Source organism: Oryctolagus cuniculus, chromosome 2, assembly GCF_964237555.1.
Source record: "Oryctolagus cuniculus chromosome 2, mOryCun1.1, whole genome shotgun sequence".
NCBI classification, from domain to species: domain Eukaryota; kingdom Metazoa; phylum Chordata; class Mammalia; order Lagomorpha; family Leporidae; genus Oryctolagus; species Oryctolagus cuniculus.
Window position 1 is genome coordinate 188,530,319 of NC_091433.1, and position 72,089 is coordinate 188,602,407.

The following is a 72,089-nucleotide window of genomic DNA, read 5'->3' on the forward strand; positions in this document are numbered from 1 at the left end:
TGTCTCCGGGCCAAACGTCAATCCTCAGTGCTTCCCAATCCACAGAAACAACCATGCCGTCCCTCTGATTCCTTGGAAACTCCTTCCCTTGGGCTTGCAGTGGGGCAGGGATGCCCACCTCTCTCCGTGGTATTATTCTCTGTAAAGGTGCATTTTCCTATTCTCCATTTTTCCAGCCTTCTTTAGAGGCTGGCAGTAGGTGGCCTATTGAGTTTGAAATGCTATTATTTCCCCCTAATAGCTTTTCTCTCTCTCTCTCTCTTTTTTTTTTTTTTTTGACAGGCAGAGTGGACAGTGAGAGAGAGAGAGAGAGACAGACAGACAGACAGAGAGGTCTTCCTTTGCCGTTGGTTCACCCTCCAATGGCCGCCGCGCTGATCCGATGGCAGGAGCCAGGTACTTATCCTGGTCTCCCATGGGGTGCAGGGCCCAAGGACTTGGGCCATCCTCCACTGCACTCCCGGGCCATAGCAGAGAGCTGGCCTGGAAGGGGGGCAACTGGGACAGAATCCGGCGCCCCGACCGGGACTAGAACCCAGTGTGCCGGCACCGCAGGCGGAGGATTAGCCTATTGAGCCGCGGCGCCGTCTCCCCTGATAGCTTTTTTTTTTTTTTTTTTTAACTTTTATTTAATGAATATACGTTTCCAAATCCCCTGATAGCTTTTAAAAATCTCATACAATGGTTTCACATTAGTCTTTGGTACAGAACATCTATTGCCTTTTTTAAAATGACTTCTTTATTCATTTCAAAGGCAGAGTTACAGAGAGGCAGAGGCAGAAAGTGAGAGGTCTTCCATCTGCTGTTTCACTCCCCAAATGGTTGCAATGGCCAGAACTCAGCAATTCTGAAGCCAGGAGCCAGCAGCCAAGAACTTCGTCCAGGTCTCCCATGATGTAGGTTCAGGGGCCCAGGGTCTTGGGTCATTTTCTACTGCTTTTCCAGGCCATAGTAGAGAGCTGGATCAGAAGAGGAGCAGCTAGAACTCCAGCCTGATGCCCATGTAGGATGCTGGCCCTGCAGGTGGCAGCTTTACTCTTTCACCACAGTGCTGGCCTGCCTCTATTGGCACTATTTTTAAAGATTTATTTATTTGAAAGGCAGAGTTACAGACATGCAGAGACAGAGAGAGAGAAGTCTTCCATCTGCTGGTTCACTCCTCAAATATCTGAAATGGCCAGAGCTGGGCAGATTTGAAGCCAGGAGCCAGGAGCTTCTTCCAGGTCTCCCACATGGGTACAGGGGCCCAAAGACTTGGGCCATCTTCTACTACTTTCCCAGGCAATAGCAGAGAGCTGGATAGGAAGCGGAGCAGCTGGGACTCAAACTGGCACCCATATAGGATGCTGGCACTGCAGGCAGTGGCTTTACCTGCCGCAATGCAGTGCCGGCCCCTCTATTGGACTCTTTTTTTAAAACATTGATTTATTTTAGTTGAAAGTTAGAGATACACACAGAGAGAAAGAGAGGCAGAGAGAGAGAGAGAGGTCTTCAATCCACTGGTTCACTCCTCAATGGGCCACAACGGCTGGAGCTGTGCCGAAGCCATTAGCCAGGAGCTTCTTCTGGGTCTCCAATGTGGGCTTAGGGGCTTAAGGGCTTGGGTCATCTTCTACTACTTTCCCAGGCCATATCAGAGAGCTGGACAGGAAGTAGGGCAGCTGGGACTCGAACCAGTGTCCATATGGGATACCGACACTGCAGGCTACACCACAGCACCAGCCCCTCTATTGGTTTCTACAATGAGTAAATCCTGAAAGCATTAGTTTTCTCATTTTGTTTCACTACAAAGCAATAAAGTATTATTTTTACCCATCTTATAGGGAAATACCAAATATTTAACAGCTTATTCAAGGAGACGATCAAGATAGGTGCGAGTTGACCTAGATCTGACTCAGAGGTCTTTCCTTAACTCACGTTCCCTCCCCATCAATCTACATTCTATCTCTCATTTATTCCATTTCTACATCTCTGTCTCCCATTTGTCTTGGAATTTGTCCTACATTTATCTTATAGGGGACAGCATTTGAAATATGCATCTGTATTTAAAGAGCTGAGTCTGAGACCCAGGACCTAGGTTTCTAGTCTAGGGATTGCTCCACTTGGCCTCCTAAGTGGATGCCATAGAAAAGTTCTCTATTATCCACCTACTCTGTATTACTCTGGTAGATACTTTTTTTTTTTTTGACAGGCAGAGTGGACAGTGAGAGAGAGAGACAGAGAGAAAGGTCTTCTTTGCTGTTGGTTCACTCTCCAATGGCTGCCGCACGCTGCGGCCAGCACACCGCGCTGATCCGATGGCAGGAGCCAGGTACTTATCCTGGTCTCCCATGGGGTGCAGGGCCCAAGCACTTGGGCCATCCTCCACTGCACTCCCTGGCCACAGCAGAGAGCTGGCCTGGAAGAGGGGCAACTGGGACAGAATCCGGCGCCCCGACTGGGACTAGACCCTGGTGTACCAGTGCCGCAAGGCAGAGGATTAGCCTACTGAGCCGCGGCACCGGCCATATACTTCTTATACCTTGGTCTATTGCCCTGGCATGAAGATAACACGGAATGTTTGAAGTCAGGAGCTATCAAGTGCTTTCATAGCTTATACATTTTGTGACCACATATAGAAAGCTCTTTGTATAACCTCAGAAGAGTTCAGTGTGGCTAGAGATGCAGCAGTGGGACCCTCAGGACTGAGACTGGATCAGATATAGTTATTTCCTAAAACTGTCACAATTGGAAGCAGTTGTTAACACACATATCATATTCTTGGAATAAAAGACTCTGAATCTAAGGAAAACTAATACATTACATCCAAAAGCAGTTAGTAGTTATAAGAAATAGATTAAAATTCAAATATTATTTTTCCATGGAAAAGCTTTGGACTGAGATTACGGAAATCTAAACTCCAGAAATCTTTAAATAAGGGAATATGCAGAAACAAAGCCATAGGAAATCTGAAAGATCAAAAAAATTGTGTGAAGACATGAGAATGCAAAATGTTCAATATGTTGACCGAGCAGTCCCTGAAGTATAAGAGGGTCATTTAGCTTGGTTTAAGGATACTGGGTTGAAGCCAGTGATCCTTTTCTCATATTCATTTCATTTCTTGTATAAAAGTAGGATTCAAAGTAAATTGAATTTCAGAAATAGAAATTTATTGATGAGATGGTATCTCAGCTATGGTCTTCAGTGAAATTTCTCAGATCTCATCACCGTGTGATTTAAAATAAATTGTGATCACACTGAGAGCAATCTTGAGACTCTAATCATCTTGCATATCTCAGTCCAGTTCAATCAAATAGCAGAGAATGTACGAGGGACTGCCAATGCTTCCCTTGTTTTCCCATGTATTTAGGCCACAGGGACCCACAGTCAGAGACCACATGGTAGCTCTCAGATATTTGGTCTCACCTACAGAAAGAAACTGCAAAGAAGCTTACTGCAGATGATACATCATTAATTCTTTGGTAAGTTTGGCTGTTCTCAAGCCTTGCACTTAACCTGGTAGAATACTTACAGAAGAGAAACAAAGAGAAAAAAGAAAAATGAGGCTTTCTCTCAAATTGAATTGCTGGGAGAAACATAATGATCTATTTTGAGATCAAGATTTCATCTCCAGCGTAGCAATGTTAGCATGTGTCTAAGTGCATGGGTGAGTGCACATGTGTGTGTATGTGTGTGTGAGTGTGTGTGTGTGTGTGTGTGTGTGTGCTATATCAGAGATGAGATGTTAAGAGATCCAGTAGGGAGAGAAAAGCTTTGGAATGAGATTATGGAAATCTAAACTCCAGATTTAATCTTCCCTCAACTCACCTAAGTCCATGAAGCAATCACTTTCCTTCTCTGAACATCTTATCTCTCAAAGGAAAGAAATGTGTGAGTTGATTTCTACAACGCCTTCTGATAAACTCCCAGGGTCTCAGTGGGGAAGAGAAAGCATAAGGGCTGATTGAATTGTGTTTGCAAAGACCAGAACAGCTTTAGATGTCCCATTGGATTTCTAAATTCTTAAGTTGCATTTTAAACAAAAGGTTGTTTTGATTGTTGTTTCTCTCATTTGAGACAATTCTATGGAACCAAGTTTGATTTGGAGAGTGATGCTTGTATTTCAACTCAGGTCCACAATGGTTAAGAATGTGTATTTTCATGTCAAAAGGAAATACAAGATTTCCATGTCATGAAAAGTCCCAATTTAAAGACATTGAATCAAGTCACTGAATTTTAACTTCTTCATTTAAGTTTGATTTTCTGTATTTTGCAAAATTCATTTTATCCTCATGTTCATATACATAGACTCTTGAGTATGACAAAACAGGATTGGGCTCCCCCAAGCAGCAAGACAATTAGACTATTTGTTCATCTGCATCATCTTGGGGATTTTTCCTTTCTCATTTTCATTGTATTTCTTTTTTTTTTTTGTATGATTGGATGACAAGTAAATGCCTAGCAGACATTAAAACCTGAAAGTATTTCAGAAATATGGATGTCTCTAAAATGCTTACAGTCAAAGGAGCATGTCTCACTCCCCCTCCTTTTATCGCTTAAGAATAAGGACAGCATTTCCACTCACTGCAGTGTTTGCAGGGGATCCACCAGCAGCAACTGCTTTCTGAGTTATTTATATCCTTTCATACAGTGTACTGTTGTGTGTTGGGTACAATTTATATCAATTTGTACAGAGCTGGGGTATTTTCTCAGGCATGAATAAAAAAACAAGTTTAGGCTAGAAAATGTGTGTAATAATATCAGGGCCTGGAGCATAGCAGACTCCCAAACATTCTGGTGACCCGGAAGGAATGCAGAGCTGGGTGTCGTGGGCTGGGAAATTGAGTTTGCCATTATTATCACTTGTGACCTTGGAGACACTACTAAGGGACGCTGGGCCTCAGTGTTGGCACTTGGAAGCGAAGGAGAAATGGAAGGGGCTCTGCCCAGATCCCTTCATGTTGCTTTGATTGTTTAGACACCAGTTCCCTCTCCTTCTGTGTGTTTCGCTCCTACTGGCTGGTAACAGTGACTTTCTCCACCAGGCTACCTTGCACTCCTGGAAACTGGTGCTTCCCCAAAGAAAGCCAAAGTGCCAGGGCATTTAAATGTCTCTCTTTAAGCACTCTCAGACTTCATCCAGTGACAGGCTGGCTGATAGAGAAGTCTGAAAACCTAGTTGCCTTGCCTTCAGGATGAACTAATGCTAAAGGTAATATTTATATTCCAACATTCGCCAGGCTATTGCTGATACAGCACCTACGACCCCAACCTTGCTGGACGTCTCACATTCCCTGTCTTCCTTCTGTCATGTTCTCATTTATTCACCCTGGACTACTGTCTTAAGAATCATGCGTGAATCTCCAGCTGTAGAACATTAGTCACTTCATTCAACTGGCTGTTCAAGGTTAAATAAACAGTTGATCAACATAGACTTCGGTTAGTATTTCTTGTAGTGTATTTAAGATTGCCTAAGTAAATTTATATGATGAAACTTATGCAATTAAATATGTCTCTGCTCTACGAATCTGTGTTAGTCTAAGTGGGCAAACTTGGCCCCTTGAGATTCATAGTCAAGTGAAAAAATTTACTATTTTACTTAATAATATTTACTTATTTCTCTGTAAAAATAACTTGTGGTGGGAAGAAATTTATTACATTTCATACATGAGGATTAGAAACTCAGAAAGACATCAGTTGTCTGTGTACCTAAAGAACTTGCACCATGGAATTCCATGTCCTCCATCCGTGAACTCAGGTTGTTTCCACTACAGTCAAGGTTGTAGACAGATATTGCCTGAACCCCTGGTTTCCTCATCTTTTTTGCACAACCTTCAGTAAAGCCTCCTTATCTTGCTTAATACCAGCAACCGTTTGAGATGTTAGTTGCTTGAAACTTTGGGAGCATAAATAAATTAATAGGTTGAGTAAAAAATATTCAAAGATTTAATATTTAAGAGTCAAAGCTGAAATTATACTGAAGGAAAATCTTCCTCAAATTCTAAAATCATACTCTTGAAGGGGATGTCAAAAAGTTGGTAGAAAATGGAATGAAAAATAAGTTTGTATTGGTACAAAATAGTTTTGAAATCCATGCATCATCTTTCTTCTGTGAAACACACTTTCCACGAACTTTTTGAAGATCCCTCCCAGATGTTATGTAAAGAATATGGGGACCACATTTTATTTTTTATTTTTTTATTTTTTTTTATTTTTTTATTTTTTATTTTTTTTTGACAGGCAGAGTGGACAGTGAGAGAGAGAGACAGAGAGAAAGGTCTTCCTTTGCCGTTGGTTCACCCTCCAATGGCCGCCATGGCCAGCGCGCTGCGGCCGGCGCACCGCGCTGATCCGATGGCAGGAGCCAGGAGCCAGGTGCTTTTCCTGGTCTCCCATGGTGTGCAGGGCCCAAGCACCTGGCGGGGACCATATTTTAAACTAGCTTCATGTTTTAATGGAGATCCAATCATCCTCTTTAAAAAAAAAACCCACAGACAGTCCATTTTATGACAGAACTATCATGATTTTTTTGCTCTTCAAATAGTTTTAATGCAAAACACCAACTTTTATAAAAAAGTGTGTAATACCTTTAAGAATCCAACTTTTGAAATTAAAGAAATATTCAAAAGAGTGGGAGCATACCAATTAAGATTCAAGGAAAACTTTAGTTTAACTTGAATTTCTCAGCAGGAATAAAGTACTTGGTTCCTCCAAAGAGGCAAAATGAAGCTTTCTCAGACTAAAAAGAAGAAAAGTTAACTCTTGCAGACCCACTAGAGCTATCTAATGAGTAATTAGCACCCTTCTCCTTGGTAACTGACAGCTGACAAGTCCCAGATCAGTCTATTGCAAAGCAAAGAGAAAGCTTTTAAAGCACTGGTCTGAGAATGTGAATGATGACCAGGGGAAGATGGTCTTGAATACAGAAATTTTTTTGGCCCATTCTCTGCAAATTCTGCATTCTCTTTGAAGGTGTAGCCTAGGAATCTGCATTTGCACATGCATGGAGACTGTTTCCTTGTTCCACGTTTCTGAAAACACCATGATTGAAATATTACTTTAATATGGGCAATATTACTCACTATGGAGTCATATGATGCTTCTGTTCTATTATATTTTACTCTTAATACCTTGCAGTAACTTAAATATTTGTTTAAATAAGATAAATACAGTGGAAAATGAAAGCACCTATGGGGAGAATACTTTATTGTTTGGTGAAGAAAATTTGAAATAAATAAAGATGCATAGAGAAGAAAATGGTTCTGCATATTCTAAGCATCTTTAAATACTATGTCTAAATGAGTTTTTATTAAAGGTGTTTTTTTTCTGAGTGTATCTGTGAGAAAACAATTGAAAAATAATGAGTAGAAATAATGAGTAGACTCTGTAGAGTCTTCAGACACATGGATTTCTAGTGGTCAGGTTATCCCTCTTTTGGGTGAAGCCAGACAGTGGGTCATCCCCAAAGACAAGGGAAATAGCTCATCCTTTCCATTCAGGTCCACAAACATGCATCTTATGTGTAGGAAGTGCCTTCCTTTTTCCTCTATCATTCTTATATCTTTTTCTAGCTTCATCTAGAAATTATAACTCCTAGAAATGCAACAGGGATGTGTGAAAGCACATTCTTGTGGTTGTACAATGCAAATTAAACTGCTAATGGGGTATCCCTTACATTCATCACAAAGACAATTTTTACAGGATCTGCACTGTTTATTTTTGTTGGGGTTATAGAGAAAATAGCACTCTAATACCTGTTGGTAGTAAAAACACATAAACAAGATTAGTGTCTGCAAATACTAGCTGATAGAATAAAAAAGGGAGAGAATGATCCAACATAGGAAGTGAGATACACAGCAGACCCATAGAATGGCAGATGTCCTAAACAGCACTCTGGCCTCAGAATCAGCCCTTAAGGCATGCGGATCCGGCTGAAAAGCCCATGAGACTATTTCAGGCATGGAAAGCCAAGACACTCTGGGGAAAAAAAAAAAAAAAAAACTAAATGAAAGATCTCTGTGAGTGAGATCCCAGTGGAAAGAACGGGTCATCAAAGAAGGAGGTACCTTTCTCTGAAGGGAGGAGAGAACTTCCACTTTGACCATGGCCTTGTCTAAATATGATCAGAGTCGGTGAACTCAGGGGGCTTCCATAGCCTTGGCAGCTCATGACAAGAGCCTAGGGTGATTACTGATGCCAAAAACAAGAGTGTCAATTTGTTAAGTCAACAACAGGAGTCACTGTGCACTTACTCCTCATGTAGAATCTCTGTCCTTAGCGTGCTGTACATTGAGATTTAATGCTATAACTAGTACTCAAACAGTATTTTTCACTTTATGTTTCTGTGTGGGAGCAAACTATTGAAATCTTTACTTAATATATGCTAAATTGATCTTCTGTATATAAAGAGAATTGAAAATGAATCATGATGTGAATGGAAGGGGAGAGGGAGTGGGAAAGGGGAGGGTTGCGGGTGGGAGGGAAGTTATGGGGGGGAAGCCATTGTAATCCATAAGCTGTACTTTGGAAATTTATATTCATTAAATAAAAGTTTTTCTAAAAAAAATACATTGTGATATCTTTTATTGTTAAGCAAACTTTAAGAAACTTTCAAAATTTTGAGTGTGTATAATTTTATGTCCAATAATCCTTTATTCCTGGAGCTAGATGTTATAGAAAGCAAAAGATCAGTAAGTAGCTTCTTAGCTTAATGTAATCCCATTTGTCCATTTTTGCTTTGATTGCCTGTGCTCTGTGGTCTTTTCAAAGAAGTCTTTGCCTATGCCAATGCCTTGCAGAGTTTCCCTTTAGTAATTTGATGGTATGAGGTCATAAATTTAGATCCCTGATCCATTGTGAAAGTTGATTTTTGCATATAGTATAAGATAGGTGTCTTGTTCCAGATCTCTGCATGTGGAGATCCAATTTTCAGCACCATTTTTTGAAGAGGTGGTCCTTTCTCCAGGGAGGTGATTTTAGTTCATTTGTCAAAGATTAGTTTGTTGTAGCTATGTGGATTGATTTCTGGGGTTTCTATTTTCTTACATTATTATACATGTCTATCCTTGTGTCAATGCCAGGCTGTTTTGATTCTAACTGTGCTATAGTATATCTTGAAATCTGGCATTATGATGCCTCCAGCTTTTATTTCTTTAGCTATTCTGGGTCTCTTGTGATTCTATATGAATTTTAGCATTACTTTTTCTAGATCTAAAAAGAATGTCCTTGGTATTTTTATTGGTATCATATCAAATCTGTAAATTGCTTTGGGTAGTATGTACTCTTTGATGATATAATTTCTTCCATTCCATGACCATGGAAGTTTTTTCCATTTTTCCATGTCTTTTTCTATTTCTTTTCTTAACGTTTTATACTTTTCATTGTAGAGACCTTTCACATCCCTGGTTAAATTTATTCCAAAGAATTTAAAATTTTTTTGTAGCTATTGTGAATGCTACTTGTCTTACAAGTTCCATCTCAGCTGAGGCATTAAGTCTTCAGCACAGCAAAGGAAAAACTCAACACAGTGAAGAGGCAACCAATATAATGTGAGAAAATATGTATAAATTGTACATCTGATAAATGATTAATATTCAGTGTATATAAAGAGCTCAAGAAACACACCAACAACAAAAAAATCAGTCAAGAAATGGGCAAAGGACTTGAACAGGCATTTTTCAAAGGATGCACTACAAATGAGCCATAAATGCATGAAAAAATGCTCAGGATCCCTAGCTATCAGGGAAATGCAAATGAACCCACAGTGAGAATTTATTTCACCTCAGTTAGAATGGCTATCATCTAAAAGTCAAAAAAAAAAAATAAATGCCGATGAGGATGTGGAGAAAAAGGTACCTTAATACGCTCAGAACAATTATGGATGACAGTATAGAAACTGTTCTACCATATGACCCAGCCATTTACCCAAAGGAAATAAAATTAGTTTATGAAAGATTTATGTGTACCCTCCTGTTTCTAGCAGTTCAATTCGCAATAGCTAAAATATAGAATCAACCAATATGTCCATCAGCTGAACAAGGTAAAGAAAATGTGGGTCATGACCTGTGGCAGAGCAGGTTAAGCCACTGCCTGCAATATCTGCATCCAATATGGGTGCAGGTTTGAGGTCTGGCTGCTGCACTTTGGATCCAGCTCTCTGCTAGCATACCTGAGAACATAGCAGAGGATGACTCAAGTACTTGGGCGCCTGCATCCACACAGGAGACCCAGAAGAAGTTCTTGGTTCTTGGCTGTGGCCTGGACCGGCCCTAGCTGGTGTCACCATTTAGGAGTGAACTAGCAGATGAAAGATTCTCTCTCTTTCCCCTTCTCTCTCTCTAACTCTGTCTTTCAGACAAACAAATAAAATCTTTTAAAAAGAAAATGTTTTATAGATACAAAATGGAAACCTACTTAGCTAAAAAACAAAGAAATCACATGTTTTACAGCAAAATGGATGTACTTGGACACCATTATGATGAATGAAATAAGCCAATTCCAAAATGACAAATATGGTATATTTTCTCTGATAATGTGGTAGTTAATATAGGATAGAAAAAAAGATGTAAAAATGAAACTGACATAGTATGATTTTTTAAAAGATTTATTTGAAAAGCAGAGTTACAGAGAGAGGTAGAAACACACAGATATCATCAATATGCTGGTTCAATTCCCAAATGGCTTCCATGAACTTGGCTGGGCCAGGCCAAAGGCAGGAGCCAGGAATTTCATCTTGTTCTCTCATATAGGTAGCAGGGACCCAAGCACTTGGGCCATCCTCCACTGCTTTCCCAGGAGCATTAGCAGGAAGCTGGATCAGAAGTGGGGCAGCAGGAACTCGAATTGTCACCCGTAATGGATAGCAGTTTGGCAGGCTGTGGTTTTAATATGCTTTGCCACTGCGCCAGCCCCGAATCATGTGATTTGATTATTATTTATAGTCCTTATCTTTATTCTTATGAAATAATGATCTTTCCACTTTTTACTTGCTGAACATTATGATTAGCAGTGCCTTAAGCCTGTGATTACAAAGTAAATTAATATTGTGCTATTGTCAAATGAAAGGAGAGAAAGGATTTTGCAGGGAGGAAGGGAAAGGTATATGGTTTCTCCTTAGAACTGTATCTATGAAATACATGAAATATTTCCTCTTTATATTGATAAAAAATTAAAAAGAAAATAAAGGATCAGTAATTAAAAACTATACTCAGTGGACTTCCTTAGATAATTATCCAAATAGAAGATATCAGGAAAAATAGCCACCAGTGAAGAATTTGCTATACAATTTAGGGTACATGAACACCATGGAATAAAGGCATTTGGAAGAATGGATTAGAATTACATATTTTTATTGAGAGGAATGTTTAATAGGTATTGGCAGAACTAAGATGAGGAAAACACGTGTATAATGTTTTGCTTTTTATAAGTTGCCATTTAGACGTGCATGTATTTTAAACTGTGGGGGCGTGTCTTTGTCCCTAGATGTATATGCACATGTTCAGTGTGTGTTCAGATATCTAAGCACAGGAACAAATACGGAAAATGTTAAGCTGTACATGGCAGAGTCGTAGTATTAGAGGAGACAAGAGAGTGGAAGGAAGTAGACAAAATATAAAGCAAACAATGTAAGCCTACAATAAGTGCATAGTATTTCTCATATGATTCCATGTATCCATACTGCATGAAATCAGAAATGTGTGAAGAATAATGTAAGAAATCTTCTGGAGAGACAGAATAAAATATTGAAAACACAGTTCATTAGCCTAGCCTTAAAATATAAATGATGGGCCAGCGCCGTGGTTCAGTAGGCTAATCCTCCGCCTAGCGGCGCTGGCACACGGGGTTCTAGTCCCTGTCGGGGCGCTGGATTCTGTCCCAGTTGCCCCTCTTCCAGGCCAGCTCTGCTGTGGCCAGGGAGTGCAGTGGAGGATGGCCCGAGTACTTGGGCCCTGCACCCCATGGGAGACCAGGATAAGTACCTGGCTCCTGGCTTCGGATCAGCACGGTGCGCTGGCCGCAGTGTGCCTGCCGCGGAGGCCATTGGAGGGTGAACCAACGGCAAAAGGGAAGACCTTTCTCTCTGTCTCTCTCTCTCACTGTCCACTCTGCCTGTAAATATATATATATATATATATGATGACTATTATTTGAATAAAATGTCAGCAAATAATAGAGCTACATTCACCTCTGCTGTGTATTTGCTTGCTTTTATTTATTTATTCATTTATTTAGATTTTTCATATTCCAACTATGATTTAATGCAACTTACAATAAAAATGCAGCATAACCTGAAAAATAATTGAAGAAATCACAGGATGGAGCATTCAGAAGAATTTTTTTTGCTATTACTTTTTTATAAACAATAACAAAAAATTCACAATGGGTATCTGACAAGTCGCTCATGAATGAAGGGTTTATGCATCCAAGCAGAACATCATCAATATTCTTATTGAGTTGGGTCTCTTGATGAATTTACCTCATTTATCTCTATGACAGAGCAAAGTGATTTCTTTCACTTGGACAAACATTAAGGCATTGTTGAGTATTGTCAAACTCAATAAGTCAATGGTAATTTCAGGCAAGAAAAAAGTCTTTATTTTAATTGAATCCTACTCTAGGACCTATAAGAAAAGGTCCACAGGATAAGAGATTAATTGCTTCAACCTTTCTATCTTCAGTTTTGTTTAATTTAACACTTGAGTGAACTACCCAGTGGTAACACACTGTCTTAGACATATCTAGCTCCTTTTACGTCATTTATGGGTTTTAACTAAATACTACAAATTAAGCAGTTCAGTATGGGTCAGCATGTATTATTTCTGAATCCATATATGTGGATGCTGATATTTTATGTATCACTAAATCTATCAAGCAATAATTGTTTCCCTGGAGCTAATAGACATGAGAACATTTTTAAGTGGATTTGCCTGTACTGATGTGGCTTTTAGCATGAAAATTACAGACAGAAATGAAAGAGTCTCTTAGGGCTGTGAGAAGATGTAGTTTTGCCTCTGAATTCTACCCACTTTCCAATTATTGGAACAGGCCTGCAAGCGCTCCCTTAGAAAAGGACCTATCTGGCTTTCACTGTAACCTCTTTTTGCAGAAGTTCATAAATCAACTGAAAAACTCTCTCAAGGTGAAATATGCCATGTAGCTTCCAGTCCCATGTAGATTTAAAAACATAGTTCCTTAAACTTGGGTAGAGAATATTGAACTACAGAAAAAAAATTCGTAAGTCTTCTAATTTTGGAGGTCAGTAAAATGTCTCCAGTTGAGTAAAATAGGGCAAATATTAATTCAACATCCAAAATGTTTTTTCCTTTTAGTTTATTCCACTCTTTTTTTCATCTTTCTTTATCTCTTCCTTTCCTCCCTTTTTTTCCTATCCTCCCTCCTCCCTCTCTCCCTCCCTCCCTCCCTCCCTCCCTCCCTTCCTTCCGTCCTTCCTTCCTTCCTCTCTCTTTCCATTTATCTATTTTTTTAAACACTTATACGTTGATTGAGTTCCTACTATGTGTCAAGTACTCAGCTAGTATATTCATTTCCTATAATTGCTGCACAATATTACTACACATTTTATAGCCAAAAATAGCAAATATTTATTATCATGCAATCCTAGAAGCTAAAAACCCAAACTGAATCTAATGTCTAAATCAAGATTTCAGCAGGGTTTTACTCTTGGGAGTCTCTAGGTGAGAGTCTGCCTTACGATCCCTTCCAGTTTAGAAAGTGTTTAATTTCCTTATCGTCATCCCTGCTTCTGTTGTCAAGTAACTTCCTGTTTTCCTATTTTAAATTTCCCTTCCTCCTCTTATTAAGACAGTTGTTGTAGCACTAAGGCCCATTTGGATGATCCAAACAAACTTCCCATTTCAAGGTCATCAATCACACCCATGAAGTCCCTATTGCTGTAGAACCTAATGCTGATAGGTTTTAAAGATCTGGATATCTTTAAGGGCCAATATTCTGTCTACCATATTGAAAAAGTACAAAATATATAGCATGTATCTGCCGATAAAGAATTTCACCTGTACATGTAAGTAGATTAACATGTAAGTAGATTAACAAAATCTTAGAAAGTATGTGGGACATGTATTTTGAGAACACAATATTTTCCTTTTAGAAAGTGACTAAGAATTTTCTGGAAATTCAGTTCCTGCTTTATCAGGAATCAACACCTACGTGAGTGTATGAATAGAAAACTTAAAACTCAGTAAAAACAGAGATAACTTTTCATGCTTGTGTTAGACTGAATGATGATCCCCCCATCAATTATCTAAGTCCTAAGCTGGGTTCTGAGGATATGATATTATATAATAAGGAAGATTTTACAGCTGTGATTAAGCTCAATATTTTCAGATGGAGAGATTTTCCTGGATCATCTAAGCTGACTCTTAATTAAATCATAAACTTCCTTAGAATAGAGAGACAGAAGGACAGCTGAAGACAAATAAAAGGAAGGTGAGTGCTGATGGAAAGTGCCGACTGAAAATGGAAGAAGAGCTCAGGAACTAAGGATTGTAAAGAATACAGCTGTAGAAACTGGACAATGATGGGAAGAGAATTCTTCCCTGGGCTCTCTCTTTAGAAAATAGCCTCATGACACCTTAAATTTAGCCCAGTGAAACTGATTTGAGAATTTTGACCTCCTGCACTTGAAAATGGATCAATAAGTATTGTTTTAAGCCATCCAGTAATTGTTAATTTATTAACACAACCATACAACATTTTTAGGGTGCCAAGATTTCCTGTAATTGGCTGAACATAAACACCACTAGTCTAAGATATGGCAGACACAATGCAGAATTTCTGCTTACTCAGCAATCATGCACAGTACGCGGCCAGTTTCCTCTGAAGAGTAGATTCTCTGCAATGCGATGATGACTTCCCTTCATGTCCTGATGTTACTATCTAAAGTCCTACATTTAACCTTTTGTGCATTATAAATATCCAAATACTCAATCAGGAAATATTAGGTCAAGAAAATAATATGTATTCCAGAATTGGCTTCTGGGCAGCAGTGGGACAATGAGGCAATCTGTGAATACCAGAATAGATGGTCTCCTTGTTACTCCTTTCTGGGTCAGAATCCAACTCAGGAGTACACATTGCTTTAGTTTTCATATCTCATGAGTCTTCTTTCATCTGGAGTAGTTTTCCACAGCTTGGAACTTTGAAGAGCCCTGTCTTGTTTTTTTGTGTTATGTACCTTAGTCTGGTTTAGTCCCACTGCTCCTCATGATAACACTTGAGTGACATATTTGGGGTGAGACTCTCCTAGAAGCAATGTGCCCTTCTCAATGAGTCATATCAAAATGTATATTCTGTCCATTTTTCCTATTTAGGGAATTAGGGAAAATGGTATATGGAAATCATTTATATTAGTTCAAAATTTTGTATATGTCTAAACTGTAGATTAAAGGTAAAAAAAATTGAGACATCATGCTAAGTCATTACTCCTGTATTAGAGTATCAGGAATATAGTCCATGTCCCACTTCTGATTCAATTCCTGCTAATGTGCACCCGAAGATGCAACAGATGAAGGCTCCTGAAGTTGAATCTGAGAACTGATATGGAATTACAGGTTACTGAAATCAGCCTGGCCAATCCTGTCAGCTGTTAGGGACATGTGAACATCTGGGACCAAAACAGTTAATAGTTAGAAGTCTCTTCTCTCTCTCTCTCAGTCCGCCTTTCAAATATTTTTAATAAGTATATATACTTTTGAAATTACTACTCTTGAGTAGTAAGATATCATTAAGAATACACATATATTCCTTTTTTTAACTTTTATTTAATGGATTTAAATTTCCAAAGTACGGCTTATGGATTACAATGGCTTCCCCCCCATAACGTCCCTCTCACCTGCAACCCTCCCCTTTCCCACTCCCTCTCCCCTTCCATTCACATCATGATTCATTTTCAATTCTCTTCATATACAGAAGATCAGTTTAGCATACATTAAGTAAAGATTTCAACAGTTTGCTCCCACACAGAAACATAAAGTGAAAAATACTGTTTGAGTACTCATTATAGCATTAAATCTCAATGTACAGCACGCTAAGGACAGAGATCCTACAAGAGGAGTAAGTGCACAGTGACTCCTGTTGTTGACTTAACAAATTGACACTCTTGTTTATGGCCTCAGTAATCACCCTAGGCTCTTGTCATGAGCTGCCAAGGCTATGGAAGCCCCCTGAGTTCACCGACTCTGATCATATTTAGACAAGGCCATGGTCAAAGTGGAAGTTCTCTCCTCCCTTCAGAGAAAGGTACCTCCTTCTTTGATGACCCGTTCTTTCCACTGGGATCTCACTCACAGAGATCTTTCATTTAGTTTTTTTTTTTTTTTTTTTTCCCCAGAGTGTCTTGGCTTTCCATGCCTGAAATAGTCTCATGGGCTTTTCAGCCGGATCCGCATGCCTTAAGGGCTGATTCTGAGGCCAGAGTGCTGTTTAGGACATCTGCCATTCTATGGGTCTGCTGTGTATCTCACTTCCCATGTTGGATCGTTCTATCCCTTTTGTATTCTATCAGCTAGTATTTGCAGACACTATTCTTGTCTCTGTGATCCCTTTGACTCTTAGACCTATCAGTATGATCAATTGTGAACAGAAATTGATCACTGGGACTAGTGAGATGGCATTGGTACATGCCACCTTGATGGGACTGAATTGGAATCCCCTGGTATGTTTCTAACTCTACCGTTTGAGATAAGTCAGCTTGAGCATGTCCCGAATTCCACATCTCTTCCCTCTCTTATTCCCACTCTTATATTTAACAGCAATCACTTTTCAGTTAAGTTTCAGCACTTAAGAATAATTGTATATTGATTACAGTATTCAACCAAAAGTATTAAGTAGAACAAACAAAAAAAAATACTAAGAGGGATAACATATTAAGTTACCTGTTCATCAACAGGTCGAAGGCTGATCAAGTCACCGTTTCTCATAGTGTTCATTTCACTTTAACAGGTTTCCTTTTTGGTGCTCAGTTAGTTGTCACCTATCAGGGAGAACATGTGGTATTTGTCCCTTTGGGATTGGCTTATTTCACTCAGCATAATGTTTTCCAAATTCCTAACAGGGATCACTTTTCAGTTAAATTTAAACACCTAAGAATAATTGTGTGTTAATTACAGAGTTCAACCAATGGTACTAGAACAAAAAAAAAATACTAAAATGGATAAAGTATTACATTGTACATCAACCATCAGGACAGTTGGTGGGAATGCAAATTGGTTAAGCCACTATGGAAGTCAGTGTGGAGATTCCTCAGAAACCTGAATATAACCCTACCATTCAACCCAGCCCTCCCACTCCTTGGAATTTACCCAAAGGAAATTAAAATGGCAAACAAAAAAGCAGTCTGCACATTAATGAGTATTGCAGCTCAATTCACAATAGCTAAGACCTGGAATCAACCCAAAAGCCCATCAACAGTAGACTGGATAAAGAAGTTATGGGACATGTACTCTGTAGAATACTATACAGCAGTCAAAAACAACGAAACCCGGTCATTTGCAACAAGATGGAGGAATTTGGAAAACATCATGCTGAGTGAAATAAGCTAGTCCCAAAGGGACAAATATCATATGTTCTCCCTGATCGGCGACAACTAAGCACCAAAGGGGAAACTTGTTGAAGTGAAATGACACTATGAGAAACAGTGATGTGATCAGAATACACATATATTATTAAAAAGTCTAGTGTAGGGAGTGGCTTTGGGGCACAACAGGTTAAGCCACAGCTTAGGTGTGCCTGTTCAAGTCCCAGCTACTTCACTTTTTTTTTTTTTTTGACAGGCAGAGTTAGAATGTGAGAGAGAGAGAGACAGAGAAAAAGGTCTTCCTTACATTGGTTCACCCCCCAAAATGGCTGCTACGGCATTGCGCTGCGCGGATCTGAAGTCAGGAGCCAGGTGCTTCCTCCTAGCCTCCCATGCAGGTACAGGGCCCAAGCACTTGGGCCATCCTCCACTGCCTTCCTGAGCCACAGCAGAGAGCTAGACTGGAAGAGGAGCAACCAGGACAGAATCTGGTGCCCCAACCTGGACTAGAACCCGGAGTGCCGGCGACACAGGCGGAGGATTAGCCAAGTGAGCCACACTGCCGACCCAGCTACTTCACTTATGATCTAGCTCCTTGTTAATGCACCTGAGAAAGAGAAATGATGACCCAAGTCATTGCCACTTAGAAGGGAGACAGGGATGGGGATGGAGTTCCTAACTCCCGGCTTTCCCCTTGCCCAGCCCTGGTTTTTCCAGCCATTTGGGAAGTGAACTGGTACATAGAAGACCTCCCCCCACCCCGCCCCCTGGTAATTCTGACTTTTAAATAAATAAAAAATCTTTTTTTTTTTTAAGAAAAAGAGTTAATGTTTCTACTTATCAGAGAAATTAAATCTTGGATAAAGAACCAATGGGGATTTTAAAGATGCACAGTTTTATAGGGGATGGTCCACAGCTTCTACCAGATGAGGCTTGTTGCAGATTTCGACTCTGGTACATACTAGCACTGTGACCTTGCACAATTATTATAATGATGGCAATTACTCAATGTTTATTAGTAATTTTTGTGTTGTTTTAAGATATACATACCTTTCCATTTAATCTTAATGATATGAATTTCATATTAGGATTATCCCCATATTATAAGTGAAATGACTGTAGCATTGAGAGTTAAATCACTTCCTCAAATTCATCTACCTAGCAGGTAACAGGACCAGAATTTAAACCTGTTCTTCCTCCAAGTCCTGTGTTCATAATCACCGCATTATACTGCAACCCTAAAATTGCTAACCACTGTCTTCTCATCTGGAAAATGGAAGTAGTGATCATTCTTATGTTGTAATTACCAATGCTTTAATAAAGGAAGTATTTAAATTTATGACTCATGTTAAGCTTATAATAGTTAATTTTATTAACACATAGTTATCATTGTACCCTGACTTTGCTGCTGGGGAAACAGAGAATCAGAAAATTTAAATAATTGTCATGGTAACATAATGAAGAAATGCAGATTAAAGCCTTAAGCCATTAGCTCGGTCTGTGTTTTTATTACCTACTACCTTTCATGGAAAGTGATGTTATAGTGAAAATCAGTGGGCAGATCCTCTCATGTGACACTGTATGCCCACAGCTATAAGTCAGAGGGGTCACTTACTACAATAAAGAAATAAAAAAACTCTTTGGTTCTAGGAGCAGAAACTGAGAATGTATTAACAGTATTAGGTATTAACAGAATACATATTAACGTATTCCTTGCTTCTGGAATACCTTTCTGGTCACACATGAATAGGTCCATTGGAAGAAGACCTCCAAACCAGCAACCCCTTCTGAGAAATTGGCAGTAGTCAACTCTCCATACTCTGGTAAGACATTAGTGATGACCTCATGACCAGAGATAATTAGATGCGTTACAGAAGTGACTTTCATTTACAGGGCATCGGTATCCATCATCACAAATTGAGGATATTGAGTTAGAGAATTCTATCTCTCAAAGCTTAATGATTTTATGATATTCTCAAATGCTTGATTATTAATTTTTCCATTAGTTTTAGTTCTTAGAGTGGGCATTGAGAAATCAATCAACTAATAATTAATCCTATGCTTGATAGTGTTAAATATTCATCTTTTTCATAAATTAAACAGCATTTTCAACCAGATTTGCAATTTTAAGCATACTTTGCCCTGTGCTCATTGTCATTTGCCTGATTTCTTATTTCAATGTGCAGACTGAAGTTTTACCTGGCTATTTGCTCAGAATTCCAAATCCTCTGCTGAGTGTCTCAAATGACCTTGTGCTAACCTTGTTTGCCATAAGATGGTGTCTCTACCAACTCTGTGAGATTTTAATCCCTCTGTTAAGTTTCCCAAGTAATTCAACAGGACACAAGAAATCACAATGGTGTTTGGTAAAGGATGTCTTCTTACTTTGATTATTTTTTATATGCAAAGCTATGCTAAATACTTTGGGAAGAATGCAAGCACTGGGAGCTCTCCCAGTACTTGCCTTGTGTTTTAAGATCAAGATGAGGTAGCAGGTAAAGCCACTGCCTGAGATGCCAGCTTACATATGAGTGTCTACTCATGGATCAGCTGCTCCAGTCTGGACCCAACTTTCTGCTATTGGTCCAAGTACCTGGGCCCCTGCCAATCATGTGGGGGACCTAGATGGAGTGCCTGGATCCTGAATTTGGTGTAGGCCAGGCTGGCCTTTGTGTCCATCTAGGGAGTGAACCAACAGATTGAAGATCTCTCTCTCTCTCTCCAACTTTCAATAAAGACAACCAAATTTTTTTTTATGAATATAAATTTCCAAAGTACGGCTTATGGATTACAATGGCTTCCCCCCCATAACGTCCCTCAAACCCGCAACCCACCCCTTTCCCATTACCTCTCCCCTTCCATTCACATGAGGATTCATTTTCAATTCTCTTTATATACAGAAGTTCAGTCTAGCATACATTAAGTAAAGATTTCAACAGTTTGCTCTCACACAGAAACATAAAGTGAAAAATAATAGATGATTTTTTAAATGATGATGAAATCAGATCAGACCTATTGTCATGTTTAATCCCAGCGAGAGTCAAGTTGGGAATTGCTAATTTCTTCTTCTTTTTTTTTTTTTAACAGAAGATCAGTTTAGTATATATTAAGTAAAGCTTTCAACAGTTTGCACCCTCATAGAAACACAAAGTGAAATATACTGTTTGAGTACTCGTTATAGCATCAAGCCTCAATGTACAGCACATTAAGGACAGAGATCCTACATGAGGAGTAAGTGCACAGTGACTCCTGTTGTTGACTTTACCAATTGACACTCTTGTTTATGGCCTCAGTAATCTCCCCATGCTGCAGTCATGAGTTTCCAAGGCTATGGAAGCCCATGAGTTCTCCGACTCTTATCTTGTTTAGACAAGGTCATAGTCAAAGTGGAGGTTCTCTCCTCCCTTCAGAGAAAGGTACCTCCTTCTTTGAAGTCATGTTCTTTCCACTGGGATCTCACTCACAGAGATCTTTCATTTAGGGTTTTTTGTTTTGTTTTGTTTTGTTTTGTTTTGTTTTTGCCAGAGTGTCTTGGCTTTCCAAGCCTGAAATACTCTCATGGGCTTTTCAGCCAGATCCGAATGCCTTTAGGGCTGATTCTGAGGCCAGAGTGCTGTTTAGGACATCCGCCATTCTATGAGTCTGCTGAGTATCTCGCTTCCCATGTTGGATCACTCTCCCCTTTATTTATTCTATCGGTTAGTATCAGCAGGTACTAGACTTGTTTATGCACTCCCTTTGACTCTTAGTCCTTTCATTATGATCAATTGTGAACTGAAATTGATCACTTGGACTAGTGAGATGGCATTGGTACAACCAAATTTTTTAAAAAGGCAAAAATAGCACAAGGACTAAGTCAGTGAGAACATGTGACTCTTTTGTGTTACCACCTTATATGTTTTCACATTGTATTAATTCAAACCTATTTCAAAATTATAATAATAAGATTCAAAATGAACTGGTCTGTTTACGACATTTCAAAATAATCGGTTCATTATTGTATTCTTTAACAAACTAGCTTAGTAAATAGTGCAAACACTATTCCTTAATAAGTGTCTAAATTTGAGTTTTCTTCTGAGAAATATTGCTGAAAGCTTAGAGGTAAATTATCCTCTATAAATTAAACTTCTTGTTTTATTTCATAGAAAATTTCAGTGCTTTTTAATATCTTATTTTAGTGATGTGAAACTTAATTCTTCATAGACCTCAAATATTTATGCCTTTATTTGGTAAATAATTAAAATTCTCATTTAAAAAGAATCACTGATTTCATATTCTATGCACAACAAAATATCTATTAAGCGTAGACACTGGAGGATAGGAAGGAGGGCTTCAGAGGGGCAGGCAACAATTTCTGCTCAATTATCTGTCATCCAGCCATGGAGAGAGAAGAAATACTTGTGAATTAATTGACTACAAAGGAGACTGTGTCACATAACTTGAGAAGCTCATAGAATATTTTGAGAATTCAGAGTAAAGTGTTTCTAGTAAAGTGTTTCTAGGTAGCAGATCTGGAATCAGGGTGACATTTTGTCTGGAACTTGGAATATGTATCAGATGTGGACATAGAAAAGCAGGGTAAGGACACTTGAGGGAGAATAGTTCATAAAGAGGCACAAGGGGAGGCAAATATAGAGGATAGTTTAAAAAATTAAAGATGGTGGCCAGAGCCGCGGCTCACTAGGCTAATCCTCTGCCTTGCGGCGCTGGCACACCGGGTTCTAGTCCCGGTCGGGGCACCAGATTCTGTCCCGGTTGCCCCTCTTCCAGGCAAGCTCTCTGCTGTGGCCAGGGAGTGCAGTGGAGGATGGCCCAAGTGCTTGGACCCTGCACCCCATGGGAGACCAGGAGAAGAACCTGGCTCCTGCCTTCGGATCAGCGTGGTGCGCTGGCTGCAGCGCGCCAGCCGTGGCGGCCATTGGAGGGTGAACCAACGGCAAAAGGAAGACTTTTCTCTCTCTCTCTCTCACTATCCACTCTGCCTGTCAAAAAAAAAAAAAAAAAATTAAAGATGGTTAAGTTTGGGGCCAGCGCCGCAGCTTACCAGGCTAATCCTCTGCCTGCTGTACTGGCACCCTGGGTTCTAGTCCCGGTTGGGGCGCTGGATTCTGTCCTGGTTGCTCCTCTTCCAGTCCAGCTCTCTGCTGTGGCATGGGAGTGCGGTGGAGGATGGGCCAAGTGCTTGGGCCTTGAGCCCACATGGGAGACCAGGAGGAAGCACCTGGCTCCTGGCTTTGGATCGGCACAGCGTGCCGGCTGTAGTGGCCATTTTGGGGGTGAACCAACAGAAGGAAGACCTTTCTCTCTCTCACTGTCTTACTCTCCCTGTCAAAAAAAAAAGATGGTTGAGTTTCATTAAATTATGGAGTCTTAAAGAGGAATTCTAGGATTAGAAGGTTGATTAATGATTAAGTATGTGGCATTCTGGAACCATGTGGTTAGAAGAAAGAAGTCTGATATAAAACTTCATCTTGATTCCACTGAAAATGTGCTAACACTATTCCACTGGAAATATTTATTTAACAGTAAAGAAGGAGGGAAGCAGAAAGCAAATGGAGGAAGAAGGGAAGGCATTCAATTTGGGGTACCTGAATTTTCCCCTAGAGCAAACTTCATAATAAAGTACAGGAGAAGCAGCAATGTCTTTTTAATACTCTTGTAGGTAAAGGCTATATAACGAAAAAAAGCAAACTGTGGAATTGTGATTACTTGCAAACCAATGTCAACGGAAGTGCTTGGAGTAGGAGTTTTTCTTTTTGAAAGATGCCCAATGAAAGAGAAAGTGGGAATGCAATTTCAAGAGGAGAATAGGTTTTGTGAACTCTGTCATCAGTTCATTTTGCCTCTATGCAAAGAAAATTGTATCTTATGCTCCAAGTCACAGTACATTTGTCCTCAGATAGTTTTACGCTATATTCACCACCACCAATTTTCTGTCAAAATGTTTACATTATCTGTAGGTCTATTTCACAAACTAACAAAAATGTTGGGCTTAAGGAAAGAAATTTAAGTGAGTTTATAAGTACTTTGGCTTCCATATCAAATGTAAGTGCTGCTTACAAATTATATGACATTATCACATTATATCAATTTCCAAATTGGAAAGGTGTTTAAAAAATCGAATTATTTGTTTTTTATTTAGAGAAGTTGAATTCAGAGAATGGCAATTCGAGGTTTAATTTTCTTTAAATTGAGTGGATCCCCAGGTTAGACAATAAAATAATACTTATTTCTTTTTTTCTTCATTTTGTGGATTGACCCATGTTTGTGTTGCTTTTCCTATGAGGAGTGATTAGTTCCAGACTAGGCTGTGATGGGTATGTTTTTCATGATTAAAATGAAAAATGAATACTTTGTAACCTTAGGCGGTGGCAGATGGATGCACAAATATGAAGCTGAAATTGGGCCAAGGCTTGACTTGTTGGCTTTTTAATCCTTTCCTCGCCTCCCTCCCTCCCTCCACACACAATGAAATAAAATCTCAGTTTATAAGAACTCGGATTAGCTAAATCAGATTTCTCAGTTGCAAAGCACAGTATTTAACTCTGACAATGACAGAGGGAGCTGTGGGGTTTACTCAGGGATGGAACTTACCAGGTCCCTCTACTCCTGATGCTTGGGTGTTCGTGGAGTGCTGCTACAAAGTTGAGTATGTCTACCTTGGCAATAGGAAGAGAGTTCTTCCACTTGAAAATTATAAAAACAACTGGAACTAATTCTAAGTAGTTTAATATGACATTAGCCTATGGTCTCTTTTGTGCATTGTACTGGTTCTGTTGTCACAGTTATATGACTTGACTCTATGAGATCTTTGTTAAACTAAAAAAAAAAAAAAAAAAAAAAAAAAAAAAAAAAGAAACTCCCAGAATGGCGGCACACATGTTTTGAAAACAATAATTTAAATACAGTCACAATAAATTAGTAGATTTACAAGAATTATAGAGACTTCCAGTTTCAAAATTCTTTCTCCTTCCTGGGCCAATTAGCAGTGGATACAGAGAGCACCTCATCTGATTTAGTTGGATTTTGATTTAGTTGCCATGTCTGAATAGTCTTGATCCTGGTCTTCATTCCCTTACCTTCTGATGGATGCCAGTCGCTGTCCTCATGGGTATTATGTTCCAGTTGTTGTGGTTTGTCTGACTCTCTGTGATTGTGTAGGGCTGAGGAATTTGCATATGAAGGTGCTCTGCCTCTGATGCATTTCTGCTGCCCTGGATCCCTTTGATTCTGCTCTGAATTAATGTGGCAAGTCTTGATAGAAATCTCTTCAAATACATTCAAATGAATGAAAACGTTCTCTGCTGTTTGAGGTTTGGAATTTAACATTCCATAGCATTGTGAGTGTATAAGGAAGATTATGTTCTGAAAGTGTACTGCATCTGCGACCAGTCTTTACCTTTCGAAAACTCTTTCCTCTCTGCTGACTTATTGTTCTTATAACCTGATTTGTAGAAGGATACACTGGGGATGGGGGAAGGACAAAGTGAAGAATACTGGACTCAGTACATAAGAACACCCAGGAGGGGCAGAGAAGGGAGTGGCTTGGATGTACATCTGAGCAGTCTGTTAAATATCCCGCTGGAAATATTGAAAGAATTTTGATATGAAAGTCTCCAGATTGGAGGACATTTCGGTTGAATTAAGAGTCACTGCAATGCAGACATTCAAAGATTAAAGCCTGAAACTATAAGAGCATCAAGGAGATGCGGCAAAGAGAATCAAGCATGAGCCCAGGGCAATGACAACACATGAGAGTTTGAATAAGTGGAATAAGTTGATATACTCATTGATCCTGAATCCTTAGTTTTGGGAATTAGGGAGTCAACTATATCTACACGTGCCTTATTCATGTAGACACCGGGTAATGTTGACTTCACTTGTCAGAGTGTTTTATGAAGGGGCAGGATCCTTTAGCTTGCCTGACTGTGGGTGATAATGCGTGGGATTATAGCAGGCCTCTGTTGTGTAACTGTGTGTATTCATCAGCTCTAGGAAAGAGAGGGCTGGCTTCACTACCTGGGACTCTAAGTAACTGTTCTGTTTTTGAAGCACCAAAATCATTTTTCTTGTCTCATTCATTCAGTAGCTTCTTCTCCATCTGAAGGGAAATGTCTTGGCAAGGGTGAATGTGCTTGCATTTTCTTTCTTGTTAATTCCTTTCACATGAGAAATTGCAGGGAACTGTACTGAAATCCCTTGAAATTGAAAAGTCAGCCTACATGAATGCTTAGGAGCAAGGGTTTTAAACATAATAAGTTCCTAAACATTCAGCGGAGAGCATTTTCAGAAACATTTGAAGCAGATTGTTACCTTTTCACGGGTATGTATAGATTCATTTGCATACTTTCAATATCTCTTGCTTAGGTGGTCAGATGATTGCAAAACCTCCCAATATTGCCTGAAACATTTCATATTGTTGAAGATAAATTCATTCATGGGCTAAACCTTCCTCAAAAAAGCAGCGAGTTATAGCAAAGTAGCATCTTCTGGTTTCTCCGTGTTTCTACCTATACAAAGATAAATTCTAGTTCCAACCTGGCCTCAGTAACTTCTCTGTGCTTCCTAGTCTTTTTTTTTTTTTTTTTTTTTTGACAGGCGGAGTGGTCAGTGAGAGAGAGAGACAGAGAGAAAGGTCTTCCTTTGCCATTGGTTCACCCTTCAATGGCTGCCGCGGCCGGCACGCTGCGGCTAGCGCACTGCGCTGATCTGATGGCAGGAGCCAGGTACTTATCCTGGTCTCCCATGGGGTGCAGGGCCCAAGGACTTGGGCCAGGACAGAATCCGGCGCCCCAACCAGGGCTAGAACCCGGTGTGCCAGCGCCGCAAGGCGGAGGATTAGCCTAGTGAGCCGTGGCGCCGGCTCGCTTGCTAGTCTTAATCGACATCCTCAAGCTCTGATTTCTTTTTAATATTCATTTATGTTCATGAAACTTTCAAACAACTGTCAATCTATTTCAGGATTTTGAAAAATTTTTATGAATTCACGATAATTTCATTGAATGACTTAAAATATCAAAATTGCCTTAGTTTCTCAGTGACCAAAAATCCAACTAGTAGGGCTTGTGATTATCCTCGTAGCTAAGATACCAGTTAAAATGCCATTGTCCCACATCTGAGTGCCTGGGTTTGATTCTGGCCCTGGGTATTGATTCCAGCTTTCTGTTAGTATATACACCTGAAGGCAGTGACCATGGGTCAAATAAATGGGTTCCTGGCACCTGAGTGAGAGTCCTGGGTTGAGTTCCTGGCTCCTGGGTGGACAGCTGCACAGCACAAGTCATGTGTACTTGTAGCACTGACAGCAGGCCAGAACATGGGCACACTCGCTCTCTCTGTCTCTCTCTCTCTCACTCTCTATCTCTGTGTCCTTCAAATAAGTTAATAATTTTTCTTAAGAATGCCACATAGTAAATACATAGTAAAATAAAAAAAAACTTTCAGTAATGAAAGAATGTTGAAGAAAATATTATTGACACAAAGTCAGAGAATATCCCCCAAAATTATTAAGGATGAGGAGAAAGAAGGTGGTATTTTTACAATGAGGAAATCTAATAAATGCTATGTGAACTGAGAACTCAACACCAGAATGTTGTTTGTGGTCCTTGATTAAACTGTATATAAAATTTTTGGATATGGTTGCCTATTAATTATAGCATTATATCACTATTAGACATTGTGGTTGTGATTATCACATTATTACTGAAGAATTTGTCTTTGTTCTTAGGGATTGTATATAAGGATGTGCTAAAATGATGTGTTCAACCAACATACAATTTTGCACACACATACATACTTACACAATGCAGGTTCAGAAGGAGATATGAAAAATGTAACAAAATATTAATAGTTGGTGAATATAATTAAACTGGTGAAGGGTAAAGGAGTTTTGTTCTTTTCTTTCAACTTTATTATAAGTTTAAAATCCTTGAAAAAGTTATAGAAATAGATTTTACACATATGTGTGTGTGCTTGTGTGTATGTGTGTGAGTATGCATGTATAGTCAAAAGGAAAATAAATAGAAATGAAAAACATACCACTCATTATAAATGACCCCAAGTTAAGAAAATATTTACATGTCAGTAATTACTATAAATATTTTTGTAATACAATGTTTGTATAGCACTTTACTATTTCCCAAAATGCATTTTATTTTATTTTTTTTTAATACTTTCAACTCCAGTAGTATCATTGGGAATGATTATTGCTACTGTATTTTCACTTTTTACACATGGATATGATTGAGTCCATGAATGTAAATGTATGCCAAGAAATCATAGGCTAAGAAATATGAGGAAGCTCAACTCAAAGCCAAGCATTTAATTCTAAGTGTTCTTTACAGTTATATTCTACATCCATTGTATGTACATGTTTGTGATTATGTGTATTTTGTAAAAAATTTTTTTTAAAATTTGAAAATCTTATGATTGCCTCATGGCTTCTGTGGTAGAACATAGGACCAATGAAACACCTACTTTGGACTTATTGCAAAGTTGAGATATTCAGTATTTTCTGTTATTTTGCTGTAAATGAACAAGAATGGTATCACAGAGAAAGACAATAGAATATTTTTGCTTTGGGAAAATGGTCTTGCAACCTGTGTATATTTTTTGATACTGGCTTAGAACTTCTATTTTGATCTACCCATAATGCCTTTTGAATACTTTTCACTTTAATTTTGACATTGTTATAAGTTTCTGAAAACTTCATCAGTCATTTTCTGTTATTTGAAAAAGTAAATTCAAATTAAATGTGAGAATCTTGTTTAAGTATTGAAAAATTTTTACATTCACTCCATATACTGAACAAGTAAAAGAGGTTTCATGAACAACTTTTCTGTAGTTGCTTTTATGATAATTTGTTCTGTAGCTTACAGAGTAAGTTGATTGACATATTTATTATGTGAAGCAGTTGCTATTAGATAAAATGTGTTTGTTTCACAACTTAATCAGACATTTTTCATTACTTCAGCAGATTCATACAAAAAAGCCAAGGAAGATACTGTATGTGGGCATCTCAAAGTGTTCATGGAATGTGGAATTAAAAATAAGTTTACTTTGATGCCAAAAGTTTAAAATTCATGATTAGGTAAGATCTTCAAAAAGTTCAAAGAAATCATATTATGAAACAAAATTTTTTAAAGATTTATTTCTTTGAAAACAAGTTACAGGCTGGCGCCGCGGCTCACTAGGCTAATCCTCCGCCTAGCGGCGCCGGCACACCGGGTTCTAGTCCCGGTTGGGGCGCCAGATTCTGTCCCAGTTGCCCCTCTTCCAGGCCAGCCCTCTGCTGTGGCCAGGGAGTGCAGTGGAGGATGGCCCAGGTGCTTGGGCCCTGCACCCCATGGGAGACCAGGAAAAGCACCTGGCTCCTGGCTCCTGCCATCGGATCAGCGTGGTGCATCGGCCGCAGCGCGCCAGCCGCGGCGGCCATTGGAGGGTGAACCAACGGCAAAGGAAGACCTTTCTTTCTGTCTCTCTCTCTCACTGTCCACTCTGCCTGTCAAAAAAAAAAAAAAAAAAAAAAAAAAAAAACAAGTTACAGAGAGAGGGGGAGAGAGAGAGAGAGAGACAAAGAGCTCAGTCAGACCTGTCACGTGGGTGAAGAGGCCCAGGGACTTGGTCCACCTTCTTCTGCTTTCCCAAGTACATTAGCAGGAAGCTGGATTAGAAGTGGAGGAGCTGGGACTCAAACCAATGCTGTTATGCTATGCTGGCACTTAACCAGTTTGGCACAAGGCCATCTCCCATTTGCTGGTTCACTCCCCAGATAGCTGTAAGGACTAGGGTTGGGCCGGGCCAAAGTCCAGAGCCAGGAACTTCATCTTGCTCTTCCATGTGCTTGGAAGGGGCCCAAATACTTGAGTCAACTCAACTTCTGCTGCTTTTCCCAGACCATTAGCAGGGAGCTGGGTTGAAAATGGTGGGATATGAACTGGTACCAGCTAAACCTTCATTGCCACAACACCAGCCTCAAATTTTAAGATAGTTTGTATCACTATATAATTAGTTTTTGTTTCAATTTTCTACAAACTTTTTGAAGTTCCCTTTTACAAGAAAGTGTCATGGAATGAAATAAAATGGGTCTTGAGCTGTGATTTCTCCATATATGTCTGTCATTCTCTAACTTGCCTCTAACTTAAGTAGTTTATGACAATCCTTTAATCATCTATGTAATTTCTAAACCTAATACACACGATGAAAATTTACAAAGTGATTTACACAGCTGTTCTTTTGCTGTGTGTTACTGTCTTCATGGTAACTGGATTCTCTCTGCCATGCCATGACCTCTTCGATGAAATATCCATTAAAGAGCTTAATTCATTTGCCGGCAGAAAAAATCTATTTCTCTTCCTCCCTTCATAAAGTGTTCTCTGAATATTTAAAAATGGCAAATAGCATTTGGAAAATTATGTTTAAGGAGGGACACCAGTTCTAGTAAATATTAAAAATAGAGTTATTGGGGCTATTGCGTTAAGTTTGTAGGCAATGCAAAACTCCCATAGATTGAAGTGTAAATTGGTACAGCATTTTTAGAGAGAAGCTTGTCAGTACCAATCAAATAAAAAATGCATAAAACTGCTGACCAGCAAATTCCACTTCTCAGTTAGCTTTTTTTTTTTTAGCTTTTATATAGAAACACAGAAAAGAGTTCAAAGTATGTATATTACAGCCTTGTAACATCAAAATATTGAAGAGAGCTTAACTGTACATTAGTGTACAGATTATGATACAACCATACTGAGAAACACTTCACAGTCATTGATTAGAATAAACTCAATTTACTTACTAAAATGAAAGAATGAACATTATATGCTGTACAGTCAAAACATAAATTGCAAGTCAGCAGGCTATGAGGCTACCTATATGCTTTTTATCATTCAGTCTACTATCTAGCTATCCATCCTTTTCTATCTACCTAACATCTATCTGTCTATCATCTATTAATCTACCTACCTACCTACCTAATTATCTGCTTAATATTCCTTATCTGAGAATCTGAAAATAAACGCAAAGAATAAGAAGATAACCAGGCAAGGGCTTTTAAATCATGATTCTAGATTTCTTATTCTTATTTTAAAATATATACTATCATGATAAAATAATAAAAACTAAAAAGAAATATGATATTATAAGGGAAAATGTATAGCACAATAGTTATAGCTTTTATTGTTCACTATAGAGAAAAAGTTAAAACTGTTACACATACATAGAATGTACAATTCTACATTGTATGAAGGCTGTAGCTATGTAAAAAAACAAAAATACCTTTGCTGTTATGGCTCAGTTTGTTAAGCTGCTGTGTGCAATGTCGAAATCTCACATGGGTTTAAGTCCTAGATCCTCCACTTCCAGTCTAAGTCCCTGATAACACACCAGGGGAAGCAGTGGAAGATTCTCCTAGTACCTGGTGCCTGACACCCACAGAGGGGACCCATTTGGAGTTCCTGGATCCTGGCTTTGGCCTGGACCCTCCCTGGCCATTGTGGCTATTTGAAGAGTGAACCAACAGATGCAGGATTCTCTCTCTCTCCTTCTCTCTAACTCAGCCTTTCAAATAAAGAAATAAATAAGTCTTCAAGCAAACAATAAAGAAAAGTATAAGCTTTGAAAATATAGAAAGATATTTACCTCAACTTAATATGCTTGTTTCATGGACACAGGTTTGGTAATTATGGATATTTTTCCTTTTTATATTTTTCAAATATTGCATAATGAGTCAGTACACCTCACTTTTTGTCATGATAAAAAGAACTTAAGACAGTTTTGGTAAAGCTTTTAATTTGCATAAAATGCTTTGGTAAATACCAGAATACTGTAAGATGTTTGTGGAAAAAGGAATTAAAAGTTAAGTTAATTTTGATGCTAAACCTATTTTGAAATCCACACCTACTTATGTAATGAGTAGTAGATAAAACAGACGATTAATATATCCACACAGAATCTACAACTTATCAAAGTGTCAAAGTGTGCTTTTGGTAGTGATTAAGAACGCGGACTTGGGAAGCAGATTATTGGGGGTTATTGGGACTCCTGGCCCAAGAGAATTAAGACAATTAATGTGAACGTGTGACTGTCCTGTGGCTGCTATGATAAACTATCACAAATTGGTGGGCTTCAAACAACACACATTTTTCATTCTAGAGTTTGGAAGTCTGACATCAGTATCACAGGGCACTGGTCATAGCCTAGGCAGAGTGGTGCTCCCTCTGGAGGCTCCAGGGGAGAATAGTCACTTGTTTTCTGTTTTTATTCCTTGAATCCTTTTCTGCAATTTCAAAGCCATTAGCACAGAACCATGAGGAATTCTTCACATTTCTTCTGTCTCTCAGTATTAAATCCCCCATTGCCTTTGTTTCTTTTTTAATATTTATTTATTTTTATTTGAAATCCAGAGTTTTATATATATATAGAGAGAGGGAAAGACTGAGAGAGAGAAAGAGATCTTCCATCTCCTGGTTCACTTTTCATTTGGCTGCAATGCACAGAGGTAGGCCAGGCAGAAGACAGGAGCCAGGAGCTTCTTCTGGATTTCCTATGTGGGTGGCAGAGTTCCAAGCACGTGAACCATCTTTTGCTGCTTTTCTAGTCCATTAACACGGTTCTGGATTGGAAGTGGAGCAGCTGACACACAAAATGGCACTATCATGGGATGCTGGCCTCACAGGAGAAGGCTTAACTTTCACAGCACAATGTCAACACCCGCCTTTGTTTTAGAAGGACACTTGTAAATACATTCACAGCTTACAACTATTTTGATATATATATATATATATGTAATAGGATTATATATATAATATATTTTTTTATTAATTTGAGAGTGAGAGAAAGAAAGAAACCTCCTGTCTGTTGGTTTAGTCCCCAGATGACCACAAAACAAAGATTGGGTCAGTCCTAAACTGAAGCAAGAATTAAGTCTGGGTTCATCCTTTTGTGTGACAGGCAACCAATTACTTGAGCCATCACCACCGCCTCCCAAAGACTGTATTAACAAGTAGCCAAAGTCAGGAGCCAGAACTGGGTATCAAACCCAGGTACTCCAACATGATTTGCAGGCTTTCTAAAAGGACCTTAATGTCCTGTCCAGAATGTGGAACAGGTGAGTCCATAATTCAGTTTATCACAGTTTGTATATACATAGGACAGTGTCTGGGTGTTGCAGTGGATTCGTTTCTGAGAGGAAGAGCTTTGTGAGGGCAAGAGGCGTGGATTCACCACACAGACCCTGGGAGTAGGGTGAACACAGGCCTGAGGCAAGCAGTCTGCAGACTCGTTTATTTCAGTTGCTTCAGCAGCTTATATAGCCAGGGCAGTGGTCAAGGGGCGGTCTATGCCCTAACCAATCACACCCTGTTGCCAGGCAGTTTCCAAAGCCATCCAATCGCAGCCTGTTGCCAGTCAGGCTCTGTTGCCAGGTAGTTTCTGAAACTATCCAATGACAGCCTGTTGTCAGTCAGGCTCTGTTGTCGTGTGGTTTCTGAAACCATCCAATCACAGACTGTTGCCAGGCAGTTTCTGTTGTGAGCAACCATCTTGGCATGACCTTCTCACCTCCTCTTTCCACCACATCTGGGTTACAGCAAATGCTAAGTAAATGTTAGCTATTACTATTTGAAAGGAGTTTGTGATGCTGATGCTGCTGATGACACATAAGGCCTCATGAAGTTTGATAGAAAGGCATTGGAATTTAGAGCAGGCTAATTTCACTTCTATCTGAGGATATTATAGATCATATGTATAAAAGCAGGTATTGAGAAACATCAGTAATATTTGAGTTTGCAAAATGGAGCCCATTTCAGGTGTAACAGTGTCTCCTCTATCCTGAGCCACATCCTTGTTTTCTACTCAAAAGAGAAAGGACGTTCTGATGTAGGGGAGCAATTTGCTTTTCTTCTGCTTTAGCTGTCTGATTGACTGAGAATCAGTTCTTCCACTTTTCTGAGACTCAGCTCCTTTCTCTATATGATGACGGCTGAAGTACCTCACTGTCTGGATTCAGGAATAAATGGGGAAATGGCCAGTGGGATTATTTTATTAAATTCAACTTTTGACTCTTTGCTGAGATGATGGTCTCAGACAGATGGGAGGTTTGAGCAAATGAATAAAATTCTATCCATTAATCTCTAGGTTAATTCAACAGATTTCAACATGAGAGGAAAAATGTAAGCTTGATTTTCTCCTTGTTGGCTCCCTTTCAATGTTTTAATACTATTTTCTTTTTTTTGCTTCTAAGCCTATTTGCTTCTCTCAATGAATTCTTCAGATTTATTTTCAGTTCCTTGACAATCTACTCATCCAAGTACCAAGATTCTAGCGAATTTCTTTGAAACCAAATGGTTTTCTTGTCTCAGTGAAAGGTTCCAACTACCTTAAAGTTCCTAGAATATTGTCCTGAAATCGGTAGAGCCAAAGTTCTGGTTTGCATACATTTTTGGCTGAGTAAAGCACTCATTTTTCCCTCATGGATCTTAGGGATCAAGCCTATGTAATTATAAACTCTGGGTTGTCATTATTCTTATTTAAAAAGACTCTCTCTGATCCTTTTTCTCTAGAATTTAACTTTTCTGATTACCTAGAGGTGGTTAATGAAACACGAGGTGTAATGAATGGTGAAGATGAGTCATTAACTTATGCTGAAGCATCACAAACCCCAAATTAATCTTTATTTCTATGATGGAGATGGGAGTTCTTATTTTCCCCCATCTATTTGTTAGTAAATAATGAGGAAAAGAATCTTAGTACATGCTGAGCTTGAATTATGGCAACTTTTCTTCTTCATCAGTGGAAAAAAATTCATACGTTGTGGTGCACTGGTCAGAAGTAGAGTCCATTTCTTTTCACTGCACTATGGGAATTCCGCAAGGATTCAGCCAAGGAATAGCCACAATGCACAGAAAATTGACCAGTTTCTAAGTAAACGTTATCCCCACAATGTGTTTTGATGTGTGTTACTTTAAGCTAGAAAGGTCAGTGGCCCTATCCAGTTTATATGAGTATAAAAGAAAGGGTGAGATTTGGCCTTTTACAGGGCTCAAGGTTTATGAGCAGAAGAAGAAATTAAGCTTATTAGACCAAAACACTGATCTAACATTGTGAAGGGATATTTAACTTTTTGTGTCCCTTCACAACATTTACAAATGTTGTGTTATAATCTACTTAAAATAATAGATGTTGATCAGAAAACTGATGATCTATGCACAAGTACAACAATTTATATAGTTGAAACATTTTTATGTTTACATAATACAGAAATTAAACATGCAGACACTTCTATTAGCAAAAAAAAAACTTTTAAAATACTTTTACATTTTAATTTTAGTGATTTAAATATGATTTTTAGACACACTCTAAGAACATAATTAGGGGATGGCACTGTGGTATAATGGGTAAAGCTGCTACTGCAGTGCTGGCATCCCATATGGGTGCCAGTTCAAGTCCCAGCTATTCAACTTCCAATCCAGCTCTCTGGTATGGCCTGGGAAAGAAGTAGAAGATGGCCCAAGTCCTTGGACCCCTGAACCTGCAGGGGAGACCTGGAAGAAGTTCCTGACTTCTGGCTTTGGACTGGCACAGCTCCAGCCATTTTGGCCATCTGGAGAGTATACCAGCAGATGGAAGACCTCTCTCTCTGCCTCTGTCTCTGCCTCTCTGTAACTCTGCCTTTCAAAAATAAATAAATCTTTTAAAAAAGCATAATTATTTTCCTTTTTTCTTTCTCATTGTCTCCCCACTCCCACTTCATTCTTCTATTGTTTTTATGTCTTTATTTTTAGTTTTTGAGATAGCATTTTAAATTTACATCACAATAAAAAGGTTTAATACTTCACCAAATGATAAGTTTAATGAGTAAAAATCAAAAATATCCTAGTATAGTGGAAATATAGACCAAGGCTATAAGTAATAATTGAATGGAAAAAATGATCAGTTCACCCAACACAGTTTTTGTCAGTTGGTCAAAATTTCTTTCAATGAAATAGAACCAATGACAATGTAACATCTTACTATTTCCTGTGTGGTTACAAGATAATGTTTAATTTGTCTAAAATTTAAGCTATGATGTCTCAACAATTTTTTCACGGGAATAATTTTATGCAGGTTGTAATGCAAATAATTGCACATTACTTTTTTGTACTCTATTAGTTAACATAGATTAAGGAAAACATGGTATTTATCTTTTTGGGACTGGCTTTTTTCAATATTTATAATGGTTTCTAGTTGCATCCATTTTGTTGTGAAAGACAAGATACAATTCATTTTTATGCCTAAGTAATATTCCATGGTATGTATGTATGTGTATGTGTGTGTATACACATATATCACATTTTCTTTATAAAGTCCTCAATTGATGAGCATCTGTGTTGACTCCATATCTTACCTATTGTGAATTGAACTGCAATAAACATGGGACTACAGATAACTGTTTCATATGCTGATTTTATTTCATTTGGATAAATTCCCAGTAGTTTGATGGTTGGGTCACATTGTAGATCTGTTTTCAGCTTTCTGAGGAATCTCTATACTGTCGTCCACAATAGCTGTACTAGTTTGCATTCCCAACAACAGTGGATTAGGGAACTTTTTAAATCACATCCTCACCAGAATTCATTGTTTTTTTGAATTCTGCATGAGAGCCTTTCTAACTAGGGTAAGGTAAAACATCATTGTGGTTTTCATTTGTATTTCTCTGATGGTTAGTGATCCTGAGAATATTTTCATGTGTCTGTTAGCCATTTGAATTTCCTATTTTGAAAAATTCCTGTTGAAGATCTTTGCCCATTTCTTGACCGGATTTTTTGTTTTGTTGTTATAGAGTTTCCTGAGCTCTTTATAGATTCTGGATACTAATCCTTTATCAGCTGCATAGTTTCCAAATAGTTTCTGCCATTCGGTTGTTTCCTCTTCACTATGGTAAGTGTTTCCTTTGCAGTGCAGAAGCTTCCTAGCTTGATGCAATGCCATTTTGTCTATTTTTGCTTTGGTTGTCTCTACTTCTGGGGTCATTTCCAAGAATAAGAAGTATTTGTTGGGGCCGGCGATGTAGTGCCTTAGGTTAATCCTTGGTCTGCGGTGCCAGCATTCCTTATGGGTGCTGGATCTATTCCCAGCTGCTCCTCTTCCAATTCAACTCTCTGCTGTGGCCTGGGAAAGCAGTAGAAGATGGCCCAAGTGCTTGGGCCCCTGAACCTGCATGGGAAACTGGGAAGAAGCACCTGGCTCCTAGTTTAGGATAGGCACAGCTGCAGCATTTGTGGACATTTGGGGAGTGAACCAATGAAAGGGAGGCCTTTATCTCCGTCTCTCCCTCTCACTGTCTTTAACTCCACCCCTCAAATAAATAAAATAAATCTTTTTTTTAAAAAAGAATTATTTGTCTATGCCAGTGTTTTGCTGAGATTCCCCAATGTTCTCCTCTAGTAGTTTGATAGTATCAGGGTATAGATTTAGATCCTTGATCCACTTTGAGTTCATTTTTGTATCAGATATTTTTTTTAACTTTTATTTAATGAATATAAATTTCCAAAGTACGGCTTATGGATTACAATGGCTTCCCCCCCATAATGCCCCTCCCACCCGCAACCCTCCCCTCTCCCACTCCCTCTCCCGTTCCATTCACATCAGGATTCATTTTCGATTCTCTTTATATACAGAAGATCAGTCTAGCATACATTAAGTAAAGATTTCAACAGTTTGCACTCACACAGAAACACAAAGTGAAAAATAATAGATGATTTTTTTAAATAATGATGAAAACAAATCAGACCTATTGTCATGTTTAATCCCAGTGGGAGTCAAGTTGGGAATTGGTAATTTCTTCTTCTTCTTTTTTTTTTTTTTTACAGAAGATCAGTTTAGTATACATTAAGTAAAGATTTCAACAGTTTGCACCCTCATAGAAACACAAAGTGAAATATACTGTTTGAGTACTCGTTATAGCATCAAGCCTCAATGTACAGCACGTTAAGGACAGAGATCCTACATGAGGAGTAAGTGCACAGTGACTCCTGTTGTTGACTTTACAAATTGACACTCTTGTTTATGGCCTCAGTAATCTCCCCATGCTACAGTCATGAGTTTCCAAGGCTATGGAAGCCCCTTGAGTTCTCCGACTCTTATCATGTTTAGACAAGGTCATAGTCAAAGTGGAGGTTCTCTCCTCCCTTCAGAGAAAGGTACCTCCTTCTTTGAAGACCTGTTCTTTCCACTGAGATCTCACTCACAGAGATCTTTCATTTAGTTTTTTTTTTTTTTTTTTTTTTTTTTTTTTTTTTTTTTTTTTTTTTTTGTCAGAGTGTCTTGGCTTTCCATGCCTGAAATACTCTCATGGGCTTTTCAGCCAGATCGGAATGCCTTTAGGGCTGATTTTGAGGCCAGAGTGCTGTTTAGGACATCTGCCATTCTATGAGTCTGCTGAGTATCTCGCTTCCCATGTTGGATCACTCTCCCCTTTATTTATTCTATCTGTTAGCATTAGCAGGTACTAGACTTGTTTATGTGCTCCCTTTGACTCTTAGTCCTTTCATTATGACCAATTTTGAACTGAAATTGATCACTTGGACTAGTGAGATGGCATTGGTACATGCCACCTTGATGGGATTGAATTGGAGTCCCCTGGTATGTTTCTAACTCTACCATTTGGGGCAAGTCAGCCTGAGCATGTCCCAAATTGTACAAATCTTACCTCTCTTATTCCCACTCTTATGTTTAACAGGGATCACATTTCAGTGAAATTTCAACACTTAAGAATAACTGTGCATCAATTACAGATCTAAACCAGTCATATTAAGTAGAACAGATAAAAAAACTACTAAGAGGGATAATGTATTGAGTTGTTCATTAACAGTCAGGGCTATGCTGATCAAGCCACCGTTTCCCATAGTGTCCACCTCACTCCAACAGGTTTCCCTCTTGGTGTTCAGTCAGTCGTCACCGATCAGGGAGAACATATGGTATTTGTCCCTTTGGGACTGGCTTATTTCACTCAGCATGATGTGTTCCAGATTCCTCCATTTTGTTGCAAATGACTGGATTTCGTTGTTTCTTACTGCGGTATAGTATTCTAAAGAGTACATGTCCCATAATTTCTTTATCCAGTCTACTGTTGATGGGCATTTGGGTTGATTCCAGGTCTCAGCTATTGTGAATTGTGCTGCAATAAACATTAAGGTGCATACCGCTTTTTTGTTTGCCAATTTAAATTCCTTTGGGTAAATCCCAAGTAGTGAGATGGCTGGGTCGAACGGTAGGGTTATCTTCAGGTTTCTGAGGAATCTCCAGACTGACTTCCATAGTGGCTTGACCAGTTTGCATTCCCACCAACAGTGGGTTAGTGTCCCTTTTTCCCCACATCCTCGCCAGCATCTGTTGTTGGTAGATTTCTGTATGTGAGCCATTCTAACCGGGGTGAGGTGAAACCTCATTGTGGTTTTGATTTGCATTTCCCTGATTGCTAGTGACCTTGAACATTTTTTCATGTGCCTGTTGGCCATTTGGATTTCCTCTTTTGAAAAATGTCTATTGAGGTCCTTGGACCATCTCTTAAGTGGGTTGTTTGTTTTGTTTTTGTGGAGTTTCTTGATCTCATTGTAGATTCTGGTTATTAACCCTTTATCTGTTGCATAGTTTGCAAATATTTTTTCCCATTCTGTGGGCTGCCTCTTCACTTTCCTGACTGTTTCTTTTGAAGTACAGAAACTTCTGAATTTTGATGCAATCCCAAATGTTAATTTTGGCTTTGACTGCCTGTGTTTCTGGGGTCTTTTCTAAGAAGTCTTTGCTGGTACCTATATCTTGCATGGTTTCTCCAATATTCTCTAATAATTTAATGGTGTCGGGTCATAGATTTACGTCTTTAATCATTGTTGAGTGGATTTTTGTGTAAGGTGTAAGGTAGGGGTCTTGCTTCATGATTCTGCATGTGGAAATCCAATTTTCCCAGCACCATTTGTTGAATAGACTGTCCTTGCTCCAAGGATTGGTTTTGGATCCTTGATCAAATATAAGTTGGCTGTAGATGTTTGGGTTGATTTCTGGTGTTTCTCTTCTGTTCCATTGGTCTATCCATCTGTTTCTGTACCAGTACCATGCTGTTTTGATAACAACTGCCCTGTGGTATGTTCTAAAACCTGGTCTTTTGATGCCTCCAACTTTGTTTTTGTTGTACAAGATTGCTTTAGCTTTTCGAGGTCTCCTCTGTCTCCATATGAATTTCAGCATCATTTTTTCCAGATGTGAGAAGAATGTCTTTGGTATTTTGATTGGTATAGCATTGAATCTATAAATTGCTTTTGGGAGAATGGACATTTTGATGATGTTGATTCTTCCAATCCCTGAGCATGGAAGATTTTTCCAGTTTTTGGTATTCTCTTCTATTTCTTTCTTTAAGATTTTGTAATTCTCATCGTAGAGATCTTTAACATCCTTGGTTAAGTTTATTCCAAGGTATTTGATTGTTTTTGTAGCTATTGTGACTTGGATTTATCAGTTCTTTCTCAGCCATGGCATTGCTTGTGTATACAAAGGCTGTTGATTTTTGTGCATTGATTTTATATCCTGCCACTTTGCCAAACTCCTCTATGAGTTCCAATAGTCTCTTAGTAGAGTTCTTTGGATCCCCTAAGTAAAGAATCATATCGTCTGCAAAGAGGGATAGTTTGACTTCTTCCTTCTCAATTTGTATTCCTTTAATTTCTTTTTCTTGTCTGATGGCTCTGGCTAAAACTTCCAGAACTATGTTAAATAGCCTTGGTGAGAGTGGTCATCCCTGTCTGGTGCCAGATCTCAGTGGAAATGCTTCCAACTTTTCCCCATTCAATAGGATGCTGGCTGTGGGCTTTTCATAAATTGCTTTGATTATATCGAGGAATGTTCCTTCTATACCCAATTTGCTTAGAGTTTTCATCATGAAAGTATGTTGAATCTTATCGAATGCTTTCTCTGCATCTATTGAGATAATCATATGGTTTTTCTTCTGCAGTCTGTTAATGTGGTGAATCACATTGATTGATTTGCGAATGTTGAACCATACCTGCATACCAGGGATAAATCCCAGTTGGTCTGGGTGGATGATTTTTCTGATGTGTTGTATTCTATTGGCGAGAATTTTATTGAGGATTTTTGCGTCTATGTTCATCAGGGATATTGGTCTATAATTTTCTTTCAGTGCTGCATCTTTCTCTGGCTTAGGGATTAAGGTGATGCTGGCTTCATAGAAAGAATTTGGGAGGATTACATCTTTCTTTAATTGTTCTGAATAGTTTGAGAAGAAATGGAATCAGTTCTTCTTTAAATGTCTGGTAGAATTCAGCAGTGAATCCATCTGGTCCTGGGCTTTTCGTTGTTGGGAGGGCCTTTATTACGGTTTCAATTTCTGTTTCAGTTATGGGTCTATTTAACTTTTCTATGTCTTCATGGTTCAATTTAGGTAGGTTGCATGTGTCCAGGAATCTATCCATTTCTGATAGGTTTCCCTGTTTGCTGGCATACAAGTCCTTGTAGTAATTTCTGATGATTCTTTTTATTTCTGTGGTGTCTGTTGTTATGTTTCCTTTTTCGTCTCTGATTTTATTGATTTGTGTCTTTTCTCTTCTTTTTTTTAGTTAGTAGGGCCAATGGGGTGTCAATTTTGTTTATTTTTTCAAAATACCAGTTCTTCGCTTGGCTGATTTTTTTGTAATTTTTTTTTTTTGGATTCAATCCTGTTAATTTCTTCTCTGATTTTAATTATTTCTCTTCTCCTACTAGATTTGCGTCGGTTTGCTGCAAATTTTCTAGGTCCTTGAGATGCGCTGAAAGCTCATTTATTTGGTGCCTTTCCAATTTCTTGATATAGGCCCCTATTGCTATAAACTTGCCTCTCAATACTGCTTTTGCCGTATCCCATAAGTTTTGAAATGTTGTGTTGTTATCCTCATTTACTTCCAGAAAGTTTTTTATTTCTCTTTTGATTTCTTCTATGACCCATTGTTCATTCTGGAGCATGTTGTTCAGTTTCCATGTGTTTGCATACTCTCTAGGGTTTGCTGAGTTGCTAATTTCCAGCTTCATTCCACTGTGGTTCAGAAGCTACATGGTATGATTCTAATTCTTTCAAATTTGCTGAGACTTGCTTTATGGCCTAGTATGTGGTCAATCCTAGAGAAGGTTCCATGCACTGCTGAGAAGAATGTAAAATCTTTAAGTGTAGGATTGAAAGTTCTGTAGATATCCGTTAGATCCATTTGGGCAATAGTGTCGATTAAATCTGCTGTTTCCTTGTTGATCTTCTGTCTGGATGATCTATCTATTTCTGATAGTGGAGTATTGAAGTCCCCCAGTACTATTGTATTGGAATCTAAGTCTCCCTTTAAGTCCCTTAACATATCTTAAATAGACCAGTGCCCTGTAATTAGGTGCATATACATTTATAATAGTTACATCTTCCTGTTGAATTGAACCCTTAATCATTATATAGTGCCCCTCTTTGTCTCTCTTAACAGTTTTTGTATTAAAGTTTATTTTTTCTGATATTAATATGGCTACACCTGCTTTTTTTTGGTTTTTGTTGGCATGGAATATCTTTTTCCAACCTTTCACTTTCAGTCTGCATGCATCTTTGTTAGAGAGATGTGTTTCTTGTAGGCAACAAATAGTTGGGTGTTGTTCCTTAAGCCAGTCAGCCAGTCTGTGTCTTTTAACTGGACAGTTCAGGCCATTCACGTTTAATGTGACTATTGATACATAGTGACTTTGCCCTGACATTTTCCTGGAGATATTTTCTAGTATATGCTTTGAGCTTCCCATGCTCTTTTACTGGAAGGTGTTTTTCCTTTACCTTCTTTCATATTGATGGCCGTGTTTCTGTGTTTCTGAGTGTAGCACATCTTTAAGTATCTTTTGCAGGGCCGGACGAGTGTCCATAAAGTCTTTCAATTTCTGTTTGCTATGAAAGGACTTTATTTCACCTTCATTCACAAATGAGAGCTTAGCAGGATATAATATTCTGGGCTGGCAATTTTTCTCTCTTAGTACCTGTGCTATGTCTCGCCATTCCCTCCTAGCCTGTAGTGTTTCTGATGAGAAGTCAGCTGTGAGTCTGATTGGAGATCCTCTGAGAGTAATCTGACGTTTCTCTCTTGCACATTTTAGGATCTTTTCTTTATGTTTCACTGTGGTGCATTTAATTACAATGTGTCGTGGTGAGGATCTCTTTTGGTCATGTTTACTGGGGGTTCTATGAGCTTCCTGTACTAAGATGTCTCTGTCCTTCTCCAGACCCGGAAAGTTCTCTGCTAGTATCTCACTAAAAAGGCCTTCTAATCCTTTCTCTCTCTCCATGCCTTCAGGAACTCCTAGAACCCGAATGTTGGTTTTTTTAATAGTATCCTGTAGATTCCCAACAATATGTTTTAGATTTCTAATTTCCTCTTCTTTTCTTTGGTTTGACTGTATACTTTCCTGTTCTCTGTCTTCTAAGTCTGATATTCTCTCTTCTGCTTCACCCATTCTGTTTTTAAGGCTCTCTAATGTGTTTGTCATTTGATCTATTGAGCTCTTCATTTTATTTTGATTTCTCTTCACTATCACACTTTCCTGTTCTACTAGTTTCTGTGTTTCATTTTGATTCTTCCTTAAAATTTCATTTTCACGAGAGAGATTTTCAATCCTGTCCAATAAGGATTTCTGTAGTTCAAGGATTTGCTTTTGAAAACTTCTAAATGTTCTTATCATAAATTTTTTGAAATCCGTATCTTGAATTTCTTCTATCTCATCATCTTCATAATCTTGGCTTGGGGTGTTTTGTTTATTTGGAGGTGTCATAGTGTCATTGTTGATCTTGTTCCCTCGATTTCTGTGTTTATTGCTTGGCATGGTTAATTCTGTTTCCCTCACTGTGAGATTTTTTTTTTTTATACTATGTCCGTGTTAAGTGGACTGCCTGCTGTTGGAGGAGCCTTGGAGGCTTGAGATGGGTGTGGCCTGAGAGCTCTGCTTGGTTCTTCAGGGTTACAGGTGTGCAAAGGTGACACCCTCAGGTTATGCGTGGTAAATCTCTCTTTATTTATTTATTTATTCATTTATTTTATTTTATTTTATTTTTTATTCAGGAGTTAAGTAATATTGCAAGGCTGAGCAGAATGGATGGTATTTAGCTTCCGATCTCTGGCTTCTACCCAAAGAGTCTGTGCAGGCTCGGTTTCTCCTGCGGACTCCCACTGGGTTGCCTAGGCTACTGAATTGTAGCCTTAACTCTCCCCTTTTATTATGTATATCCCAGCTCTTTGTCTCTTGCTTGCCTTTGCAAGGTTGGCGGAGAGTGGAACTTGTCTGTACCAGTACGCCCCCACCTTTTTATTTATTTATTTATTTATTAATTTTTCCTTCTCTCCTGTAGTCAGTCTGTTGAACTTTCCCGCTTCAATGCCCGCTTCCCTCTAAAATTCTGTCCGCCGTTTCCCTGCCAATGTCTCTGGTTACTGAGCTCACCTCCGCTTCCAGCGCAGATGTGTGGACTCAGAGCCCTGGGCGTCCCTCCTCTCCCCGCTGGTGTCTGTGTCACATCGACTCCCCTTCCCGCACTGGCTCTCAGATTCTGTGGCTTCCGCAGTTTGACTTCTGCATGGTGGGCGACCCTGCTCTCTCAGTAGGTCCTCTGAGTCACAGCAAATAGCTCCAGAAGAGTTTCCTTTGCAATTTTTTCCTGATCTTTTTTCTGAGGCTACCGTAACTCTACTTTTATTAAACTAAATTTTCCCAGACTATCGGTGCGCGCCCTCACTATTCTGCCATATTGGCTCCGCCCCTGTATCAGATATAAAGTAGGGTTTATTGTTTCATACTTCTGCATGTGGAGATCCAATTTTCCCAGCCTCATTTGTTGAAGAGACTGTCTTGCTCCAGGGATTGATTTTAGCTCCTTTATCAAAGATTAGTTGGTTGTAGATGGATGGATTTATTTCTGGAGTTTCTATTCCGTTCCATAGGTCTATTTTTTGTGCCAGTACCGAAATTTTTTGAATACAAATGCCCTGTAGCATGTCTTGAAATCTGGTATTGTGATACCTCCAGCTTAGATTGTGTTGTATCAGATTGCTTTAGCTATTTGGGGTCTCTTTTGTTTCCATATGAATTTTAGTATCATTTTTTTTTTCTGGATCTGAGAAGAATGTCATTGGTATTGTGAACAGAATCAAATTGAATCTGTAAATTACTTTCGATAGGAAGGACATTTTGATGATATTAATTATTCCAATCCATGAACATGGAAGGTTTTTCCTTTTTCTATTTTTTTCTTTAATGTTTTCTAATTCTCATACTATAGATTTTCTCCTTGGTTAAATGTATTCCAAGGCATTTTGTTGTAACTATTGTGAATGGGACTGATCATTTTCTTAAAAAGATTCTTTTATTCACTTGAAAGGCAGAGTTACAGAGAGAAAGAGGAAGAGAGAGTCTTCCAACTGCCAGTTCGATTCCCAAATGGCCAAAACAACCAGAGCTGGACTTATCTGAAGCAAGGAGACTGAAGTTTCTTCCAGTTACCCCACATGTATGCAGGGCCCTAGGCCTTGAGACATCTTCTACTACTTTCCCAGGCCATATCAGAGAGCTGGATCAGAAATGGAGCAGCTGGGACTCAAACTGGCACCCATATGGGATGTTGGCACTGCAGTTGGCAGCTTTCCTCACTATGACACAGTGATGGCCCCAGGAGTGATCATACAACTTCTTTCTCAACCATCAATAACAAATGTTATTGATTTTTGTGTTTTAATTTTATGTCCTACCAATTTACCAAACTCTCATATGAGTTCAAATATTCTCTTAGTGGAGTCCTTTGGTTCCCCTATACATAGAATCATGTTAGCTGTGGACAAGGAAAATTTGACTTCCTCCTTTCCAATGTGTAACCCTTTGATTTCTTTTTCTTGTCTAGTGGCTCTGGCTAACACTTCCAGGATTATATTGAATAGCAATGATGAAATGGGGCTTCCTTGTCTGGTTCTGGATCTTAGTGGAAATGCTTCAAATCTTTCCCTATTAAATATGATGTTGGATGTGGGTTTGTCATCTATTGCCTTGACTGTGTTGAGGAATGTTCCTTCTCTATCCAAATTGCTTAAGGTTTTTCTCATGAGAGAATGTTGCCTTTAGTTAAAAGATATTTTTTCCTATATCTATTGAAATAATAATATGGTTTTTATTATTTGGTTTATTAATATGATGGATCACATTTATTGTTTTGTGTATCTTGAACCATTCCTGTGTATTGGTGATAAATCCCACTTATTCTGAATGCATGATCTTTCTGATGTATTGTTGGCTTTGATTTTCTAATATTTTGTTGAGGATTTTTCCATCTATGTTCATCTGTGATGTTTATCTATAGTTCTCTTTCTTTGTTGTATCTTTTTCTGGATTTTGATTTAAGATGATTCTGATCTCATTAAGGAGTTTGGGAGACTTACCTATCTTCAGTTGTTTTGAATAGTTTGAGAATTGGAATTGATTCTTCTTTTTTATTTTCTTTAACTTTTATTTAATGAATATAAATTTCCAAAGTACAGCTTATGGATTACAATGGCTTCCCCCTCCCATAACTTCCCTCCCACCTGCAACCCTCCCATCTCCCACTTGCTCTCCCCTTCCTTTCACATCAGGATTCATTTTCAAATCTCTTTATATACACAAGATCAATTTAGTATATATTAAATAAAGAGTTCAACAGTTTGCACCCACACAGAAATACGAAGTGAAAAATACTGCTTGAGTACTAGTTATAGCACTAAATCACAATGTACAGCACACTAAGGACAAAGATCCTACATGAGGAGTAAGTGCACAGTGACTACTGTTGTTTATTTAACAAATTGACACTCTTGTTTTTGGCATCAGTAATCACCCTAGGCTCTTGTCATGAGTTGCCAAGGCTATGGAAGCCTTTTGAGTTCGCCAACTTTGATCTTATTTAGACAAGGGCATAGTCAAAGTGGAAGTTCTCTCCTCCCTTCAGAGAAAGACACCTCCTTCTTTGATGACCCGTTCTTTCCACTGGGATCTCACTCGCAGAGAAGAACTTTCATTTAGGTTTCCTTTCTTTTCCAGAGTGTCTTGGCTTTCCATGCCTAAAATACTCTCAGGGGCTCTTCAGCCAGATCCAAATGCCTTAAGGGATGATTCTGAGGCCAGAGTGCTGTTTAGGACATCTGCCTTTCTATGAGTCTGCTGTGTATCCTGCTTCCCATGTTGGATAATTCTCTCCTTTTTTTATTCTATCGGTTAGTATTTTCAGACACTAGTCTTGTTTTTGTGATCCCTTTGACTCTTAGACTTATCAGTATGATCAATTGTGAACAGAAATTGATCACTTGAACTAGTGAGATGGCATTGGTACATGCCACCTTGATGGGATTGAATTGGAATCCCCTGGTATGTTTCTAACTCCACCGTTTGGGGCAACTCCCACTGAGAATGTCCCAAATTGTACAAATCTTACCTCTCTTATTCCCACTCTTATACTTAACAGGAATCACTTTTCAGTTAAATTTAAACACCTAAGAATAATTGTGTGTTAATTACAGAGTTCAACCAATAGTATTAAGTAGAACAACCAAAAAAAATACTGAAAGGGATAAAGTATTAAGTTGTTCATCAACACTCAGGGCAAGGGCTGATCAAGTCACCGTTTCTCATAGTGTCCATTTCACTTCAGAAGGTTTCCTTTTTGGTGTTCAGTCAGTTGTCACCAATCAGGGAGAACATATGGTATTTGTCCCTTTGGGACTGGCTTATTTCACTCAGCATGATGTGTTCCAGATTCCTCCATTTTCTTGCAAATCACCGGGTTTCATTTTTTATTGCTGTATAGTATTCTATAGAGTACATGTCCCATAATTTCTTTATCCAGTCTACTGTTGATGGGCATTTGGGTTGATTCCAGGTCTTAGCTATTGTGAATTGAGCTGCAATAAACATTAAGGTGCAGACCGCTTTTTTGTTTGCCAATTTAATTTCCTTTCGGTAAATTCCTGTGGCTCCCCCATTCTCGGAGGAATGACACTGGACCCTGCGCTGTTCTTTTTGCCGCCCCCCCACCCGGGTTTGCTGCCAGCCCCCCCGCCTCCATGGAGGGGCGGCACCCCTGCCTTTTCCCTGCTTCCATGGAGGAGCGGCACACCGCCGGCCGGCTCTCTCAGGGGCTGCTCAGATGTTCCTCAGATGTTCCTGGTGCACTTTGTCTCTCTCCTCCTTTATGGTCCTCTTCCACCAATCCGTGCTCTGCTGCCCACACGCCGAGCACACTGCTCTCCTCCTATCAGGAGCAGGATCAGCTCCTGCAGTTTATCAATCAAACTGGTGAGGCAGCTGCGTGGAAGTTGTTTACTCTCCCCAGCGCCATATTGTGGGAGATCAGAAACGTAGAATTAACCCTAGCAGTTCCAGTAAATTAGTCTAGTCTCGGCTGCTCCCCACAGTTCCCCCTTTCTTTTTATTCTTTAAGGTGTTGATACGCACCTGTCTTTGGTGCCCCGCGGTGCACACTCTGCTCTGCTCTGCTCAACTTGCCCACAGGTGCTTACAGCCCTACCAATCAGGCAAACTGAATCTGGGTCCTCTCATCGCCATGTTGTGGGGAGGCTTTTAGGCGCTGATGCGTGCCTGTGTTCGGTGCCCTGCAGCACATGCTCTGCTCTGCTTGAGCTGCCCACAGGTGCTTTCCTCCTTACTAATCATGCAGACCAAATCCGGGCCCTCTCATTGCCGTTTTGTGGGGAAACTTTTATTTGTGTTGATACGTGCCTGTGTTCGGTGACCCGTGGTGCATACTCTGCTCGAGCTGCCCGCAGGTGCTTACTGCCTTACTAATCAGGCAGACCGAATCCGAGCCCTCTCATTGCCATGTTGTGGGGAGGCCTTTTTATTTTTCTCTATTTCTCTCTATCTCCGGACATTCCTATTTCTCTTATTTTTCTTCTATCTCCCAGCATTCTTATTTCTCTTATTTTACTTCTATACTTCTGTTTCTCTTATCCCCGCGGGTTCCTGGCGCCTGCCCCGCGTGGCTTCCCGGCACCCCACACAGCAGTGGCTTCCCGGCTCTGCTCGGCTTTAGCCCACACTTCTCTTATCTACGCGGATTCCCGGCTTCTTGAGCGCTCTGCGGTCTCCGCGCCTTTCGCACCCACCCCACGGCCTCCGCTCTAGCCCCGCACTTCCTATCTACTCGTGCCCCGCGCACTCTCTCAGCGCTCGGCGGCTTCCCCAAATCACGGCCTAGCTCATGTTTCTGCTGCCGGTTTAGTTTTCAGTCTAAGTTCCCCAGGCTAACCTGACGAATTCCAGCCTAGCTTACATCTCCGCTTCTGGTTTGGCTTCTCGTCTTTTGCTCCCCGGGCTAATCCGAGGAATGCTAACCTAGCTTACGTCTCCGCTTTCGGTTTAGTTTTTTGCCTTTTGCTCCCTGGGGTAACTTGCCGAATCCCAACCTAGCTTATGTCTCCGCTTCGGCCTGCCCCTGCGGCTTCACTTTCCCTAGCTTATATTTTTCTCTACCCAGTACTTTTCCTAGCTTTCTTCCAGCAATATTTCTCTCTCATTTCTCCTAGCTTCTCCCAACAACCCGTATCCAAGTCTATGTTTTTTCTAGCTTTCACTTTCGCTTTCCAATCTTAGATTTCTCCTGGCTTCTCCCCACAGTCCGTATCCGAGTCTATGCCTAGGCTTTCGCTAGCTTCTTCCAGCACTTTCTCTGTCTGGCTTTTCCCTAGGTTCTTCCCTAGTCTCTCTCCAGTATTTTCCCGCTTTTTCCCTCCTAGGTTTCATATCCAAGTCACGGCACCATTATGTCACTCCCCATTTGCCGAGGAATGACACTGGACCCTGTACTGTTCTTTTTGCCGGCCCCCCCAGGTTTGCTGACGGCTCCCCCGCCTCTGTGGAGGGGCGGCACCCCTGCAACTTTCCCCGCTTCTGCAGAGAAGCGGCAAATTCCAAGGAGTGGGATGGCTGGGTCGTATGGTAGGGTTATATTCAGGTTTTTGAGGAATTTCCAGACTGACTTCCATAGTGGCTTTACCAGTTTGCATTCCCACCAACAATGAGTTAGTGTCTCTTTTTCCCCACATCCTTGCCAGTATCTGTTACTGGTTGGTGTCTGTATGTGAGTCATTTAAATGGGGTGAGGTGCATTTCCCTGATTACTAGTGATCTTGAACATTTTTTTCATGTGCCTGTTGGCCATTTGGATTTCCTCTTTTGAAAAATGTCTATAGAGGTCCTTGGCCCATCTCTTAAGTGGGTTGTTTGTTTTGTTGTTGTGGAGTTTCTTGATCTCTTTGTAGTTTCTGCTTATTAATCCTTTATCTGTGGCATAGTTTGCAAATATTTTTTTCCCATTCTGTCGGTTGCCTCTTCACTTTCCTGTATCTTTTGCAGTACAGAAACTTACCAATTTGATGCAATACCAATGTTAATTTTGGCTTTGACTGCCTGTGCTTCTGAGGTGTTTTCCAAGAAGTCGTTGCTGGTACCAATATCATGCAGGGTTTCTGCAATGTTCTCTAATAATTTGATGGTGTCGGGTTGTTGATTTAGGTCTTTAATCCACGTTGAGTGGATTTTTGTGTAAGGTGTAAGGTAGGGGTCTTGCTTCATGCTTTTGTATGTGGAAATCCCGTTTTCCCAGCACCATTTATTGAATTGACTTTCCTTGCTCCAGGAATTGGTTTTAGATCTTTGATCAAATATAAGTTGGCTGTAGATGTTTGGGTTGATTTCTGGTGTTTCTATTCTATTCCATTGGTCTATCCATCTGTTTCTGTACCAGTACCATGCTGTTTTGGTTACAACTGCCCTGTAGTATGTTGTGAAATCTGGTCTTTTGATGCCTCCAGCTTTGTTTTTGTTGTACAAGATTGCTTTAACTATTCGAGGTCTCTTGTGCCTCCATATGATTTTCAGCATCATTTTTTCCATATCTGAGAAGAATGTCTTTGGTATCTTGATTGGGGTTGCATTGAATGTATAAATTGCTTTTGGGAGAATGGACATTTTGATGATGTTGATTCTTCCAATCCATGAGCATGGAAGATTTTTCCATTTTTTGGTATCCTCTTCTATTTCTTTAATACTCATCATAGAGAACTTTAACGTCCTTGGTTAAGTTTATTCCAAGGTATTTGATTGTTTTTGTAGCTATTGTGAATGAGATTGATCTTAGAAGTTCTTTCTCAGCCGTGGCATTGCCTGTGTATACAAATGCTGTTGATTTTTGTGCATTGATTTTAGATCCTGCCACTTTGCCAAACTCTACTATGAGTTCCCATAGTCTCTAAGTATTAGAGTTCTTTGGATCCCCTAGATAAAGAATCATATCATCTGCAAAGAGGGATAATTTGAATTCTTCCTTCCCAATTTGAATCCCTTTAATTTCTTTTTCTTGCCTGATTGTTCTGTCTAAAGCTTCCAGAACTATATTGAATAGCATTGGTGAGAATGGGCATCCCTGTCTGGTGCCAGATATCAGTGGAAATGCTTCCAACTTTCCCCATTCAATAGGATGCTGGCTGTGGGTTTTTCATAAATTGCTTTGATTATATTGAGGAATGTTACTTCTATACCCAATTTGCTTAGAGTTTTCATCATGAAAGGGTGTTGAATTTTATTGAATACTTTCTCTGTATCTATTGCGATAATCATATGGTTTTTCTTCTGTAGTCTGTTAATGTGGTGAATCACATTGATTGTTTTGCAATCATTGGACAATCCCTGCATACCAGGGATAAATCCCAGTTGGTCTGGGTGGATGATTTTTCTGATGTGTTTTTGTATTCTATTGGCGAGAATTTTATTGAGGATTTTTGCATCTATTTTCATCAGGGATATTGGTATGTAATTTACTTTCAATGCTGCATCTTTCTCTGGCTTAGGGTTTTATGTGATGCTGGCTTCATAGAAAGAATTTGGGAGGATTACATCTTTCTTTAATTGTTCTGAATAGTTTGAGAAGAAATGGAATCAGTTCTTCTTTAAATGTCTGGTAGAATTCAGCAGTGAATCCATCTGGTCCTGGGCTTTTCTTTGTTGGGAGGGCCTTTATTACTGATTCAATTTCTTTCTCAGTGATGGGTCTATTTAGATATTCTGTGTCCTCATGGTTCAATTTAGGTAGGTTGCATGTGTCCAGGAATCTATCCATTTCTGGTAGGTTTCCCTGTTTGCTGGCATACAAGTCCTTGTTGTAATTTCTGATGATTCTTTTTATTTATGCGGTGTCTGTTGTTACATTTCCTGTTTCATCTCTGATTTTATTGATTTGTGTCTTTTCTCTTCTTTTTTTTTGTTAGTTGGGCCAATGGTGTGTCAATTTTATTCATTTTTTCAAAAAACCAGCTCCGCGATTGGCTGATTTTTTGTAATTTTTTTTATTCAATCCCTTTGATTTCTTCTCTGATTTTAATTATTTGTCTTTTCCTACTAGATTTAGGTCTGGTTTGCTGCAGTTTTTCTAGGTCCTTGAGATACGTTGAAGCTCATTTATTTGGTGCTTTTCCAATTTCTTTATGTAGGCACCTATTGATATAAACTTTCCTCTCAACACTGCTTTTGCTGTATCTCATAAGTTTTGAAATGTTGTGTTGTTATCCTCATTTACTTCCAGAAAGTTTTTGATTTCTCTTTTGATTTCTTCTATGACCCATTGTTCATTCTGGAGCATGTTGTTCAGTCTCCATGTGTTTGCATACTCTCTAGGGTTTGCTGAGTTGCTAATTTCCAACTTCATTCCACTGTAGTCTGAGAAGCTACATGGTATGATTCTAATTCTTTCAAATTTGTTGAGATTTGCTTTATGGCCTAGTAGGTGGTCAATCCTAGAGAAGGTTCCATGCACTGCTGAGAAGAATGTAAAATCTTTAAATGTAGGATTGAAAGTTCTATAGATATCTGTTAAATCCATTTGGGCAATAGTGTCGATTAAATCTGCTGTTTCCTTGTTGATCTTCTGTCTGGAAGATCTATCTATTCCTGAGAGTGGACTATTGAAGTCCCCCAGTACTATTGTATTGGAATCTAAGTCACCCTTTAAGTCCCTTAACAAATCTTTTAAATAAACTGGTGCCCTGTAATTAGGTGCATATACATTTATAATAGTTACATCTTCCTGTTGAATCGAACCCTTAATCATTATATAGTGCTCATCTTTGTCTCAACAGTTTTTGTGTTAAGGGTTATGTTGTCCAATATTAAGATGGCTACGCCCGCTCTTTTTTCATTGGCATGGTATATCTTTTTCCCGCCTTTCACTTTCAGTCTGCATGCATCTTTGTTGGAAAGATGTGTTTCTTGTAATCAGCAAATAGATGGGTTTTGTTCCTTAATCCATTCAGCCAGTCTGTGCCTTTTAACTGGAGAGTTGAGGCCATTAACATTCAATGTGACTATTGACAAGTAGTAACTTTGCCCTGCTGTTTTCCCAATGATATTTTCTAATATATGCTTTGAGCTTCCTATGGTATTTTACTGGTAGGTGTTCTTCCTTTACCTTCTTTCATATTGATGGCCGTGTTTCTGTGTGTAACACATCTTTAAGCATCTTTTGCAGGGCTGGACGATTGGCGAGACATTCTTTCAATTTTTGTTTGCTATAAAAGGTCTTTATTTCACCTTCATTCACAAATGAGAGCTTTGCAGGATATAATATTCTGGGCTGGCAGTTTTCTCTCTTAGTACCTGGGCTATATCTCACCATTCCCTCCTAGCTTGTAGGGTTTCTGATGAGAAGTCTGCTGTGAGTCTAATTGTAGATCCTCTGAAAGTATTCTGACATTGCTCTCATGCACATTTTAGGATCTTTTTTTATGTTTCACTGTGGTGAGTTTAATTACAATGTGTCGTGGTGAGGATCTCTTTTGGTCGTGTTTATTAGGGGTTCTATGAGCTTCCTGTACTAGGATGTCTTTGTCCTCCAAACCTGGGAAATTTTCTGCTAGTATCTCACTAAAAAGGCCTTCTAATCCTTTCTCCCTTTCCATGCCTTCAGGAACTCCTAGAACCTGAATGTTGTTTTTTTTTAATAGTATCCTGTAGATTCCCAACAACATTTTTTAGATTTCTAATTTCCTCTTTTTTTTTTTTGTTTTGACTGTATACATTCCTGTGCTCTGTCTTCTAAGTCTAATATTATTCTTCTGCTTTACTCCTTCTGTTTTTAAGGCTCTCTAATGTGTTTGCCATTTGATCTACTGAATTCTTCATTTCATTATGATATCTCTTCACTATCACAGTTTCATGTTTTATTAGTTGCTTCATTTCATTTTGATTCCTCCCTAATATTTCATTTTTGTGAGAGATTTTCTATCCTGTCCAGTAAGGATTTCTGTAGTTCAAGAATTTGTTTTTGAGAACTTCTTAATGTTCTTATCAATTTTTTGAGATCTGTTTCTTGCATTTCTTCTATCTCTTCATCTTCATAATCTTGAATTGGGGATTCTTGTTCATTTGGGGGCATAATGTCTTCCTTGTACTTGTTTCCTCGGTTTCTGCATTTGTTGTTTTGCATTATGGAGATATTCTTTGGTTTCTTCACTGTAGTGGTTTTTCTTGTTATACTGTGACTGTATTAAGTGGACTGTCTGCTTTTGATGGATCCTTAGAGGCTGTGATGGGTGTGGCCAGCATGCTCTGTTTGGTTCTTCAGGGTGAAGGGTGTGCCAAAGGGGACTCACCCAGGTTGTTCTCTCACTTGGTCTCTCTCTCTCTTTTATTTATTTTTTTTTTTTTTTGACTCATAAGGGAAGTAATTCCGCACAGCTGAGTGGAATTGAGGGTAGTTGATGTATGAAATCTGACCCCTGTGGGTATTCATCTACTCTACCCCAAGTACCACACAAAGGGTCTATGCAGCCCTCAGTGTGGTCTCAAATTTCTATGCAGTCTCCCATCAGGTTGCCAAGGTTACCAAGTTCATGTATTCCATGTGTTCTCTCACCCACCTCAGATTTTCACAGTCTCAGTTCATTAGCTCCACACCTTTACTAGGTCCTAACCTCCTGTTATTTCTCTCCACCAGAGTCAGGTTTTTCTGCTTGGTTGATGGCGGGCACCTGCTCTTTGTCTTGGTTAGCTTTGTAAGGTGAGTGGAGAGAGAGGCTCATGTCTGTGCCAGTTCCCCTTATTTATTCATGTTTTTTCTCTCCTCCAGTCAGTCTGGTGAAATTTCCCCAGCGGGGCTTCAAGCTTCGTTCCCTCTAGGCTCTTTCTGCCATTTCTCCACCAATTTCTCGGGCTACTGAGGTTTTGTCTCGCTTCCCCTTCCAGCACTGGTGTGCAGACTCCGTGGCTGTGCTTCCGAGCTGTGGGCATCCTTGCTCTCCCTGTAGTTCTTCCATGTCACATCCACTAGATCCGGAAGAGTTTCCTCTGCAATTTTTTTTCACAAGCCTTTCCCTGAGACTACAGTAACTCCACTTTTATTAAACTATCTTTTCCCGAACTATCAGTGTGTGCCCTCACTATTCGGCCATCTTGACTCTTCCCCAGAATTCATTCTTCTTTAAAAGTCTGGTATAATGCAGCAGCAAAACCATTCTGTTGTAGGCTTTTTCTTATTTGGAGGATCTTTATTACTGATTCAATTTCTGTCTTGGTTATTGGTCTGTTTATATTTTCAGTGTCTTCATTCCTCAGTTTTGGGAGATTGTATTTGTTAAGGAATCTATCCATTTCTTCCAGATTTTTTTATTTGTTGTTATATAGGTGTTTGTATTAATTCATGTTGATTTTTTTTATTTCTGGGGTATCAATTGTTACATCTCATTTTTCAACTCTGATTTTATTAATTTGGTTCTGTTTCCTCTTTTTTTTTTTTTCGCCCATTGTATATCACTTGTTTAATTTTCAAAAAAGCCAACTCTTCATTTTACCAATATCTTGTATTTTTAATTTTATTTATTTCTTCTCTAATTTTAATTATTTCTTTCCTTTTATGAATCTTTGGGTTTGTTTTGTTGTTGTTTTTTAGGTCTTGAGAAGCATTGATAAATCGTTTATTTTATGACTTTGCAATTTATTGATGTAGGCACTAATTGCTATAACTTCCATCTTAACACTGCTTTTGTTGTATCACATATGTTTTGAAATGTTGTATTGTCATCTTCATTCATTTTTAGGAATTTTTTAATTTCCTTTTTGATTACTTCTATGATCAATGTTCATTCAGGGTTGTGTTGTTCAGTTTCCATGTGTTTGCATATTTTCTAGATATTCTTAAGTTTTTAATTTCCAGTGAATTTCATTCACTTTTGGTCAGAAAAGATACATGGCATGAATTCTTTTTTTTTTTTTTTTCAATTTACTGAGACCTCCTTGATAGCTTAGCATATGGTCTATACTAGAGAAAATTCCATGCACTGATGAGAAGAATTCATATTCTTCAATTGTAGGGTGAAATGTTCTGTAGAAATCAGGTAAATTTGGTCCATAGTGTCAATTAGATCTGCTATATCTTTGTTGATTTTCTGTCTAGTTGATCACTTCATTGATGAATTTGGGGTGTTGAAGTCCCCCATTACTATTGTATTGGAGTCTATATCTCCCTTTAGATTCAATCACACTTGTTTTAAAATGCTAAGGGTGCTGGCATTGGATGCATATACATTTATTATAGTCATATCTGCCTTCTGAATTGATCCTTTATTCATTACTTAATGGTCTTCTTTGTATCTTAACAATATTTGTGTTAAAGTCTATCTTGTCTGATATTAGGATGGTTAAACTTGCTCATTTTTGCTTTCTGTTAACCTGGAATACCTTTTTCCAGTCTTTTACTTTAATTCTTCATGCATCTTTGTTGGTGAGTTGTGTTTCTTTTAGGCAACAAATAGATGGGTCTTATTTTTAATCCATTCATCCAGTCTATTATTTCAATTGGAGTATTCAGGCCATTTACATTCATGGTTACTATTGATAAGTAATGACTTGGCCCTACCATTTCCCTTAAATATTCCTATTGATTGCTTTGGATTTCCTTTGAACTCTCACTAGGATACTTCCTGCCATCACATTCTTTCATAATGATATCTATAATTCTGAAATTAGTTTCAGGTTTATCATTACATTCCATTTGGTTCCTAGAACAACCTAGTGACAATGAAGTAACATATTATTGACTCAGGAACTGAAGGAAGAGAACGAAACAATCTTTTCAATACAACTCAAGCAAGTAGAGCAGCAGAACAGTGCTTAAGCCATGTCTTCCTAATTTAGAGGCCAACGTAACAACCTATTCTTATAGAAGCAGCTTCTGTAAGAATAAGGAAATAACCCATGACTGCTTCTCTTCTACAGCAGTATTGCCTGCTTTGTTACAAGTGAGTTTTCTAAGCTTCACGTAGTGTTTTCAAAGAAAAATAACAGGATGCCAAATTAGATTTCCAATATGTGTGAGTTTCATGAAGCAAAAGAAAATGCAGACAGAGAGAACAAAGCTCATGATGAAAAGGAACACTTAACTGAGATGGATGTCTTTCTAAATATAGCAGTTTAACTGTGTATTTGTGTGTATGTGTGTGTGTGTAGGGGGGAAGATATATTTCATATGTGGGTATGCAAACCAGTGTGAAAAATATGGTTCTGAGGCCATATTAAATTTGAGTTTATAAAATATACTGATTTGCCAGTGAACACAAAATATTTTTGCTTTTCCAATGGATAATATCATTCTTTAAAATATGCTAGATGAATATGATTCTATGAATCCAGAGCTCCCCAGTAAGATTTTTGCAGTAAATTTAGCAGACAGGAGAGAATCAGTTTCACTGTGATGTTATTTGCTTTAGAAAATGGGATGGGGATAATTTCTCCATTACTCAAGCTCCTGGAAACAAGATTTTTTTTTTAAAATGAATTATAGCATTAGCAGTCTGTGCAGTAAATGCACAGTTAAGGTAATAAAATGTAAATACCTGCAGTGCTCAAAGAATAGCACATTTGATTGGGAAGGTGGGGGGTGAGCTGTTAGGTCACCAGGGTGATAGAAGTGCTGTTGAGCCTCTACAGTCAGAGGCTGGCACTGTGTTCTCCCTCAGGGGTGCTGCCAGCCACAATTCTTAATGAGTTATTACAGCCCAGGCCAAGGGGGCAATATGGAATGTTAGGAAATATGTTAAACAAAAATTCACTCTCTTGCAGAGTTTACATTCTGAAGAGGCTAGAAATGAGCTCCTGAGCCCTTTCTTGGGAGGAGGGTAAAATAGAAAGACTTCCTGGGAAAAGCCAAAGTGGTTCTTATCAAGAACCTGAAGGCTGAGCTTCAGCTTGCCAGGAGGCCATGGTCAGTTAGCAGAGTCCTTCCCTGCCACAGTCAGGTTCTAGTGAGAACGGGTGAGCAGGTGCTGCTGAACGTTACAATAATCTAGTTAGCAACAAGGATGGCATATCAAGTGACTGATCACTCATTTTAACCCATTGATCGAAGAAGACAGTCCTGGCAGGTGTCCTTCAATAAAAATAAAATTTAAAGATAAAGAAACACAATCTCTAACTTGTGAGGAATCAGTGGCTCTTGAACAAATGTAGAATTAGGAGGAAGATGAAAAAGTAGCTGTCTTTGAACATCTGCTAAATGAAAGGAAATCCAATTGTTCTTTCCACAGTTGTCCATATTATCCTCTCAAGATTCCCAGAAAATGCATATTTTGAATCCCATTTTTAAGCAGGAAATTGAAATGGAGAGAGTTGAAGAGATCCAGATCCTAGTGACAAAAACACCTCTAAACTTCTACCTCTCTATATTTCCAGTGATGATTGACTCCCTTCACTGTGTTGTCACTGTGTTTAGCTTTTTCCTCCCCATCTATCTCTTCAATTCCCGCAGTCATACGGGGGAAATGATAGTGAGGTCAGCCCTTCAAGTCCAACTCACACTCTGGGATGACATCACAGGGAGTTGTTGCTGATTGCTGTGTGCCTTGAGGATCACCTTGGCTTTCAAACATTTCCTTCAGCCTCTCCAACTGCTGCTCTGTTTTTCCTTCTCCTGTCTTCCTTATTCTATCTCCCAAGGGTAATACCTGTGTACTTCCTGGAAAATGGAATTTAAGATAATATTTTCATCCCAAATAATTTTGAAATCTGTGCAAAGGTTTGTTCATAAAACACACTTTTTGCTTCTTGATGACTTCATGTACAAGAAATGTTTTGCACCACAATAAACTTATCTTGTAATTTCATTCCCCATGACTTTTGCAAGTTGCCTCACATCAGTTCCATTATTTGAGGAAGCAGGTAAAATATAATTTGAAGCTGTGAGACAGTAAACTGTGACCTTTCGCTTCCTTTGCAGACAAACCCTCATGATTTTTGTTGTGAGATCTCCGAGTTTTCAAAGTTCCTCTAGAGATTATACCATGCATTTTCTGAACACCTATAATTTGCTGTGATAGCCTTGGCAACTTGATCATTTTTTTCATGGATGTAGTGTGGAAAAATAGCAGTGAATGTTCAAGTGAGTTTGACAGATTTTCTACTTTTCAGGAGTTAAAGAAACAAATACATATATATGAAAATAATTAATTATTTTAGTATACAAAATTAACAAAGAACTTCTTTGAGAGAGAAAAAAAAAAGAATGCAGAAAGAGATCCTCATACCCTTTCTGCAGGCTTTATGACCAGGAGGGAGTGGGATGAAATTTCCAGTAATATAGGGAAAAAAATGATTGGCCAAGACTACTGCACCCAGCTAAGCTACTCTTCAGATTTGAGACAGAGATAGATAAATTTCCAGACAAACAAAAGCTGGTTGCATTTATCATGCCAGGTCTATTTTCCAAGAAATGCTGAAAGAAGTTTTTCAAATTGAAAGAGAGATGTAACAAGTAAGAAGAAAATATCAAAAGGTAGAAAACTTACTGTTAAGAGTTACTACTCAGAAATATTCAGAATGCTCTAATATTATAAACATAAGTATGTAAACAATATCTTTAGCATGAAAGTAAAAGATACAATAATGGAAAATAATAACTAGAACTATATTAAAATGTTAAGAACAGCAATATAGAAAGAGATAAAAAGGGTCAAAAATTCAAAATGTATGGAAAGTAAAGGGGCAGGCAGAGTTCATTTTTTGTAGGTTTTTAAAAGAAATATTTATTTTTATTTGAGAGAGAGATAAACATAGATATCTCCCATCTGCTAGCTAATTTCCCAAATGCTCACACAACTGGAGCTGGGCCAGACTGAAGCCAGCAGAGAACTAAATTTGAGTCTCCATCGTGGCAGCAGGAGACCCAACTACTTGAGACATCATATGTTCCCACTTTGCCTATTAGCAGACAGTTGGAATCAGAAGCAGAGTTGGCTCTCAAATTTATGCACTCCAGGATGGGGTGTCGGTGACCAAAGCAACAGCTTGTTGTAGCCAGATATCTGCCACCAGTATTTCTAATTATTCTTTCATTTTTTTGTTTCCTTTCCTATTTATAATCAATGCCATGTTTCTAACATTTCAAAATATCTTTTTATAACCAAAAGATAGATTTGTAAGCCACATGGTATCCACAAAGCAAAAATCAATAACAGACTTACCCAAAATAATAACAAATGAATAAAAGCTCACAACTGGAGAAAATGACTCAAGTATGAATGAAGATTGTAAGAGAGGCAGAAACAAGGAACTACAATGGAATCAGAAAACAATCATACAATGGCTGTAATCACATGTTATTTATCATTAATTACCGCAAGTATAAATTTATTAAATTCTCCAATTAAAATATATTGCAAAGACAAATATATCAAAAACAAGAAGAAGAAGATCTGGCTATATGCTATTTACAAAAAACTCCCTAAACTGCTAAAGATATGCATAAACCCAATGTAAAAGGACGGAATAAGATATCTGATGCAAACAGAACATGAGAAAAGTAGTAAAAAGAGAAAATGAAGGTGTGATAAAAGGTTAAATTCAGCAAAGCAAGTAACAATTATAAATATTTATGGTGCTATGCACCTGATATCAGAACACCCAAATGCATAAATAAAATGGTAATAGATCTAAAGAGAACGGTAGACTCTAATAAACAGTAGGAGATATTAACTCTCCACTTTCAGAAATGGACACATCATCCAGACAGAAACTCAACAAAACATCAAGAGATTAAAGATAATACCCTAGATCAGTTGGATTCAATAGGCATCTGTGGAATATTCCCTTCAGTAGAAGCAAAAGGACAACATAACAGGACAGATCGTGATTGTTTGATAGGTCATCAAACAATTTCAACAAATTTTAATACACAGAAATAAGATTGTGTCTTTTATGACTACAATGTAATATAACTGCAAAATAATAAGAATTAAAAACTCTGGAGGGCTGACGCTGTGGCACAGTGGGTTAACACCCTGGCCTGAAGTGCGGCATCTCATATGGGTGCCGCTTCGAGACATGGATGCTCCACTTCTGATCTGGCTCTCTGCTATGGCCTGGGAAAGAAGTAGAAGATAGCCCAAGTTCTTAGATCCCTGCACCCACATGGGAGACCTGGAAGAAGCTGCTGGCTCCTAACTGTGGATCGGCGTACCTCTGGCCATTTCAGCCAACTGGGGATTGAACCATCAGATGGGAGACCCCCCACCCCGCCTCTCCTCTCTCTGTGTAACTCCTTCAAATAAATAAATAAATCTGTAAAAATAAACTTGGAAACTGCACAAATACATGAAAATTAAGTACTTACTCTTCAATAGCCAAGGGATCAAGGAAGAAATTAAGATGACAAGAGGCTAGGTTGATTACTGATGCCATAAACAAGAGTGTCAATTTGTTAAGTCAACAACAGGAGTCACTGTGCACTTACTCCTCATGTAGGATCTTTGTCCTTAGTGTGCTGTACATTGAGATTTAATGCTATAACTAGTACTCAAACAATATTTTTCACTTTATGTTCTGTGTGGGAGCAAACTGTTGAAATCTTTACTTAATGTATGCTAAACTGATCTTCTGTATATAAAGAGAACTGAAAATGAATCTTGATGTGAATGGAAGGGGAGAGGGAGTGGGAAAGGGGAGGGTTGCGGTGGGAGGGACTTTATGGGGGGGAAGCCATTGTAATCCATAAGCTGTACTTTGGAAATTTATATTCATTAAATAAAAGTTTAAAAAAAAAGAAGGGAATCTTTAAAATTATTGAAATGCCTGAAAGTGAATACATAATATACCCAAATTTATGATATACCACAAAAACAGTAGTGAGAGGGTGGTTTATGCAATCAGTGTCTATATCAAAAGAGAGAGAAACAGAGACAGAGAGATAAAAACAAAAGATCTCAAATGAATATCTTATCACTATACCTCTAGGAGCTAGAAGGGCAAGAACAAAGCAAATCAAAAATTAGTGAAAATAAATGGTAAAACTCAGATTATAAATAAGTGAATGTAAATATTTTAAAAATAGAAAGCTGTCAATGAAACAGACCCGATTCTCTTTTTTTTTTTTTTTTTGGTCAGGCAGAGTTAGACAGTGAGAGAGAGAGAGAGACAGAGAAAGGTCGTCCTTCCATTGGTTCACCCCATAAGTGGCTGCTATGCCTTATGCACTGTGGCTGGCGCACTGTGCCATCCGAAGCCAGGAGCCAGGTGCTTCCTCCTGGTCTCCCATGCGGGTGCAAGGCCCAAGCACTTGGGCCATCCTCCACTGCCTTCCCGGGTCACAGCAGATAGCTGGACTGGAAGAGGAGCAACCAGGACAGAATCTAGTGCCCCAATCAAGACTAGAACCCGGGGTGCTGGCGCCGCAGCCAGAGGATTAGCCTAGTGAGCAGGGGTGCCATCCCAGACCCAATTCTATGAAATGAGGAAATAAATTGGCAAAACATTAGACTTAAAAAAAGGAAATTCAAGTTCATAAGGAGAGATTAAAAGGGAGATATTACAACAGTAATCCCAGAAATAAAATGGATCATTAGAAATAATTATATGGCAAAAACTTTTATATTCAAAAAGGAAATGACAAGTTCATGGACACATTCACCTTGCCAAGATTGAATTTTATTACTTTTTAACTTTTATTTAACAAATATAAATTTCCAAAGTACACTTTATGGATTACAATGGATTTTCCGACATAACTTCCCTCTCACCCACAACCCTCCCATCTCCTGCTCCCTCTCACCTTCCATTCACATCAAGATACATTTTCAATTTTCTTTATATACAGAAGATCAATTTAGTATATATTAAGTAAAGATTTCATCAGTTTGCACCCACACAGAAACACAAAGTGTAAAGTACAGTTTGAATACTAGATATACCATTAATTCATATTGTACAACACATTAAGAACAGAGATCCCACATGAGGAGTAAGTACACAGTGACTCCTGTTGTTGACTTAACAAATTGACACTCTGTTTATGGCGTCAGTAATCTCCCTAGGCTCTTGTCATGAGTTGCCAAGGCTATGGAAGCCTTTGGAGTTTGCCAACTTTGATCTTACTTAGACAAAGGCATAGTCAAAGTGGAAGTTCTCTCCTCCCTTCAGAGAAAGGCACCTCCTTTTTGATGGCCAATTTTTTCTACTGGGATCTCACTAGCAGAGATCTTTCATTTAGGTTCTTTCTTTCTTTTTTTTTTCCAGAGTGTCTTGGCTTTCCATGCCTAAAATATTCTCAGGGGCTCTTCAGCCAGATCCAAATGCTTTAAGGGCTGATTCTGAGGCCAGAGTGCTGTTTAGGACATCTGCCATTCTATGAGTCTGCTGTGTATCCCGCTTCCCATGTTGGATCACTCTCTCCCTTTTTTATTCTATCAGTTAGTATTTTCAGACACTAGTCTTGTTTTTGTGATCCCTTTGACTCTTAGACCTATCAGTATGATCAATTGTGAACTGAAATTGATCACTTGGACTAGTGAGATGGCATTGGTATATGCCAGCCCCAAGATTGAATCTTAAATAAATAGAATATTTAAATAGACCCATAATGATTAAGGATATTGAATGAGTGATAAAAAGTCTACTACCAAAAAAAAAAATCCAGGACTTGATATCTACTTTGCTACATTCTACCAAAAATATACAGAAAAATTAATACAAATTCTTCCTAAAATCTTGCAAGAAACAGAAGAGGAGAGGACATTTTTTAAATGGTAAGAATTACCTTGATATCAAAAGCAGACAAGGGCACAACAAATAAAGCAAATAATAGGACAATATCTTTGATGAACATAATGTAGCATAACAAATCCTACCACATATTTCAAAGGCTATTCAGCATCATCAAGTGGGGTTCATCTCAAGGGTATAAGGATGGGAAAACATATACAAAGTAATCAACATGAAGCATCAAATCAACAATGAAGGCCAAAAGATATATTGTTATCTCGGTAGATACAGAGAAGGTATTTGATAAAATCCAACTTCTATTCTTGATAAAATCTCTGAACAAGGGGCAGGTGCCATGGCTCACTTTGTTAATCCTCTGCCTGTGGCACCAGCATCCCATATGGGTGTTGGTTCTAGTCCCAGTTGCTCCTCTTCCAGTACAGTTTTCTGTTGTCACCTGGGAAGGCAGTGGAGGATGGCTCAGGTACCTGGGGCCCTGCACCTGCATAGGAGACCAGGAAGAAGCACCTGGCTCCTGGCTTCGGATCAGTGCAGTGCCGGCCGTAGTGGCCATTTGAGGAGTGAGCCAAAGGAAAGAAGACCTTGCTCTCTGTCTCTCTCATTGTCTATAACTCTACCTGTCAAATAAATTTTAAAAAAAAATATCTCTGAACAAATTAGGAGTAGAGGGAACATAAAAAAGCCAAGTCTTCCAAGTCAACAGACAGCATCTTACTGAAGATGTGCGCTTGAAGATCAAGAAAAAAAGATGGATGATTGCTTTCACCATTTTTATTCAGTGTGGTACCAGAAGTTCTGCCAGAGATATTGTGCAAGAAAAAGTAAAAATAATGTCATCTTAATTAGAAAGGAGGTAGTCAGGTTTCACTTTGGAGATGGCATGCATGATATACAAAACTCCACAGAATCAACCATCACACAGATTTAATACAGTTATGCAATAACCAAGTCAACATGCAAAATTAATTTCATTGTTATACAGCAATGTAAATCATTTTGAAAAATATTTCAAAGAGAGAGAAGCAGCAAGATGGTGGTATAGGAAGGGAGCACACTGATAGTCCGGGAAGAGACAGTTTAATAAAAGTGAATATACTAAAGGTTCAAGGAAGAGTTGGGGAAGAAACAGCAGAGGAAACTCTTCCAGAACTAGTGATAGTGGACCTGCGTGGAGGGCATGGGAGCCCATGACTCGGGACACCAGTGGCGGAATCTTTGCACCAGCACTGGAATGCGAGGTGAGCTGAACCTCAATAGCCCGAGACACTGGTGGGAAAGCGGAAGGAGGAACCTAGAGGGAACGAGGCTTGAAACCCCGTGGGGGAAAGTTCACCAGGCTAACTAGAGGAGAGAGGGAAAAAAAAGGGACTGGTATGGACACGAGTTTCTCTCTCTCCGCTCACCTCTCAAATGTGAGCAAGACAAAAGCAGGCACCATTTTGGACATACATCATAAGCAGGGCAACCTCAGGGCTGTACCGCCCTCAGCCAAGCAGAAAAACTTGACTCTAGGGGCAGGGGTGGAATAACAGGAGATTAGGACTTAGTGAATCAGTGGAGCTAATGAACTGAGATCGTGAAAAAAAGAGATGGTGGGTGAGAGAACTCATGGAGTTCACGTGAGTACTCCAGAGATGCTACAATTTGGTAACCTTGGCAACCCAGTGGGAGACTGCAGGAGAATTTGAGCCCACACTGAGGGCAGAACAGATTCCCTATGTGGTCCTTGGGAAACAGCAAGTGAATTATATACCCACAGGAGCCAGAGATCAGAAGCTGACTACCTTCACTTCCACTCAGCTGTGCGGAATTACTTCTCTTCTGAGAGAGAGAAGGAGAGAGAGAGAGAGAGAGAGAGAGAGAGAGAGAGAGAGAGAGAGAGAGATTTACCATGCCTAACCTCCTAACCTGGGAGTGTCACCTTTGGCACAACCTTAACCCTGAGGAACCAAACAGAGCTCTCTGGCCACGACCACCTCATGCCCACTCTCACGACTGCTATTCAACATACTTCTGGAAGTTTTAGCCAGAGCCATCAGGCAAGAAAAAGAAATTAAAGGGATACAAATTGGGAAGGAAGAACTCAAACTATCCCTCTTTGCAGATGATGATTCTTTATTTAGGGGATCCAAAAAACTCTACTAATAGACTATTGGAACTCGTAGCAGAATTTGGCAAAGTAGCAGGATATAAAATCAATGCACAAAAATCAACAACTTTGTATACACAGACAATGCCACGGCTGAGAAAGAACTTCTAAGATCAATCCCATTCACAATAGCTACAAAAACAATCAAATATCTTGGAATAAACATAACCAAGGATGTTAAAGATCTCTACGATGAGAATTAAAGAAAGAAATAGAAGAGGATACCAAAAACTGGAAAAATCTTCCATGCTCAGAGATTGGAAGAATCAACATCATCAGAATGTCTGTTCTCCCAAAAGCAATTTATAGATTCAATGCTATACCAATCAAAATACCAAAGACATGCTTCTCAGATATGGAAAAAATGATGCTGAAATTCATATGGAGACAGAGGAGACCTCGAAAAGCTAAAGCAATCTTGTACAACAAAAACAAAGTTGGAGGCATCAAAAGACCAGGTTTCAGAACATACTACAGGGCAGCTGTTATCAAAACAGCATGGTACTGGTACAGAAACAGATGGATAGACCAATGGAACAGAATAGAAACACCAGAAATCAACCCAAACATCTACAGCCAACTTATATTTGATCAAGGATCTAAAACTAATTCCTGGAGCAAGGACAGTCCATTCAATAAATGGTGCTGGGAAAATTGGATTTCCACATGCAGAATCATGAAGCAAGACCCCTACCTTACACCTTACACAAAAATCCACTCAACATGGATTAAAGACGTAAATCTATGACCCGACACCATCAAATTATTAGAGAATATTGGAGAAACCATGCAAGATATAGGTACCAGCAAAGACTTCTTAGAAAAGACCCCAGAAACACAGGCAGTCAAAGCCAAAATTAACATTTGGGATTGCATCAAAATTCAGAAGTTTCTGTACTTCAAAAGAAACTGTCAGGAAAGTGAAGAGGCAGCCCACAGAATGGGAAAAAATATTTGCAAACTATGCAACAGATAAAGGGTTAATAACCAGAATCTACAAAGAGATCAAGAAGCTCCACAACAATAAAACAAACAACCCACTTAAGAGATGGGCCAAGGACCTCAATAGACATTTTTCAAAAGAGGAAATCCAAATGGCCAACAGACACATGAAAAAATGTTCAAGGTCACTAGCAATCAGGGAAATGCAAATCAAAACCCAATGAGGTTTCACCTCACTTCGTTTAGAATGACTCACATAAAGACACCAACCAGTAACAGATGCTGGCAAGGATGTGGGGGAAAATAGACACTAACTCATTGTTGGTGGGAATGCAAACTGGTAAAGCCACTATGGAAGTCAGTCTGGAGATTCCTCAGAAACCTGAAGATAACCCTACCATACAACCCAGCCATCCCACTCCTTGGAATTTACCCAAAGGAAATGAAACTGGCAAACAAAAGAGCTGTCTGCACCTTAATGTTTATTGCAGCTCAATTCACAATAGCTAAACCTGGAATTAACCCAAATTCCCATCGACAGTAGACTGGATAAAGAAATTATGGGACATGTACTCCATAGAATACTACACAGCAGTAAAAAACAATGAAATCTGGTCATTTGCAAGAAAATGGTGATATCTGGAACACATCATGCTGAGTGAAATAAGCCAGTCCCAAAGGGATAAATATCATATGTTCTCCCTGATCGGTGACAACTAACCAAGCACCAAAAAGGAAACCTGTTAAAGTGAAATGAGAAATGGTGACTAGATCAGCCCTTGTCCTAACTGTTGATGTACAATTTAATACTTTATTCCTTTTAGTATTTTTTTGTTCTACTTAATACTATTGGTTTAACTCTGTAATTAACACTCAATTATTCTTAGGTGTTTAAATTTAACTGAAAAGTGATTCCTGTTAAGTATAAGAGTGGGAATAAGAGAGGGAAGAGTTGTACAATTAGGGACATTCTCATTCGGACTTGCCCCAAATGGTGTAGTTAGACATGTGCCAGGGGATTCCAATTCAATACCATCAAGGTGGCATGTACCAATGCCATCTCACTAGTCCAAGTGATCAATTTCAGTTCACAATTGATCATACTGATAGGTCTAAGAGTCAAAGGGATCACAAAAACAAGACTAGTGTCTGAAAATACTAACTGATAGAATAAAAAAGGGAGAGAGTGATCCAACATGGGAAGCGGGATACACAGCAGACTCATAGAATGACAGATGTCCTAAACAGCACTCTGGCCTCAGAATCAGCCCTTAAAGCATTTGGATCTGGCTGAAGAGCCCCTGAGAATATTTTAGGCATGGAAAGCCAAGACACTCTGGAAAAAAAAAAAAAAAGAAAGAAAGAAAGAAAGAAAGGAAGGAAGGAAGGAAGAAAGGAAGAAAGAAAGAAACCTAAATGAAAGATCTCTGCTAGTGAGATCCCAATAGAAAAAATTGGCCATCAAAAAGGAGGTGCCTTTCTCTGAAGGGAGGAGAGAACTTCCACTTTGACTATGCCCTTGTCTAAGTAAGATCAAAGTTGGCAAACTCCAAAGGCTTCCATAGCCTTGGCAACTCATGACAAGAGCCTAGGGAGATTACTGACGCCATAAACAGAGTGTCAATTTATTAAGTCAACAACAGGAGTCACTGTGTACTTACTCCTCATGTGGGATCTCTGTCCTTAATGTGTTGTTTTATGTGAATTAATGCTATAACTAGTCCTCAAAAAGTACTTTACACTTTGTGTTTCTGTGTGGGTGCAAGCTGATGAAATCTTTACTTAATATATACTAAATTGATCTTCTGTATATAAAGATTTGAAAATGAATCTTGATGTGAATGGAATTGGAAAGGGAGCGGGAGATTGGAGGGTTGCTGGTGGGAGGGAAGTTATGTGGGGAAAATCCATTGTAATCCATAAACTGTTTTTGGAAATTTATATTTACTAAATAAAAGTTTTTAAAAAAAGAAAAATATTTCACAGAATCAATCCTGATTCCAATAACTTAAAGCAGTATACAAAAGAAGTGAAATATTACTACAATTAAAACTATAAATCATCAATGAATGAAATTGAAGAAGACTCAAAAGGTAGAAATATATTCTGTCATCATGTATTGGACGAATCAGAATCGTTAAAATGTTCATAATTCCTAAAGCATTTTACAGGTTCAGTGCAAAAATTCCAATGTCATTTCCACAGAACTGGAAAACGCACCACTAAATCTTGTGTGAAACTGCAAAAGATTTTGCATAGTCAGAGCTATCATGACCAAAAGAACAAAGGAGTAATTACACTACTTACTTTTCACCCCATTGGCCCAACTAACTAAAAAAAGAAGAGAAAAGACCCAAATCAATAAAATCAGAGATGAAACAGGAAATGTAACAACAGACACCGCATAAATAAAAAGAATCATCAGAAATTACTACAAGGACTTGCATGCCAGCAAACAGGGAAACCTATCAGAAATGGATAGATTCCTGGACACATGCAACCTGCCTAAATTGAACCAGGAAGACATCGAAAACCTAAACAGACCCATAACTGAGACAGAAATTGAAACAGTAATAAAGGCCCTCCCAACAAAGAAAAGCCCAGGACCAGATGGATTCACTGCTGAATTCTACCAGACGTTTAAAGAAGAACTAACTCCAATTCTTCTCAAACTATTCAGAACAATCGAAGAAGAGGGAGTCCTCCCAATTTCTTTCTATGAAGCCAGCATCACCTTAATTCCTAAGCCAGAAAAAGATGCAGCACTGAAAGAGAATTACAGACCAATATCCCTGATGAACATAGATGCAAAAATCCTCAATAAAATTCTCGCCAATAGAATGCAACAACACATCAGAAAGATCATCCACCCAGACCAAGTGGGATTTATCCCTGGTATGCAGGGATGGTTTAATGTGCGCAAGACAATCAATGTGATACACCACATTAACAGACTGCAGAAGAAAAACCATATGATTATCTCAATAGATGCCGAGAAAGCATTTGATAAAATACAACATCCATTCATTATGAAAACTCTAAGCAAACTGGGTTTGGAAGGAACATTCCTCAATACAATCAAAGCAATCTATGAAAAACCCACAGCCAACATCCTATTGAATGGGGAAAAGTTGGAAGCATTTCCACTGAGATCTGGAACCAGACAGGGATGCCCACTCTCACCACTGCTATTCAATATAGTTCTGGAGGTTCTAGCCAGAGCTATTAGGCAAGAAAAAGAAATTAAAGGGATACAAATTGGGAAGGAAGAACTCAAACTATCCCTCTTTGCAGATGACATGATTCTGTATTTAGGGGACCCAAAGAACTCTACTAAGAGACTATTGGAACTCATAGAAGAGTTTGGCAAAGTAGCAGGGTATAAAATCAATGCACAAAAATCAACAGCCTTTGTATACACAGACAATGCCATGGCTGAGGAAGAACTTCTAAGATCAATCCCATTCACAATAGCTACAAAAACAATCAAATACCTTGGAATAAACTTAACCAAAGACGTTAAAGATCTCTACGATGAAAATTACAAAACCTTAAAGAAAGAAATAGAAGAGGATACCAAGAAATGGAAAAATCTTCCATGCTCATGGAGTGGAAGAATCAATATCATCAAAATGTCCATTCTCCCAAAAGCAATTTACAGATTCAATGCAATACCAATCAAGATACCGAAGACCTTCTTCTCAGATCTGGAAAAAATGGTGCTGAAATTTATATGGAGGCACAAGAGACCTCGAATAGCTAAAGCAATCTTGTACAACAAAAACAAAGCCGGAGGCATCACAATACCAGATTTCAGGACATACTACAGGGCAGTTGTAATTAAAACAGCATGGTACTGGTACAGAAACAGATGGATAGACCAATGGAACAGAATTGAAACACCAGAAATCAACCCAAACATCTACAGCCAACTTATATTTGATCAAGGATCTAAAACTAATTCCTGGAGCAAGGACAGTCCATTCAATAAATGGTGCTGGGAAAATTGGATTTCCACGTGCAGAATCATGAAGCAAGACCCCTACCTTACACCTTACACAAAAATCCACTCAACATGGATTAAAGACCTAAATCTACGACCTGACACCATCAAGTTACTAGAGAACATTGGAGAAACGCTTCAAGATATTGGCGCAGGCAAAGAATTTCTGGAAAAGACCCGGGAGGCACAGGCAGTCAAAGCCAAAATCAACTATTGGGATTGCATCAAATTGAGAAGTTTCTGTACTGCAAAAGAAACAGTCAGGAGAGTGAAAAGACAACCGACAGAATGGGAAAAAATATTTGCAAACTATGCAACAGACAAAGGGTTAATAACCAGAATCTACAAAGAGATCAAGAAACTCCACAAAAACAAAACCAACAACCCACTTAAGAGATGGGCCAAGGACCTCAATAGATATTTTTCAAAAGAGGAAATCCAAATGGCCAACAGGCACATGAAAAAATGTTCAAGGTCACTAGCAATCAGGGAAATGCAAATGAAAACCACAATGAGGTTTCACCTCACCCCAGTTAGAATGGCTCACATGCAGAAATCTACCAACAACAGATGCTGGCGAGGATGTGGGGAAAAAGGGACACTAACCCACTGTTGGTGGGAATGCAAACTGGTCAAGCCACTATGGAACTCAGTCTGGAGATTCCTCAGAAACCTGAAGATAACCCTACCGTTCGACCCAGCCATCCCACTCCTTGGAATTTACCCAAAGGAATTTAAATTGGCAAACAGAAAAGAGGTCTGCACCCTAATGTTTATTGCAGCTCAATTCACAATAGCCAAGACCTGGAACCAACCTAAATGCCCATCAACGATAGACTGGATAAAGAAATTATGGGATATGTACTCTTTAGAATACTATACCACAGTAAGAAACAACGAAATCCAGTCATTTGCAACAAAATGGAGGAATCTGGAACACATCATGCTGAGTGAAATAAGCCAGTCCCAAAGGGACAAATACCATATGTTCTCCCTGATCAGTGACGACTGACTGAACACCAAGAGGGAAACCTGTTGGAGTGAGGTGGACACTATGGGAAATGGTGGCTTGATCAGCATAGCCCTGACTGTTAATGAACAACTTAATACATTATCCCTCTTAGTAGTTTTTTTATCTGTTCTACTTAATATGACTGGTTTAATTCTGTAATTATCACACAGTTATTCTTAAGTGTTGAAAATTAACTGAAATGTGATCCCTGTTGAACATGGTGGTGGGAATGGGAGAGGGAAGAGATGTATAATTTGGGACATGCTCAGGCTGACTTGCCCCAAGTGGTGGAGTTGGAAGCATACCAGGGGATTCCAATTCAATCCCATCGAGGTGGCATGTACCAATGCCATCTCACTGT